The sequence below is a fragment of the Peromyscus maniculatus genome, chromosome 7, assembly GCF_049852395.1.
Source record: "Peromyscus maniculatus bairdii isolate BWxNUB_F1_BW_parent chromosome 7, HU_Pman_BW_mat_3.1, whole genome shotgun sequence".
Lineage (NCBI taxonomy): Eukaryota > Metazoa > Chordata > Mammalia > Rodentia > Cricetidae > Peromyscus > Peromyscus maniculatus.
The window spans coordinates 36288099-36360187 of record NC_134858.1 but is presented as its reverse complement, the minus strand read 5'-3'; the positions used below and the strand labels follow the sequence as shown (position 1 = coordinate 36360187).

Genomic DNA, 72089 nt, shown 5'->3' with positions numbered 1-72089 from the left:
TGAGTTAAAGACAAGGGGTGGGCATAGAAAGCACTCCTTTTGAGTTTTTATATTTTAAAATTTTCTGACATATTTTCATTTTTTAATATAGTATAATCTTTAAATTACAGGTTAACTCAGAAAATCTATTGCCTAAAACTCTGAACTCCCTGACTCCAACATATCATGTCCCTAGCCACTGGGCAACTGAGCACTCTGATAAAGGTGAAGGAGACACTTGGGCACTTACTGAGCCAATAGGAAGCCTAGTGTGATGGATGGTGTTGTTGAGCACTCTTTTCCTGTGTACCTCCAGCAGAAGGAAGGAGCCTCACCATCCTTCAGTCTGTAAGTTGGAACTGATAATTCTTTCTCCTCATTTTAATCAGTTTCCAGTAGAAAATCTAAGTGTGCTTCAGCTCCCTGGCAGCAATTTCCTGTTTGATTACAGGAACTGCGATAATTCACAAGACATGAGATTTTAAATAATAGTGATCATCCTTTGGGTATCAATCCCCAGAGGAAGGAGTCTTATTGAAAAAGCATCTCATTAACTCCTTGCTTTAATTATGTGGTGGTGCAGGGGGGAGTATTTCAATGTATTTTGTGAATATTCTTAAGAGCTAATACTGTTCATTAATGTTCACTTGAAACCTCAAAATTTTTCTCACATACTTAACCTGTGACTAAGGATTTTCCAAGCTGATATTCTGAAATTCTATTTGTCACATACTGACCTATATGGTGAGGTAGGGTTCTCTGAAGGTGGGAGAAGTGCTTTCTTTGAAAATATTTTCTTAGCTGGGACCTGCAGTGTGAATCAGCAGACAGGGTAGGGAAGGACAAAGCAGTTTCCCAGGTGAGGCACTGGCATGTACACTGTGCATGATGGAAAGGAACTCAACATACTTAAAGAATTTAGGAGCTGGGTCTGAGTGTCAGAGCCTCTATTTTCAGTTTCTTAGGAGTCTGATTTAGTAGGTTCACAAATTTAGTCCTCGAGTGAAGATGATAGTCAAGTTTTTCATGGGTAACTTGGTAAAATGCAGTCTAAATTATTCAATCAATCATAATTTGAAAGGTATCTTTATCCACTTTTCCTTGCTATAATAAAATTCCAGGGATTGAGCATTTAAAGGGAAGACATTTATTAAGCTCATAGATCTAGAGTTCAGGATAAATGAATAATTTAAAAATCACAGATGAAAATAGTATCAGAAAAATGTCTGTGTAAACCAATAAACACACCTCCTTCTCACTCCTATTCTGAAAAGTCATGGGAAATGATTTTCATTTGCAGTCTTGTTAGACATGAGGTAAGACAGCAAGGTTTATAGATAGAACCAGTTGAAGGATCTAACAACTGAAAATTAGGATATTTCCACAATGGCTGAGCAGGCTTTCTCTTAAATGGTATGATGGGGCAACTGCTGGGCTGTCTAAGGGATAGGCTTAAGAAGGTAACATCAGGGCCAGAGCAGGCAGTGAAGTGCGGGAATAGGAGCTCCTATGACTTCTTGGAACTGCATCTGTTGCCTAGGAGCTGGGTCAGTGATAACCAGTATTTCATGATTGTGGAGATCTGCCAGGAGTATCTGGGTGACATGGTTATGAGCATGTTCAAGGCCATTGTACAAAAAGACTATGGAAAGGGACATGTCTAGTTCTAAAAGCATAATGTGGTTTTCAGTTTTAATCAGATAATTGTGGAGAAGCAATAAATTTGGAAATACTCCCAGTAGAAGAGGTCCTTGGCAAGTCATTTTGAAACTATGCATGTGGGACTCAGCCAGGAACTGCATCAATGCTGATTTGGTTAATCTCATGTTCACTCCCTTTGGCATGGGTTGAGGCAGGATTTTAGTTTCTCCACAATCTATCTGTTTTAATTCAAAGATGAAATTTTGTCACTAAAAATTACATACTCATGGAAAAGATATGCAATGGTGATCTCCAGTGAGATGCAGTACATAGACATAATGAAATAAATATATCAATCTTAGTATTTCTTAACCCTAGTCCTTTCTCTTCCAGTATCCCAATGTATGCCACCACAGCTTGAGAATACTGCTCTATATGCCATCTTGAAACACTAGGAACTCTTCTGTGACATTCCTTCCATGGGTTCTTGATAAGGAATAGCTATAGAAATATCTGGAGACTAAAGTGATTGTCATCTGAAAACTTTTTAGGTACCACATGGAAGTACAGTGATGGATTTGCTTGTCTGACAATGCAGAATTCACTGAGTCAGTGGGACACTGATACTTCATGAAGAAGGCACTGGGGTGCTGCTTGCCCTGAGAGATGGCCAGCTAATTGACATTGAGCACATCTGTTGTAGTCAACTGAAAATACCTAAAAGCCATCATTATAACACTGGTCCCATTTGTGGAGAGCATGAAGGCTATCCTCCCCAAAATAGTTTTATGCTAAAGGCTAAGAAATTTCAGAGTTGAGATGACATCATCATCATCATGGAGGAATTGATATTCAAAAATGTCAAAATGAGAATGAAATCTAAAAGAGCCATGCTCTGGAAACATCAATTGTAGTACATGTTTTAACAGCATCAGCCATGCTATGAAAACACCAATTGTAGTCCACACTGTAACAGCGTCAGCCATGCTCAGTAAACAAAAAACAAGAAAACAAACAAACAAACAAAAAACCCTGTGGTTCCTGGTTGTGAGGTTGTGACAGCATCAAGCTGATAACACAGTAGGAAGAAAGGAAGCATTGAAATTGGACCCAGACCAGGTTCAGCCATTAATAGATGGTTGCAGCGATCAGATATTATCTGCTCTTACTTACTACAGGTGGAAAAATGGAGAGATTAAAATAAAGTTAGCAGTGAGGTCAGTGTACATCAAAGACCTATTCACAGCACTTTTTATCAGTTGCTTCCTGAACAATTTATTACTATTATGAATTGTCTGGCAAGATGATGAATTGTGTTAAGCGACCACAGAGGTCATGAAGGGCAGCTCCAGGAGGGGTGGGCAATTAGGAACAGGAGTCTCTTAGCTAACTAGATATGTTTGAGGCCATAATGCTAATTCATGTGAGATTCTATATCTGTTATTTGAGGTTTCTAATACTGAGAACTCTCATATAGAAGTGGTAAAGATTTGTTTTATAGGACTGATGTGTACATATATGGAGATGATAGTCATGAAGAGGGCATTACAGTGATGCCTTATAAATATCATGCCTTATAAATATCACACATTCTTTTTGTGAAATAGAGAACTGAAGTGCTTGGGAGCAGAAAAGGAGAGTAATCCCATTCTAAGTAAAGCAGAAGTGTGAAATGAGACTGATTTGACACTGGGAAGGGATGAATAAGGTCACAGCTGTCTCCAGTTTTCAACCAGGAGATATGTGTGGGCTGATCATTATAGATATAGGAAATCTCTCTGTTGTTGTTTACATTGCTCCTTAGATTTCTTGCTCAGATTTCAGGCCTAGTTGCTTCTGTAGTTGGTTATGGAATTTCTTAGGAGGGATTGTAGAGGCAGAAGAACATTGAAAGTATTATAGGCATATCACATGCATTCAGATATTCAATCCTGTGTTTATTTATTTAAAAACCAGGGAATTGAAGATTTATAGTAAGAAACAAAGCTTTATAGGAAGAGAGGCTTTTTTGAGATTGTGTTGTCCTTTAATACCTCTACATGTTTTGATTATTATTTTCTTTTAGAGGTTTATATTCCGGAGTGAAAAATAAAACTACTATATATCTATGAAAAACAACAAATGAATCTAAAAGACAAATTGAATTTAAGTTTACAGGGAGTTTAATGTAATTTGAGGCAGATTGTTTGACCTTATACTATCTTACTGCAGCAAAATGGTTAGGCCATTTCTTTTTTTAGTAATAAAATGTAATACAATAAAACAACAAATAGTACTTTGAAATTAGACAAAAGATACAAACACAAGGAAAAGGGCCTGATACAAGGCACATGAAACAGAGGCCCCTAGTTCACACACTTAGGGATCCCAGGAAAATGCTAAAATGGAAGCCATACTACACACAGAGGACCTGGTGCAGACCCATGTAGGCCCTGTGCTTTCTGCTTCAGTCTCTGTGAGTTCATATGAGCTTTGCTTATGTTCATTTACAGGGCCTTGTTTCCTTGGTGTTGTTCATTCGCAATGACTCTTAACAGTCTTTTTGCCTCTTGTTCCTTGGGGTTCCTGAGCCCTAGGGGAGGGGTTTGATGGAGACATCCTGTTTAGGGCTGAGTATTTCAAGTCTTTCACTCTCAGCATAATGTCTGGCTGTGGGTCTCTGTATTTATCCCCATTTGATGCTGGAGGAAGCTAAGAAACAAAGTTTTAAATATCGTTATTATGTCCACAATTCATTTCTGAACAGCAAGCATGACACTTTGGAAAACTCTCCTCAAGGACCTCTTCACTTCCTTGTTCCTCAGTGAATAGATTAAAGAGTTCAGCATAGGTGAGACAATATTATTTAATATTTGCACCACAGCACCAAGCAGGGGGTTTGGTGTGCGCTGCAGGTAGATGATGATTACAGGCCCGTAGGCACAGAGGATGGCAGTGAGGTGGGCACTGCAGGTGGAGAATGCTTTCTGTCTGCCTTCTGCTGAACGGATTCTCAGAATGGCAATCCCAATGTGTGCATAAGAGACACAAACACTGAAGAGAAGCATCAGCGCCAGAAAGCCAACGTTAATGGAACCCACCTTCTGAGCCAGTCTGCTATCAGTACAGGCTAGAGGTAAAAGTGCAGGAAGGTCACAGAAGAAGTAGTCCACTTGATTGAATGCACAGTAGACTAATTGAAAGGTAAAAGAGGTCAGGATTGTGGCATGAAGACACCCCACTGAAAAAGCTATTGTTACCAAGCTCACACACACTCCAGGTTTCATGATGAGCATGTATCTCAGCGGGTGACAAATGGCAACGTAGCGATCATAGGCCATCACAGAATAGAGGCATCCTTCAGTAGAACCCAGAAAGTGATAGAAGAAGAGCTGGGCAGCACAGCCTTTGTAAGAAATGGCTGGGCTCTGACCAGAGAGATAAAGCAGCATCTTGGGACAGGTTACTGATGGGAACAGCATGCCAGAAATGGATAGAATTCCCAAGAAGAAGTACATAGGGGTGTGAAGGGTAGATGAGGAAACTATTGCTGTAAAGATGAGCAAGTTTCCAAGCAGGGTGAAGAAGTAGATGAATAAGAACACAACAAAGAGCAGAGTCTCCAGTCCTTGTGTCTGGGGTATTCCCAGTAGGATGAATTCATTGAGTAGTGTGTAATTCCTCATTATATTCAAAAGTAGTCTTGGTAGAAATAACTTTCAACTAAACACAAAAACAAGGAAGTAAAGTAATTATAATAAATGCAATACTAATAAACCAATCATCATTTTTGGTAAAATCTAAAATTCATCTCATGGTCTATCACGGTTATGAAACAATATCCAATGGTATCCAAGCCTAGATACATCATGCAGAGTAAGTGCTTGATTAATCCACATTTCTGTAAGAGTGTATCTAGCAAGGGCACATCTGGTTAGGGTCTTCTTCATGAGGACTACCTGCAGAATCTGGAAGCAGTAAATGTTTTCACATTGGGAATAGAGTTAACCAAAAGAAAAAGCATCAAATAGGCTTTTCAAGGAGATTCAACGTAGAGAGAACCCATTAGCCCATTAGTTCACTACTGCAGGAAAATGTCAACCTCTCTATCCCTATGACTTGGTTCCATCTCTGCATACTTCAAAAGTGACACTACGCATAGACAAACTGACACCCACACACCCACACATCCACACTAAATATAATGAATTGTTTTAAAAGATTAACTACGAATATTAAATTTAAATGTTAGTTTTATTAGACATTTATAATCATTACAGATGATGTTGAAATTGATTGAATATTAGATATTTTCTAGAAATTCTTTGACATTAGTAAAGTATATGTATGTTTCCATATTTGGAGAGACTATATTCATTACTAATTATTAATACAAAGCTAAGTAAAATTTAACATTGCCACATAAGGACTGCCTCAGAAAATCCTTCAGAGTTCCAAACAGAAAAACAAACTACATGTCCTTAACCATTTGCAAAACATGAATGATGCTTAATAAAATGACCCGAAAGCACAAGTTTCTGATTATTTTTCCAAGCATTTGCAGAATTATTCAAAGCACTCATCAAACATCCCACAAATTTATCAAACATGGACTTGAGCATCACAGCTTTGTTAGAGCATAAGATTATGATTTCCCCCAATCCTGCTCCTGTCAAACACAATTCAGCTCTGTGTTGTTTTCTATGAATCAAAGAAGGGAAGTAAGCTGCTGAGAATTGGTCAGCTTTTCTGGAGTTTTGTGGTGGTTGTCTGTCACAGTACTCTCATGCAAAGGTCCTTGTGAATCATGCAAGCACATGTGATGTTTCCATCTATAGCTTTACTTCTATGATCTGTAGTTTGGACTTAACCAAGTCCAATTATAACTCTCCCAATTACTAACTTCGATTCATGGTCAATTTGTCTAATCTTTTTTTTTTTTATATTTAACAGTTACTGATTGGTGCAATTGTCTTCTAAATATTGGAAGATTAAATCAACTCTTTTCATCTATACAGAAGAACTTGGAATTGAGTCAGTTTTCCTGGAGAGTGATTAGTCCTTGGGGCTACAGCATTAAACTTAGTAAATGAAGCATATATAATGAAATAAGACATATATGGCACACACATACACATATGCACACACACATATATATATTCAATGACAACTTCATAATTGCTGATAATTAATTATCAAATTCCCCAAGAAAAAATGCATATGGTAAGTTAGAGTAAAGAATTAAGGAAAGAAAATGGAGTTCTTTGTTCAAAGGAAAAATGGGAAAGTTTTGGTTGTTGGATATTTTCTGTGGCAATGTGAAATATGTAGCACAAAACGACACAAATTAGTACAGAACTATATACTATGATGTGTATAATCATGGATACTGGGTTTATGTCATGTGTCTTTGTCATGGGATAACCAATGTAATATACATAACTCATCATTTCAATTGGTTGATTTCCCCATTGCCGTTTGATAATGTCCATAGACGTTTCATCCTATCAAGTTCTGTCAGTCTAAGGTCCTTTTGTGCTTTTTGTTGGAAGGAAGCCCGTTTTCTTCCTTTTTGTTTCCTGTTATCCTCTCTTTCTGATGGCCCTTGACCTACATTTGAGGCGAGTTGTTCCTAACTGTGGAAGCAAGGTCACAATGACCACTGGGTGGCTCTCCTGCCACGGATCTCTCTGCACAGCCTCCTGGAAGGTTTCTGAGCAACTGCAAGTGAGCTTAATGGAGACTAGTGCACACCAAATAACTGCCATTTAAGTGTTTAGTATTTGAACACATTCCTAGGCAAGCACGTCTAAACATGGGGTACAGAAAACTTTGGGGTGGGATATGTGACCTTTAAACTGTGAAAACTTAAGGAATAAATTAAAGTAATATTTTTTGCAGTCAGAAATCAATATGAATTAAAGAACTAAACTTAAAACTGTGGAATGTTCCTATTATTGTGGTTAGTACATCAGTTCCTCACTAAATGCTCATTATTGATAAACTCATAAAATATCCTCATCCTAAGAATGCTGTGAAGTTTAAGTATCACAATATTCATGAAATAACTTTGAAAGTGATAGAAAATTCTATTGCTAGCTTCTGGGAGAGGAGACCATGAGAGAACAGAGATAAGAAAAACACAAGGTTTTTAAGATTTTTGTCTGAGTTGGCTCTTATTTAATGAATTTGTGCCTTTTATATGCCCCCAGTTTCTAATCTCTGAAAGAATAAAAAAACCAGGTAATGCAATAACAAGACTTCTAAGATCTGAAGATGCTTAGCAAAAGCTGTTTACTCCCTCAATCTAGGTGAGTAGAAATGCTCTTGTTGGGCTGGGGTGTAGCTCAGGGCAAAAGCTCTTGCCTACCATCTGAAAAAATTTAAGTTCTATTTTCAGCAACAAAAGACAAAGACATGGGGACTGGAGAGATGGTTCAGTGGTTAAGAGCACTGGCTGCTCTTCCAAAGGTCCTAAGTTCAATTCCCAGCAACCACATGGTGGCTCACAACCATCTATAATGAGATCTGGTGCCCTCTTCTGGCCTGCAGGGACACAAATAGGTAGAATGCTGTATACATAATAAATAAATAAATCTTTAAAAAAAAAAAGACAAAGACATCAAACAAGGGTACTTACAATGCATGGCTTGATATTCCCATGAACATCATTAACTCTAAATAACTCAGAATAAAGAGAAATCTTTATAATATGTTCTTGAACCCCCATTAAGAATACTTAACTTTTTTAAAGGTGAAAACTAACATATATAATGGAAAAGGTTGAAATCCATGATTTAAGGGTTAACTGAATCATTTACTGTCCATATGTAAGCTCTCTTCCAAACCACTCAAAACAGAGTGCAAATATGAACCATGTGGTACACCTGATCGGTGGTGTGCAGTGGGAGCCATTGCATGACTCTTAGTGCTGTAGCCTCTGATTTCCAGAAACATTAAAATTCCCAACAAGGAAATCTATGAGAATTCTCATGAAATTCATCCCATTGCAGCCTGAGATTAGTTTCCATCATTTAAAGATAATTTAGAGCCAATGAAGTGACTCAGTGGATCAACACAATTAACACTAGGCCTGAGGACCTAAAGTAAATCCCCAGGTCTCCTTTGGTAGAAGGAATTAACTGACTTATTCAAATTGTGATGTGACTTCCACAAGAATGTTATGGCAGGCATGTACCACCACACATGCACACTTACACACAAAATAAACAAATGTAATATAATGAAAACTTTAAAATGAAATCAAATTTCCCTTATGATTTTAAATGTTGCTTTTTTCAAATCCTGAAGATTAACGTATATCACCTTTTTCTACTCATCACCAACTACTCTTGTAGACATCATAGATACATGGACTCAAGAATAACAACTAATTTCATAGTGGTGCATGCCTTTAATCCTGGCACTCAGAAGGCAGAGACAGGAGATCTCTGTGAGTTCAAGGTCAGCCTGTCTACAAAGAGAGTTCCAGGACAGCCAGGGCTGTTACATAAAGAAACCCTGTCAAAAAATAAAACAGAAACAAAACAAAAAGAATAACAATTAATTGACAGTATACGTTTTCACCCATAATTGAGGTTCATGCAGCTTCCTTAGAAGATTGAAGTCAAATTCAACTGTACTGAGGAATGAGATAGCAGAGGAAAACTCATAGAACTTGGTCTACAGATCTAAAGACCCACTTTCAAGGTTTGGTTTCTGGTGATAGGACTAAGAGCTGGTCATTTATAATCTCTGAACCTCAGTTTCTTATCATTAAAGAAACTGAAAGAATTTCTCACAGTAGTAGCCTCAAACTTAACTAGCCAGCTAAATTTTATTATCCAGTAGTTTACAGGATTAAGGGATCATTTTTAATAATGGCCAAAAAAAAAAAAAAATAGGGTAGAAACAGGAAAGTCCCTCCCATGCCAGTAGAATATTCTCCTTTGCTTTTCAGTCTTCACTTGTGTCCCAGACACCTGTAGTTCAACAATTAACATTGTAACTGCTCAGTGAACACACGGAATATTGTCATGATTGTGCTTGTTATAGAGTAGGGAGTACATTGTGCTCGGTTTTGGCTAACTGATAATAGTTGCTTCACAAAGTCACTGTCAAGATTTCACACAACAATGGTTTTGGAAAGTGTTGATATACAGTAAGATGTTATCCAATCATTTACTGTGATTATACTTACTATAGGCAGCTTTGCACTAGAGATGTTAAGAAGATACCTGTGTGAAGGCAGCACTTGAGACTTCCAAATGGGATCATTCAGAGAAGCAGGGTTTGGCCAGGATCAAACAAGACTGGCATGCAACTTTTAGAGGAAAATCACACTGTAGGAACAGATGAGAGAAAGTGAGCCACACTACAAAAACTGTTCTCATTCTTCAGAGAGTCAGGGAACTGTCTTTTATACACCCTTTTCTCATTATTATAATTTTCTCTGTGTAAAGAATACGCCCAACTAATTTTTATTCGTAAGTCACTTTTCTTGGAACGGGAACCCAACAGATGTTGAATTAACTGGCAAAGAATAATAAAGGTCTGCATTCCCACACACTGTATGCGAGACAGAAAATGGGGAAAGGAGCCCGGCCATCCTTCTGCAGGAGAAGGAAGCCTCCACAGTTATTATTCCACTGAATGAGAGAAACAGTAAGAGAAGCAGTGGGCACTTACATGGATGAGGGATCTTGAGGGACTCAACGAAGAAAGGCTGATTCCCCCTCCTGCTGTTATCAGTTTCTTCTATGCAGTTGTGAGCTCTCCATCCCACACTTTTCTTTTCCCATAGAACGGAGCATCTATTCTGCAGCACCAGATCCCAGGTGGTATTCATTCAGAATCACACTGAGAGGGGGCTGCATATCTGATGGCAAGCAGGGTGATGTCCTTAATGGAAATGAAATCATCTTACTTCTGTGGAACTTCAAATAGTTTCTGGGTCCCTGCAGAGCCTCATCCCCAATCTATCCAAAGTCTCAGAGAGCCTAAGCCCTCTGAGTATAGGGAGTAATTAAATGCAGTGTTAAGAGTTTCACAATAATCAAGGTAATTTTTTTTTTGCCTATCTGAGGCAAGTATTCTTTGACTCTTAATGTTCTCCACAGACATTAGGGATTTCATCTGTCCATATCCAATCTCTCTTGTTTCCAGTTTCTGCCTGCTCCTATCTCTTGTCACTTTATTTTCTTCAACTGGTCAGAAATCATTCATAAGGATGTACCTGTTTAATGGAGGCAGGGAAAATTTTGAACATAAACTTACTTCAAGCTGAAGATTCTACTAGTCTGAAAACAAAGGTAAAAAGCCAATATTTTAATATACTAAGTAATGGTATATATCAGAAGTACAGACTTTTGGGTTGAGATATCAAATCTGAAGTAGCCTTGATTTGTTCTCTATTATACTATAGTAATTCACAGAATAAAGATAATTCTATCAACCAACAACCAGACTACACCCTTGAGAGGAGTTGCAGAAAATTATTAAGTAGCTGAAAAATGAACAATTCCTATTACCTAGTGATGTCATAGAAATAAAAAATCATAAAACAACATGTTTCCTATTTGTACTGGTAATAAAGAAATCTTCTGTACTGCCAGACATGTACATGTTTAGTACTACGTTTTAAAATGGAAAAATAATTAATAGTGTAGTAACTACTTTATTTTTAGCTTATATATTTTTATACATTTGTCATTAATCTAGACTGCATTCCTTTTATTTATATAAAAATGAAGCATGCTGGGGAAAAAGTATGCTATCGTTGGGTTCATACACCTTTCTTTCCTCTGTCACAAGAGTCCATTGCAAGTAATGGGCTGATATCATCTGAGTTGCGTAAGTACACAAAGTTCTAGAAGAACTTGTGAAGGACCTATTTTTCAGACTGTACTTAGAAATTAAGGTCCATGATAGTATTTTGTTTTCTTTAATCACTTTGCTACCAATATTTTCTTTTTCATTCATTTATTTTTATTACATTTTATTTGTATGCCAAGGTGTGACTGTGGAGTCAGAAGACAACTTTCAGGATTCGGGCCTCACTTTATGTCATTTGGATCTGAGGATTGAATTTAGGTGAGCAGTCTTTGCAAGAAGTGCCTTGACCAGATGGATCATCTTCGTGCCCCCCTCATTTATTTTATCCCATCACAGTATAAGGTTCAGTTGGTGGTTTTGTTATGTGTCTAGTGCTGTGATGAACACATTGATGAAAAGGAACTTGGGGAGGAATGACTTATTTGGTCCACATATCATGATCATAGTCTACAATCCAGAGAAGTCAGCGCAGGAACTTCAGGGAGGAAAAGATGCAGAAGGCATGGAGGAGTGCTGAATATTGACATGCTCACCATGGTCCCTTCATCTTGCTTTCTGATACGCCTAGGCCATCTCTTCAGGAGTGGCATGGCCCACAATGGGACAGATGCTCACACATCAATCACTTATTAAGAAAATGTTCTATAAATCACAGTCCATGTCTGCAAGAAAACCAGGTAGGCTGCCCACAGACCTTCCCCCTCTCTCTGTTCTCCCAGAGCTAATCTCCAAATCTAGTCCCTAGCACTGCTACAGAATACCAGCTAGGGCTTTGTTAACTCCTGCCCACATCTCTTGTAGATCCCACAAACCATCACAGCAATCACACTCTCTGAAAACACAGAGGGGAAACACAAAGTAAAGAACAAAACACCCACCCAACAAAGAAAAATCAAGAAACTGATAACTAGATCTTTAATCATCCAATCCCAGATACCTAGGCTACTGTGGATGATTGATTGATAAATAAAACACTGATTGGCCAGTAGCCAGGCAAGGAGTATAGGCGGGAGTAGCAGAGAAGAGAAGGCTGGGAACAGGAAGGCTGGGGGGAGGAGAGGCTACCAGCTGCTGCCATGAGAAGATGTTAAGATACTGGAAAGCCACGAGACATGTGGCAACTTATAGATTAATAGAAATGGGTTAATTTAAGATATAAGAACAGTTAGCAAGAAGCCTGCCACGGCCACACAGTTTGTAAGCAATATAAGTCTCTGTGTGTTTACTTGGTTGGGTCTGAGCGGCCATGGGACTGGCGGGTGAGAGAGATTTGTCCTGACTGTGGTCCAGGCAGGAAAACTCTAGCTACACTAGGCCAGCATAAAAACACAACCAACAACAACCAGGGCAATATATCTCCACTAGAGCCCAGCTATCCTACCTGGAATATTCCAACACAGCTGAAGCACATGAAAAAGATCTTAAGACAGCTTTTGTGAATATGATAGAGGTCCTTAAAAGGAAATAAATAAATCATTTAAAGAAAAACAGGAAAAGGAAAACACAAATAAATAGTATAAGGAAATAAATAAAACTGTCCAAAACATAAAATTGGAAATAGAATACATAAAGAAAACCCAAACTGGTGGAATTCTGAAAATAAAAAGCCTACGAACTTGAACAGGAGCTACAGAGTCAAGGATGATCAGCAGAATACAAGAGATGGAAGAAAGAATTACAGGCATTGAAAATACAATAGAAGAAATGGATACATAGGTCAAAGAAAACGTTAACTCTAAAAAAATCCTGACAGAAACATCCAAGAAATCTGGGACACTATGTGAAGACTAAACCTAAGAATAGTAGTTATAGAGGAAGAAGAAGAAACCCAGCTCAAAGGCCCAGATAATGTTTTCAACAAAATCATAGAAAAAAAAGTCCTACCCTAAAGAAGGATATGCCTATACAAGTATAAGAAGAGTATAGAACACCAAATAGATTGGACAAGGAAAGATAGTTCCCTCCCCTCATAATAATCAAAACATTAAATGGACAGAAAAAAAAGAGTATATTAAGAACTGCAAGAGAAAAGGGCCAAATAACATCTAAAGGCACACCTATTAGAATTACACCTCACTTGTAAATGAAGACTCTAAAACCAGAAGGGCCTGAACTCTAAGACACCACAGCTGCTAGCCAGCCCATACTATTATAACCATCAGAAGTCTCAGTCACCATTGATGGAGAAAATAAAACATTCCATGATAAAGTCAAATTTAAACAATATCTATCTGCAAATCCAGCCCTAGAAGGAAAACTCCAACCTAAGGAGGTTAACTACACACATAAAAGCACAGGAAATAAAGGATCTAACACCCACAAAATCAAAAGAAGGGAAACTTACACACACACACACACACACACACACACACACACACACACATTATTATCACCACCACCACCACCAACAACAACAAAATAACAGATTAAAAACAGTCATTAGTCACTGATATCTCTCAATACCATTGGTTTAATTCCCCAATAAAAAGACACAGACTAACAGAATGGATGAGAAATGAGGATCCATTCTTCCTCTGCATCAAATAAACATACTTCAACATGAAGGATAAAAATTACTTTAAAGTAAAGGGTTTGAAAAAGACATTCCAAGCAAATGGACTTAAGAAGCAAGGTGGTATAGCTATTTTAATATTTGATAAAACAGACTTGAAACCAAAACTAATCAAAAGACATAAGGAAGGATATTAAATACTAATCAAAGGAAAAATTCACCAAGATGATATTTATGCCCCAAACGCAAGAGCATCCACTTTTGTAAAAGAAATATTACTACAGCTTAAACCACACATTGATTCTTACACACTAATAGTAGGATACTTCAGTACACCACTCTCACCAATGGACAGGTCATCCAGACAAAAACTAGAGAGAATTACTGAGACTAACAGACTTTATAAAACAAATGGACCTAACAGGTATTTACAGAATACTTAATTCAAACACAAAAGAATATACCTTATACTCTGCACCTAATGGAATGTTCTCCAAAATTGACCACAGAATCTAACACAGAGCAAGTCTCAGCAGATACAGGGAACTAGGATGATCTCCCCACATCCTATCAGACCACTATAATTAAAGCTGGATATCAACAACAAAAGAAACAACAGAAACCCTACAAACTCATGGAAATTGGACAACTCTTTACTGAATGACTACTATGTCAAGGTATAGATAAAGAAATGAAAGACCTCCTAGAATTAAATGAACATGAATGTACAACATATCCAAACTTATAGAACACAAAAAAGTTGGTGCTAAGAGGAAAGTTCAGAGCACCAAGTGCCTACATAAAGAAATTAGAGAGAGCTCATACTAACAACTTAACAGCAGACCTAAAAATCTCTAGAATAAAAAGAAGCAAGCACACCCAAGAGGAATAGATAGTAGGAAATAAACTAAGGGTTGAAATCAGTAAAATTGAAACAAAGAGAACAATACAAAGAATCAATAAAACAGAGTTGTTTCTTTGAGAAAATCAATAAGATAGACAAACTCTTATCCACTCTAGCTAAAAGACACCAAGAGAATATCCAAATTCACAAAATCAGAAATGAAAAGAGAGGTATAACAACAGACACTGAAGAAATCAAAAGACTCCTTAGGTTATACTACAAAAACCCATATTCCACAAAATTGGAAAATCTAAAACAAATGGATAATTTTCTCAATTGATAACACTTATCAAAGTTAAATCAAAATCAGATAAATTGAAATAGACCTATAACCCCTAAAGAAATAGAAGCAGTCATTATAAGTCTCCCTACCCCTCTCCAAAAAGCTCAGGTCTAGGTGATTTCAGAGCAGAATTCTACCAGACCTATAAAAAAAGAGTTTAAGCCAATACTCCTCAAATTATTCCACAACTTAGAAATAGAAGAAACACTGTCAAGTTCTTTTTATGAAGCCACAGTCACTATAATATCCAAACCATATGAAGATTCGACAATGAAAGAAAATTACAGACCAATTTCTCTGATGAACATGATGCAAAAATGCTCAATAAAATACTTGCAAACCAAATCTAAGAACACATAAAAAAATCATCCACTATGATTAAGTAGGATTCATTTCAGAGATGCAGAGATGGTTTAATATATGAAAATCGAAAAATGTAATCTCCCATATAAACAAACTGAAAGAAAAAAAGCCACATGATCATCTCATTAGATGTAGAAAATGCCTTTGACAAAATCCAACACTCCTTAGTGACTGAGGAAATTAGGAAGTCATGGGACACATCTAAACATAATAAAGACAGTTTACAGCAAGTCTATAGCCAATATAAACATAAATGGAGGTAAATAAAGCAATTCCACTAAAACCAGGAACAAGAAAAAGTTGTCTGATTTCTCCATATCTATACCCTATGGTACTTGAAGTTCTAGCTAAAGCAAGAAGATAACTGAAGAAGATCAAGGGGATACAGATTGGAAGGGAAGAAGTCAAAGGATCTTTATTTGCAGATAATATGGTAGCATATATTTGTCACCCTAAAAATTCCATAGGAGAATTTCTATAGGTGACAAATACTTTAAGCAATATAGCTGGATACAAAATTAACTCAAAAATCAGTAGCCCTCCTATATACAAATTATAAATGGACTAAGAAAGAAATCAAAGAAACATTTTTTACAATTGCCTCAAATAATATAAAATATCTTAGGGTAACTCTAACCAAGCAAGTAAAAGATGTGTATGCTGTGGGATGCTCTGTATGTCCTGTGGGAGTCCGTTCTTGGGTTCCTCATGGCTTTACCCAGCAGGTCTACATAGAGGATGATTAGGATCACGGGCCTGAGTGCAGGTGTCTGAGATGGTCTGCACTTGGCTGTGCTGGGGGATGGTCTGTATGTCAAGTTGCTCTGATTGGTCAATAAATAAAATACTGATTGGCGCGTGGCTGGGGGGAAGTATAGGCAGGACTAACAGAGAGGAGAAAAGAAAGAACAGGAAGGCAGAAGGAGTCACTGCCAACCACCACCCTGACAAGCAGCATGAAAAGATGCCGGTAAGCCACAAGCCACATGGTAAGGTATAGATTTATGGAAATGGATTAATTTAAGATATAAGAACAGTTAGCAAGAAGCCTGCCACGGCCATACAGTTTGTAAGCAAAATAAGTCTCTGTGTTTACTTGGTTGGGTCTGAGCGGCTATGGGACTGGTGGGTGACAAAGATTTGTCCTGACTGTGGGCAAGACAGGAAAACTCTAGCTACACTTGTAGGATAAAAATTTCAAGTCTTTGCAGAAAGAAATTGACAAAGATTTCAGAAGATGGAAGGATCACCCATGTGTGTGTATTAGTAGGACTAACATGGTAAAATGGCTACACTACCAAAATCAATCTACAGATACAGTGTAATGACCATCAAAATTCCAACACAATTCTTCACAGACCTTGAAAAGATAAGTCTTAATTTCTTATGTTAAAAAACAAAACAAAAACAAAAACGATAGCTAAAATAATCCTGAACAATAAAAGAACTGTTAAAGGTATCACCATTGCTGATTTCAAGTTGTACTACAGAGCTATAGTAATAAAAACCACATAGTGTTGGCATAAAAACAAACACATTGACTTATAGAATCAAATTGAAGACCCAGACATAAATCAATACACCAATGGACATCAGATTTTGATAAAGAGATAGAAATACACACTAGACAAAAAAGATAGCATCTTTAGTAAATGGCAATGTTCAAACTAGATGCTTGCATGTAGAAAAATTCAAACAGATCCATGTTTATTACCCTGTACATAACTAAAATCTGAATGGATTAAATATCTCAACATAAAACTAGACACACTGAACCTGATAGAAGACAAAGTATGGAGTAGCCTTAAACTCATTGACAAAGGAGAAAATTTCCTGAACATAACAGTGACAGCACAGGCACTAAGATCAACAATTAATAAATGAGACCCCATGAAACTGGGAAGCTTCTGTAAGGCAAAAGACACCACCATTTGGACAAAAATGGCAGCCTACAGAATGGGAAAAGATTTTTACCAATTTCATATCTAATTAAAGATTAATATCCAAAATATATAATGAACACAAGGAAGTAGATATCAAAAAACCAACTAGTACAATATAAAAACGAGGCACAGAGAATTCTCAATAGAGGAAAATCAAATGGCTGAGTAACACTTAAAGAAATGTTAAATGTAAGGGAAATGCAAATCAAAAATACTTGGAGATTTCATCTTATATCTGTCAGAACGGCTAAGTTTAATAACATAGCTCATGATGGTGAGGATGTGGAGCAAAAGGAACACTCCACCATTGCTAGTGGGAAAGCAAACTTTTAGAACCACTATGGAAATCAATATGGTGGTTCCTTGTACCACTCTTGAGCATATACTCAAAAGACATTTCATCCTACCATGAGGACACTTGCTCAACCAATTACCAGAAACTAGAAACAATCTAAATGCCCCTCAAGAGAAGAATGCATAAAAAAAATGTGGCATAATTAGAGAATGCAGTATTACTCAGCTGTTAAAAAGAAATGACATCATGAAATTTGCAGGCAGATGGATGGCACTAGAAGAAATTAATCATGAGTAAGGTAACTCAGACTCAGAAAGATAAATATGGTATGTATTCACTTATATGGGGATATTATTAGCTATTAAATAAATGATAACCAACCCCAAATCTGTAGACCCAAAGAGTTTAGGCATAGAGGAAGGGACTAGGGTGGTGGTAAGGACACATGGATCTCCCTGGGAGTGGAACATAGAGTATATCTTGTGGGTACACTGGGACTGGAGGAGGGAGGTGGGAATCAGATGGGGAGGTGCTGGCGAGATAGTGTTGGAGGGAATGCAGGGAGAGAGAGAGCTCTTATTGAGGGACATTTGAGGGATGATGTGGAAACCTAGGGCAGTAGAACCTTCCTAAAATATGTGGAGGTGATCCTAAGGGGGTCTCCTAGTAGTGGAAAAGACAGAGTTCTAACTGGAAACATCTTGTCACCAAATGAGGCTTCCAATACCAGGACTAAGTTGCATTCAGTTGAGTTGTTGGCCAAAAGGGCCCTTTGAAAAATCCTCAAACAACCTTGTTTGAGACAGTGGGTTGCTCTCCTCAAACTGACAGCAGGCTTCCTTTGCCAAGGACAACATACTCACAACTCACTCAACATGGAGATGTTGAGCTGGTGCCTACATAGAACCTTCACCCCTAGATTCTAGTGTCTTTGGTGCAGGAAGGTGCTCTACAGGCTACCAAAAGAGAAACATAAACACCAACCCAGCCACAAAACCTTTGACTTGTGTTATGCCCTTGCCTGCACAATACACTAGGGCAATGGTGGCACAGAACTTGTGGGAGTAGTCAGCTAACATCTGATTTGACTTAAAGCCCACTCTGCACGATGGAACCTATACCTGACACTGCTTGGGTGACCAAGAGTCTGAGACCAGATAGCCCAAAGTACTGGGGTAAAGCCAAATTCTACTGGTCAAATAAAAAAAAAATTAAAAAGGGTTGGTAAAATGACTCTGAAAGATGTTCTACTACACTTAAAGATCAATGCCTTATTCAGCAATCATCATAGGAGCTTCCTCCTGCAACAGACAGGAACAGATGCAGAGACCCACAGCCAGACATTACTCGGGGGGGGGAGAGAGAGAGAGAGAGAGAGAGAGAGAGAGAGAGAGAGAGAGAGAGAGAGAGAGAGGGAGGGAGGGAGGGAGGGAGGGAGGGAGAGAGGGAGGGAGAGTCAGTCCTTGGAACACACAGCTCTACATGGGAAATCTCCATCAAATCCTCCTGTCAAAGCTCAGGGAATCCCATGGAAGAGGAGGCAGGAAGACTGTGAGAGCCAGAGGGTACAGAGGACACTAGGGAACCAGGCCACCTAAATCAACATAAGCAAAGCTCACATGAACTCCCAGGGACCGAAGCAGCAAGCAAGGGCCCTGCATGGGCCTGACCCAGGTCCTCTGTGTGTATATTGTGGCTTAGTATTGTATGGGACTCCTGAGTGTGCACACAAGTGGGTTTCTGATTGTTATGCCTGCTCTTGGGGCTTTTTTCCTTCTGCTGGTTTGTCTTGTCTAGCCTCGATGTGATTTTTTTTTTAATTTATCTTATGTTTTATTTTGTCATGTTTGCTTGTTAAAAAAGAAAGGAAGGAAAGAAGCAAGAGAGGAAAAAGGAGGGAAGGGAGGAAGGAAATGACTGTGAAAACTGAATGCTAGGTTAGAGACTATTAGCTAGGAAGAGAATTTGTGGTGAAGAATAGAGTTTAAGCATTGATTTCACACATGTCTGATGAAAGTTCAGGAAGGAGTCTATGCAGAGACTGGTATTTAAAGATAAAGGCAGGTCGCATTCTGAGGTGGTAAAGACATCTGTTCTCAGATTCAAGAGTTTCAACAAATGCCCACTCCAACAACATCAACTAAATTCAAGTGATAAACCTTGTAGTGAAACCAAAGAACACACACACAGACACACACACACACACACACACACACACACACACTCACACAAATGTAAAAAACAGCAAGAAAGGAAATGGAAAATTTTACTCAAAAAAGTTGGTCATTTAGCAAAGGCAGATGTCTCTCTCAGGACAACAGAAATGGGAAGATAAAAATCAAACTGGAATTGAATTCAAAAGACACTCCCTTTTAAAGGTTTGGGGAAAACAAAAATGTTTTTGGACAAGTTGCAGAAGCACTCACCACAACAGACCTCTGTGAAGGGATTTCATCAAAGAGTGTGTCCAGAAAGAAGGAAATGTCCTCAGGAAGGTGCAATATTCTGAGACAGAAAGTGCTGAGCGAGCAAGCCAGCAAGCAAGGGTTCTTCTGAAGCCCAAGGATTGTGCAGAACAATCCCTCCGCCTGGTGTTTAGGCAAGAGCCTGGGACACTGGCAAAGGATGCGATTTCAGCTGGATAAGAAGTGACCCTGGTGAGAGCATCCTGAGGTGTATGAGTTACTGAGGGAAAGGGCAAGGCCTTCTGTCCTATAAGCTTTAACAGTTGAACCAGCTGGTGATTACTTAGGAGGCAGCTAGAAAGAACATAGTTTGGGATTTCTGAACTAGGAGAGACAGGGAAAAAGAGCGAGAAAAACAATACCAAAACTGAACAAAAGAGAGTGAGAAAAACAGTAGATAAAGAAAGTAAAAATGAACACAGAAACACATGGAAAATAAAAGAGCAAAAATGGTAACGATGAATGCAAATGTCCAATATTCAGAATGAAGAAAAAATGTTTTTTTTTTTCTTCAAAACAAAGAAAAGAAAATGTCCCAAAGGATTGCCCACAGGCCAATTTGGGGGGCCATTTTCTCAATCTAGGTTTCTTCTACCCAAATGACTCTTTAGCTTGTGCCCAGTTGATATAAAAACTAGTTAATATAGTCGGGTAACAATATTTTTATTTGTTATTATTGATAAAACACAAATTTGCACAACATTACCATATATATATACATAAATATATAATGTATATGTATATAAAATGACATGTTTCTCTTTCAACAAACCCTGATCGTTGGACTTACTAAAAATCTTATTTGTAAAGATGAAATCATGCATTGTTTTAAAATCAAGTTTGGATTTATGGTTAACTATAAAGTCCTGTTTATTTGTATATATTGTGCCATAAATGTTCCCCAGTTCTGCTTCTTACAACGTATTTGTCACATCTGCCCTGCAGAAGACTCAAGTCCTAAGGCTCTTATTCCACCAGACTGTGGGGAGAACTCTGCTCACTTTGCCAGCTTCTGATTCTGGCTGCCAGATACTCCAGCCAGCCCGCAGTGAGAAACAGCACCAGATGTGATTTCTACACAGACACTGCACTGCCTTTTGAGGCAACACGTGTGCCCTAGACCAATGGTTACCTCGACACGGAAGCCTCTAGACTAGAAGCACAGGGATGTAAAGCTGTTGGTAATTAAGTCTCCTATAAAAGTTTCATTTTCATGCCGGTTTTTTGTTTGTTTGTTTGTTTATGTTTTTTGTTTTGTTTCTTTGTAATTTTACAGCGTTTTCTTTTGAAAAACAAATTGCTTGTCTTGCCTACCCTCCTCTCCTTCCTCTGCAGAAGCCAGGCAGAGGCAAGCCGCAAGCTGTGAAATTCAAGAGATTCTCTTCTCTGCGGATGCTTTAGTCACGGAGTTGCTATGCTACAACAGAGCCAGAGAAGTGGGCGTGTCTTCCAGGAAAATTCATCTGCAGCTGTTTTCACTTTTCTTGACTCGCAGCACTGGGATTTCTGGGGAAGGTAAGTGGCAGCGCTGCAGATTCCGGGACCAAATCCCAGACCCTGCTCTAGAAACACACTGCCCTACCCCCATCCCCCACCTAAACTGCCTTCCCTTCCCCGGTCTCCCCAGGCCTTGGAGGCCCATCCTCTTTAGGGGCTTGTTCAAACTGCAGCGAGTACTTGTGGGAGATTTCTGCGCCATTGGAAGTTTAGGGAAAACTTCTCGGGTTGCAAGAATCATTGAATCATCTAATAGCCTCAGGCAAGCCCCTCTTCCTCTGTCTGTCTGTCTGTCTGTCTGCTTTCCTGACTGTTGTTTCTCCCCTTCTCTTTCTCTCTCTACTTCCTTAACTCTTTCCATTCCACTTCTCAGCTCCAAAGTTCCTTTCTTTTCACAGTCAACTAAATTATCAGTTTTATGCAAAATCGTGCTATAAGTGCAGCTTTAAGCCTCTTACCACAGAACCTGCTTGGAGACCTCAAGACCTTATGCAAAACAAAAACAAAAACAAAACAAAACAAAAAACCCTCAGGAAAACTGACCTTTTAATAAACTCTAGGGTACTGAAAATCAAGGGCAGACAATTTGAAGTTGAAATTCCACCCACCCCCGGCCCCCCGCCCCCTTTGTTGGAAGGCTATGCTTCTAGCTTCTGGATTTCCCATCAGCCAACTGAGGGGGTGTGGCCAGCTGTTTCTTCTCACTCCCACCTCTTGTCACTGCAGTCTCCCTGCTCAAGGGGTCCACACCAGAGCAGATCCCGACTCAGTGAGATTCCCTCTGTCCTCCAGCCGCATCAGGGTCAGTAGTTCTGGTCACACTTGCGGATACTCTTCCCCCTTACATACTTAGGGGCACCTTTCTCAGTTTCTTCCTGAGAGACAGAAGAAGGAAGCCTCCACAACCGACTGTTTATATGAGAAAGGTTGGAAGGGAGGGTGAAATCCCTCGGTGAGGGAAATTTACTCTGAGGTTGGCTTCTGGAGATAAAGGGTTTTTGTTTTGTTTTTCATTATAGGTGATTGTGGTCTGCCTCTCTCCTCTCTCAGCCTCCTGCAGTGGCCACTGCCAGCCTGAGATCTCCCGCTGCCAGACACAGCCCATCCTCCAGTTGAGCTGCTCCTGGGTGAGTCTTCTGCTCGAAGCTCCCTGTTGCTGTTGTTAGAAATATATAATTTTTCATTTAAAGGAAGCCCCCCTTTCTTAGCTTGTTTTCCTAGCTGCTCTCTGCTTTCATATACCTGTTGCAGAATGTTATTTTAAGGCGTGCTCATCTGCTGCAATATCAAGTGAAAAACCATTTTAACAGCCAGGATTTATTCCCCAGTTACTGAAGAATAATGTGGAGAGAAGAGCCAGAGTCATAGTTGTGGTGGATTTGTGGGAGTGGGGCTGGGTATATCAGATGTGTGATCAGCATGGTGATTGCGCATTCTCTCTCTCTCTCTCTCTCTCTCTCTCTCTCTCTCTCTCTCTCTCTCTCCCTCCCTCCCTCCCTCCCTCACCCCCCTCTGTGTGTGTGCATGCGCACATGCTCTGTATGCTAAGCAAATGCTTTATCACAACTCAGAATGCATTTGAAATTGTGATTTAGATGAGGATCACTGGCCCAGGAGTAATCACTGTCAAGTGCTTTAGAATCCTTGAGGTGGGGTTGTGCTACAAAGAAAAACTGACCTCTCAAGAGCCTTCATTTTCATGGCTTGTAGGTCCCAGGGAAGGGGAAGTACATGAATCAGCTGCCCTGGGGCCAACACACCTGCATCAAAGCATCAGTGGTCCTTAGCATGCTGTGTAATCCAGACAGTGGCACTTCAGCTCCAGAGAAAAGTACCCTTGCTGGTGCCTGCCACAGCAGTGTGGGGCACGTTTTGTCATGGCTGGGGAAGGATAGCTAGGGAATGATCAGCTACTGAATGCTGTCATGGAAAGTTTTAGGCCCGTCATTAGTGCTACTGGGAAAATAGGGTTCACTTTCATGGGTTTGAAAGAATTTAGAAGCAGACTTGGAAGGAAGCTCAAGGCTAGTGATATTAGAGATGGAGAAAAAAAAAAAAAAAAACAACTTGACATATGCCAGGAGGACAAAGAGAGGCCATTGGTGCCTTTTAAATTAGGCATGTAAGTGGCTATAGGAGAGGCAGGCCTTTATAGAAACATCCAGAAAGCCGTAATGCCAAGAAAAGCATGCTCAGGCTTTGGGTTGGTATATGAAAAAGACACAAAATAAGTCAAAAGAAAAGTTAAAGCTTCTTGAGTTAATATTCACATAAGCCAGCAGACATTGGAGGCCTGTGTATAGGAGCTCTGTCAAGTCCACACTGTAGGAGGGCTAGGGGGTTGGTAAGGTTATTATCTCATTAAGAAGACAGTTGTTTCTCCTATCTCCTTAGCTGTCAGCCTTCTGGAGAGGTTCCTGGCCAGGTGATTGACAGGCCCAACTGGATTAACTCTTAAGGGAAGGACAATAGTATGTAATGTATGGCACTACCCAGGACCAAAGGTAGAACTCAGATTTTATTCTTTTGACCTGAACAAAGGACCTTTCCTGTAATGGCCTCCAACAAAGCCCTACTACCTCCATCCTTTCATACCATATGTATTTTCAATCCTAAAGTGGGAAAGTGGGACCAAGGTCATGTTTCTCTTTTCAGTTTTACCAGGATGTGGGGTCCAAAGCCAGCCATGAGGGAGGGGTCCATCCTTAATGGACTTACAGGCTGTTAAAATCTGGATAGTTACCAAACACCGAGACACAATCTATAGATCCTATGATAAGGCTTTCATGTAAATCATAACCTGGAAGCATGCACTCTGTCTATCATTTTACAACATAACATATGCTGTATTTTTAAAATATTATAATATAGAAATAAAATTATAATACCTTAGTGGTGTGTGTGTGTGTGTGTGTGTGTGTGTGTGTGTGTGTGTGTGTGTGTGTTTGAGACAGGGTTTCTCTATGTAATATCAGTGGCTGTTCTGGAACTCCCTTTTTAAACCAGTCTGGCCTTGAACACACAGAGATTCTCCTGCCTCTGCCTCCCAAGTGCTGGTATTAAAGGTGTGTACTACCACGCCTAGCAGGATACTCTAGTTTTAAATTGAGGCTATATTGTACTTACCATATGCATATGTATATTTAAAAAAAAAAAAACTTGGACTGAAAACTGGTGGTGTGTTTGAATTCTGACCAAAGCAGCTCGCCAACAAGGAGTCAAAAATGCAGGCATCCCTTGGATTACACAGCTCCTCACATACAGGTCTCTGAATAGTATGAATTAAATAATAAGCAGCAGATATTTATTGAAAAATACAGAATATAACAACAGGAGCACTGCTAACATCTGTCATCATTGACGAATGCCTTCTAAGGATCTTCCCCTCGTCTAAGAAGCTCATCCATATGAATTGACATGCTTGTATGCTGGTGCTATGGTTCTCATCTTAAAAGGGCCTACTGATATTCTGAAGGGCTAAACTTATGGTACCCGTTCAGTATGCATGAGATGTAGTGTTATTAGTCACACTTTAGAGAAAATGGAATTGAAGTGTGAAGCAACCTTAGAGAGTTCCTGTTTGTGGGCAACTCAGGATTCCTGCATCTTCCCACCGGGGGTACCCTTTAATAGAAGCTTATCTTGGACATTTCTGTCTTCTTTACTCCACACCTCTTCTTCCTGGCTCTAAAACTGCCCCTCTGCATGTCTCCTTGCACTGTGCCAGAGAAACAGAAGGGGTTGGTATTTGAATGGTCGGCTTTAACCATCTACTGTAGCAGATAATGTGTCTTTTCACAGAAACACAGTGTCAACATGGTGCTTGCTACTGGCTTACTCACAGGTATAAAGGACCCAGGTAAGCAAGAGTCAAGACTCTTAATGCCAAATTCTTTAGACCCTAGCTAGTTCTAGCCTGTGGGTCTGACTCTAGCACATCTTGTTGAACTACTTACTGAACACTGGTCTTTCCCCAGTGGCACTGAAGAGCATTGCTGTGACTCTGTCCATCAAGGATTTTGTGGCTGGTGTGTCTGTAACCTTAAATTATGAGAATGAGGAGAAAGTCCCCTTGGAGGCCTTCTTTGTGTTCCCCACGGATGAAGATACTGCTGTTTACAGCTTTGAGGCCTTGGTGGATGGGAAGAAAATTGTGGCAGAGTTGCAGGACAAGTACGAGGTCTGAAGGATGAGTTCACTCTCGCCCCTGCTTGTTTCCATAGGACTTTCTCTTTAGATTTTATCAAATGCAGCAACTTAAAAATTCTAGTATTGAATGTTCTTCCCTTCATTCACTTCTAATCCATTTGCCTATAATTATTTGGGACACGGATAATTTTTAGTCACCCAGAGTGTAGCTCTACCAGTTATAGCACCTATCAAAGTCCTTCTGAAACAGTCTGAGTTTTATGTACATCCTGTCTATTCATGAATGTCTTCTTTATCTTATTTTCCTATCCCTCCCATTATCCCCCCTAGGCCCACTTAAAGTATGAAGAGGACCTCTCTGGGGGATTTCATACTTACTTATTAGAAGAAGATAAGTGCTCCAAGGATGTCTTCCGTTGCAATGTGGGAAACATGCAGCCAGGGTCAAAGGTGACACTCACCCTGAAATATGTGCAAGAGCTTCATCTGGAAGATGATGGGGCCCTGTGTTATGTGCTCCCAGCAACCCTGAATCCTAGATACCATCTCTCTGGTGAGTACCTCTCCATTTTGGATACCTGTCTGTGGTAGCATATGTTGGGAAAGCACTGTAAGGTTTTGGAGTGCTTGATGTATTGACAAGGAACAGAATTAAGGTTCCTTCTGTAGATCAATCTGTGGACAGTTGCCTGGATCTGAAGACCCCAATAGTCCCTTTGGAGGACCTGCCCTATACACTCAGCATGGTTGCCACCATCAGCTCCCAGCTTGGTATCAGGACAATCCAATGCAACTGTCCCTTGAGTTCCATTGACTACACTGGAGAGAACAAGACCTCTGCTCAGGTAAATAGTGTGAGAGTTGCCAGTCCTCTGTGCCTTAGCTATTGACCTGGTCCTAACTCAGCCTTCCTGGATCCTCTTCTGACCTGGTCCTAACTCAGCCTTCCTGGATCCTCTTCTGGCCTGGTCCTAACTCAGCCTTCCTGGATCCTCTTCTGATTTGGTCCTAACTCAACCTTCCTGGATCCTCCTCACTTTCTGAACTACTGCCTTTTTGTACATACCCTTTGGACAGTAACTCTTTCCATGCTGTTCATGGAGGCCTGTAGTCCTAGATCTGATTTCAAACTCTCAAAGCAGTCAGTGGTAGTTCTGATGTTTCTTCTCTGCTGGTCTCTTACTCAGGTATCCTTGGCTGAAGGACACAAGTTTGACCGGGATGTGGAACTCCTGATTTTCTACAGGAAGGTGCACAGCCCCTGTGTAACTGTGGAGATGGGGATGCCTGAAAGAGAATCAGGTATTTTCTTCCTCACTTATAAGTTACCTCCTAGAAGGACACTCTGTCTTAAAACCACCCTAAATTTTTCCCTTCTCATTGTTTTGTCAAGTGGCCAGGAAAACATTATCAGTGCAAAATACTGAGCGTCTTTGCACTTCTATAACCAAAAATAGTTTAACGAAGAATAAGGTGGTTGTGTCTTATAGACAAATTTAAGCCCACTAATAAATAGTTGGAGAAAGAATGTGAACAAATAACTCAAAAGAAAAAAATGTAAATGGTATAAACATGAACCATAACCAGTCTTGAGACAGATACAATTCAAAATAGTTCTATAACATTTTCACTTCTCAAAATATCAAACATGTCCAATCTAATAATGCTTCATGCTTCAGAAACCAAAGACATGATTTTGGGACGGAACTTGTAGTAGGTTAAAAGGTGTTTGGTTGGGGAGATCTAAGGGAGTGTGGGATGGTGAGTGTGACCAGGATTTGTTATATGCACATAAAAGTCATCAAAATAAATAAAAATATATTTTGAGAACACTAAAAATAAATATGATAAAATTTGCCTGTTTCAAAGTCAACAGCAAGATAACTTGGCATTGTAGGAGAATTTGGATCAGATGTGTTAACATTCATGATAATTTAGACAATTCTAATTTTTGGAATCTTCAGCAAACAAATGTAGATATGAGTAAACAAGGCAGAGGATGCCCCCAACATTTTGGTAATATAAAGTATTGGTAAATAAGAAAATACCACTGGAATAAAATTTCCTGTGCCCCCAACAACATGCTTTAAAGTATATTTATTCAAATAATACTCATTGACAAGTTGAAATAATTTAGAATAAAAATCCTGTAAAAATGGAAAGCAAGGGAAAAGTAACTCAGAAATAACAAATTACCGTGTAAAATAGGGAGATTAGAAGGAGTCATTTGTAAATGTACAAAGTATGAAAGTAATCATTGTGGTTAGATTAGGACTGTTTAGCTCTGCTTTTTAAATTCAATAAATAATTTTTATCAATTGATCACATAGGCATGTAATCTCATGTGAAGTTCAGTATTTTTCATATCAAGATAGTTAAAATGCTAAAATGTGATGTTTATACTATCTTATATGCCAAGCTCTGTGTCCTCCTGGTTATTAATTAAACCATCATCATCTATCGCTGAATGGTTTGTTTTCCTCTAGTTTTTTAATTTCTCTAATATAGTATGTAAATTTCTTTTTAGCTTCCTAGTAAGTTTAGTCTCTTGATTTAAGGTCTGTCTTTTTCCAAATCTCAAGTGAGACAGACAGACAGACAGACAGAGACAGAGACAGAGAGACAGAGACAGAAACAGAGAGACAGAGACAGAGAGGATTTCCTTGTAACTCTATCTGGCATAGCACGTGTCAGTCTTTTATAATCTTGGGCCTTCCTAAGCCACCATTCATTATGCTGCTTGGTTCAGTGATCCTGTTGCTTCTGGGATAGTTTCCATGTAGGTGTAATTCTGCATCGTTAGGGACAGTGATAATCACAGTGATGTCTGGGATTATGATTGTGTGTCTTTACAAATGCTTTAAAGATGTGTTACTGACAATCTTTGTCCATACAGGTCTGCCTGGCCTTTTGACAATGTGACATGGCATCATCATCTACAAAATTGACCTTTGAGAACAATACACTTGATTTACATGTATATATTGGCCATATTCTTAGTTGTTATTGGCCGTGTGTGGCCCATTGCTTGGACTCATTTCAATGCCATCTCAATCTCTCATCGCTAACATTTGTCCAATACAGCTTCACATTTAAATTCACCAATATGAACCTTTGCAGTCATGTTTTCATAGAGCCAGCTGCCCATGCTGAGTTTCCCGAGACAATTACAGACAGCTCGCTAGAAGCAATTCCTTTCCCATGGAGTTCCATTCCTTGTTTGTACTTTAGTTGATCCTTTCCTATGCCTTTATTGAACTCTTTCTTTAGCAGCCATGAAATACTCCATCAGTGAGCTCATCTTATCCAGAAAAGTAATCTATCTCACACACATTAAACAAAAAGCTGTTGCCACATTATATATTGTATATCCTAGTGTTGGATTCTGTAAAAATTATCTTTTCACTAATATCCTATCAAATCCTTCTTAGGTAATACTTACTTACTATGTTATCCATTTACTTATTTGAGTATACAATGGGTAAGAGAATAAACTGAACCCGTTTATCTATGGTCACACTGAGCCACAGCCCTAGTAAGAATTCAGACCTAACATCCCAGATTGACTTTGTAATGATAATACAGTATAATTGTGTAATCTCATATACTTTCTAAACAATTGTTCTGGGGTTACAATAACCCTGCCCTTCTCAATGAACTTACATCTCAATACTGGTTTTTCAATTCCATAATTAATTTTCATTAGGTTTTAAATAAAAAATTTATCCATGACTTCAAAAATGTATGCATACAGAGCAGTCTTTTTCAGACTATTGTTTCAATAAGGTGCTTGGAGTTCAACATCAGTTTCAAGACACCTCTTTCATCTGTGGAATATTAGTGAATACATCATAATCCAAGCAGATAGACTTATACTGGCATACATAATTGTTACCAATGTTCTTATAATTTGTCAACCTAAAAATTAAATTCATGAGCATTGTCATCACTTTTCAACTGTACTTAGTCTTTAAAACTTTTTTTTCCCCCCGAGACAGGGTTTCTCTATGTAGCTTTGCGCCTTTCCTGGAACTCTCTTTGTAGACCAGGCTGGCCTCGAACTTACAGAGATCCGCCTGGCTCTGCCTCCCGAGTGCTAGGATTAAAGGCATGCACCACCACCGCCCGGCAAAACATTTTTACTATGTCTTTATTTACTCTGTGTGTGTAGATGTGTGGATTTGTGTGCCATAGTGCTGTGTGTGTGCCATGGTGTTCATACAGAGGCCAGAGGACATCTTGTAGGAGTCACTCCTTCTTTCCATGATGTGGGTCCAGAACAGCAACTCAGGTCTTCAGGCTTGGCAGCAGATAGATTTCCCTGCCAAGCTATATAAGACAATTAAAGTCTTAATGGCCAATGAAGTAAATTCCCATGGCTTTGATTTGTTGAGGGCATTCAAATTTGTTGGCTGATTTTGGCAGATGCTAACCTAGAGTGCCTCACCAATTTGTTGAGGTGCCAGGAAATGAACATGCAGCAGCACTGACAGCATTGTCACTGTGACCTGGGCATGCCAACCCTCTTTCTTCAGGTTCACATCTCTTCTACTTCTATCTCTTGAATATACGTAACTCACCTCCAGCCCTTTGCAAGTAGACTGTTCACAAGGAAGAAAGAAACAAAAAATAGGGTTTGAGCTTGAGTTTTTCCAGCTCACTGTTCTGGTCCCAATAGCCATAGGGAGATTGGTGAGAGTGAGTGTATGAGAGTATGTGTTCTGGGGAGTGGATCCAGAGTCTTTCACATCTTAGGCAAACTCTGCAGCTGAGCTATATCTCCAGCACTCTTTTTAGTCCTTTTTTTTTTTTTTTTTTTTTGCTTTGAGAAAGGACTTCATTAAATTGCCCAGGTTGGCCTTGGACTCATTTTGTAGCTAAGATTCCTTTGAACTTGTAATTTTTCTGTTGTAGCCTCCCAAGTAACTGAGATTTGCTGTATTAGCAAAGTGTTCTTGGGACTGTAGGATTCTTGAGTTTCTATTCGTCTTACAAGGTCCATATTCTTTCTTTATAGATACTCTAATGGGAGCACCTTCTGCAATGGTGAGTTTCTATCCAGATATACCAGAAGTGGAGACTTCAACAAAATGTGGAGAATTTGTTTTCTTTATGGACTGTTCAGGAAGTATGAAGAACCCAATGAGTAGACAGAACAGGTCTCAGCTGAGAATAGATGCTGCTAAGGTAAAAACAGCTTCTTTCTTTCCCATGAATAATATGCTCACTGAGGATGAATCTGGGGGGTTCAGTTAGGGTCTGGTTGAGATGGAGGTATGTTCCTTGTCTGAGTTCTCAGGCTTTCCTTAGAGTAGAAGGTGAAAAAAAGGAGCATGACAGTCCACAACCTCCTCAGTTGTAGCCGGCATTTGTGTTATGTGTATGCCTAATTACTCTACTCACCCTCCTTCCTCACCTTCAGGAAACATTGATTCTGCTACTGAAGAGTTTGCCTTTGGGCTGCTATTTCAACATCTATGAATTTGGATCCACTCATGAGGCGTTTTTTCCGTAAGTGTCTAGAAGGAGAGGTCAAGCAGAAGTAGGAGGACATACCACACGGGTAGAAATACTGACCGCCCTGCTTGACAGCCGAAGTGTGATCCCCAGGACTCACACGGTGGATGGAGAGAATCAGTTCCCACAAGTTGTCTTCTGACCTCGCACATGTATGCTCTCACATGCGTGTGCAAGAAGGCGTGCGCGCATGCACAAGCAGGGTGTTGTAAAATCCTATAAAATATATTTTAAAGGGAGGAAGTACATTGTGAAAAGGTTGGTGAAAAGTTGACTGGGCTTGGGGGAATTTGGATAGGAGTGTTATTTGATGGGGCTCCTCAGCCCTGGCAACCTGATGCTGCCATCATGTGACCACATGCGCTTGCTTCTTTCAGGAAGAGTGTGAGATACACTCAGGAATCCATGGAGAGAGCGGTGGAGAAAGTAAAGCTTATGCTGGCAGATCTAGGAGGGACAGAACTTTTAACACCACTGCGGAAAGTTTTTAGGAAACCCCCCATTCCAGGGCATCCCTTACAGGTAAGAATTGGAACAAGACTAACAGAAGGGGCGGAGGGGATGAAAATTCTCAAGAATGTATGGCTTTGAATATTAGTGCAAGACTATGGAAATGCTGTGTGTAGTTCAGGCTTCTACTATATGGGAGAGTGAAAGGAAGATTGTCTTCTTAACTGAGACAAACTAATGCAGATAATGGCTGAAACTCCCAAGGATTCTGCATCTGGCACTGTGACCCTGTGCAAACCTTCTACATGACACAACACTGGAGATTAGGAGTCTCCTGCCTGTTTAAAGAGGCACCAGAGACTTGGATGTGAATTAGTTGAATTGTTTCCAGTTAAGTTCTGTTCTCTTAATCTGAACTTGACAGTGGCCTGATGGGTGTTCTGGTGTTTGTTTTGTGCAGGTCTTTGTCTTCACAGATGGAGAAGTTGCTGAAAGTTTTAATGTAATCAAGGAAGTTAAGTTCCACAGCAAAAGGCACAGGTAGAAGGCCAGTCTCATTTCTACTGGGGAAACTGAGTTTTAGCAAGGCCAATAAAAGCAATATTCCAAACAACATCAATTACATAAAAAAACTAATTTGCCTTATTTTTTCTAAACTGACAGTAAATAGATCAATGGGTCATTTTATTTTCCTCTTTACTTTTTTTTATCAACTCTAAATGTTTTATAAAGAAGATGCTTCCCATGACGAATTCTAGTTCTTTAATGTCTAAGTGGTACTGTTCCTCTGAAAGCTCTTACTCTCCTCTCCGAGTTCTATAGCCCAGCAGCTGACAACATCAATCTCTCTAGAGCCTAATGAATTTCATGGTCTGTCCCTTTCCAAGTCACCTGAACCTTTTGACTATGTCCCCAGAGGATTTTGTCCAAAACTCTATTACAAGGGACACTGCTCATTGAAAGCCCAAGCTTACATTTATGCCTGTCCATTTGTATTTGTTTCTTGTTCCAGAAGGTAAATGGATGCCTTCTAAGGTCTTGACCCATATGTTCTTACTATCTTGGTAAAGACATAATGCAGTTATCTTATTTTTTAATGTTCTCAAATGGTATTTATTAAAAACAATACTTTGCAGAAATTTTAGCATAGTTGGGAGAGACACGCACTCTCTACCTGCGAAGTTTGGGCAAAGGAACACTGCTAGAGCAGGGAAGTGAGTGTGTTTCAGGGCAGTGACCACTGACAGGTTGTCCTTGTGCCAGGGCATGGTCTTACACCCACTCACATATGGACAACACTGACTGGATTCATTGGCCTATGAAAAGAAGATATGAAATTGGCAGGGGAAATGGCTGGAGCAGAGGGCCTGGGAGGACTTGGAGCAGGTAGTCAAGTGTGGACATGATCAAAATACATTGTAGACATGGATGAAACTCTCAGAGAATGAAAGGGAAATATTTGTAGCTTTCTGGTTTAGGAAATGTCAGGATGAGGAGTATGTTCTCTGCCCTTCTAAGGGTAGTTCACATTCTGTCCAAGTCTATGCACGGCAAGCAGTGTTTTATTCATGGGTTAATTTCCCAAGAAGAACAGTATACACACAGATAGTATATTATTGGTAAAACTAGCAAGCATTTTAGATGACATCAAACAATGTTCATTGTAAATCAACCCACTGTAACTTAGGACTGTTTATTGGTCTCTCTTGACCGGGTTAGTGTAAGTCACAGCTCCCAGTGACATCAGTTTTAAGATATTTAGCTTTAAATATTTAGCTTTCTGGTTTAGGAAATGGCAGCTAGTGTTCCCATGAGCAGAGCCCACAATGAATGTTTGAACCTAAGCTATTTATTTAATTCCTATAAGTTACACTTACGTAGTTATTTGCTTACTAAATGGTGAGTTCAATTCAACTCTCTAAGCTTTATATTTTTTTCCTGAAAAATGGAGAAAGTAATAGTATTTATTAATTGGTTCACTGTGATTGTTAAATAATAAAATTATATAAACATCAGGAATTATCTTTATACAGTTTAAGTGTTATGAAATTTTGCTATCATTGTAATTAATGTTTTTATTAGCATCCATATGAAGCACTTTAGTGCAAAAAGTCTAACACTACAAGCTTTCAATTTGATCTTATACATAAAGATAATTTATAGTTTAGATATAAATCATAGTTGAAAGTTCATATTAGAAATTTTAATAAAGATCATGATGGGATGTGTTCTATAGGATGAGAAATCCTAGTCAGTTCTCTGTAATTAAGAGCTGGTCCTGGTTTTTGAATATTTTAGAGCATTGCTCTTAAAACTGATGTCACTGGGAGCTGTGACTTATACTAACCCGGTCAAGAGAGACCAATAAACAGTCCTAAGTTACAGTGGGTTGATTTACAATGAACATTGTTTGATGTCATCTAAAATGCTTGCTAGTTTTACCAATAATATACTATCTGTGTGTATACTGTTCTTCTTGGGAAATTAACCCATGAATAAAACACTGCTTGCCGTGCATAGACTTGGACAGAATGTGAACTACCCTTAGAAGGGCAGAGAACATACTCCTCATCCTGACATTGTGCCTGCCAGGACAAGCATTATGCAGTGTCAGGAAGGTGCTGTTGACATTTTTTTTTCGAGACAAGTTTTCTCTGTGTAGTTTTGGTGCCTATCCTGGATCTCTCTCTATAGACCAGGCTGGCCTTGAACTCACAGAGATCTGCCTGGCTCTGCCTCGCCAGTGCTGGGATTAAAGGCATGTGCCACCACCGCCAGGCCACTATTGATATTTTATATCTTTATTTTTTTAATTAAAGAGAAACTGTGTGTGTGTAAAGATCAGCTGTGGGGTATGACTTGGGACAGATTTCTTTAATTTTTGTGCTCCAGATCTTGAAAAATGTGTGAAAAATGAAATATAAGATTATCTCAGGAGACCCCGATAGATAAATTGTATTGTAACTGTGATATATATTATTATATATCTTTAAAATAGAACATAATCAGTGAATGACAGTTATTCTTTAGTACATTATCTTCATATAATTGTTGTTGATGATGCATTAATTTGGTAATTCCAATCAAGTTCTGTCTTTAACCTCCATCTTCTTACATTCACAGATGCTTCTCATTTGGCATTGGAGAAGGGGTCTCTACCAGCTTAATAAAGAACCTTGCCCGGGTGTCAGGGGGTACTGCAGAGTTTATCACAGGCAGCGACAGGATGCAGTCCAAGGTGGGGGGGGCACCATGTGTAAAAAGTGGGTAACATGAATCAAATCTGAGACAGAGTGGGGTATTTCTTCAAGGGCAGGAGTCCAGCTTCCCTGCAGGGCAGATTTCCTCATGTCTCCAATATTTAGTTCCTGTACTTAGTGGGGAAAATTCTAGCCTATGGAAAGGGGGCCCAATATAGTATGTGGAAAAACTGTCTTTAGTCCTCTTAGGCATAAGCTCAAAGATGTGTTGCTGAGAGTTGAGGGTTTTGTGTTGACACGAGAGACAGACTAAGAGCTTTCATTGTCGTGCCTAAGAGTCCAGGTCTGTACTTTAGGGCCTCTTCTAGTGTTATAGTCAACCATCACTGCAAAGGATGTCAAGCAAAAGAGAAGGGTCAAGTGGGCTATGTATAATAAAATCAAAGTGACTTCCAATTAATGCACCATTTTGTTCGTACGTGCAAAGAGAAACCCTCTTCAGACATATGCCTAAGCTTCTGCCTCACTGATATCATCTTTACTAAATCTCTCACAATGATGTGTTAAATCTCTTAACTTTAGATTGCAAAGGAGGAGCAATAAGGCCATTTCTCTATACAGCAGTAGGAATTAGACATAACATTCATTATATCTTATGATCCCTATGTACAGTAGGTCATTAATGGTACCAATCACTATCATTGCTTGCTTATATTGACTCGGCCTTTTCTTCTCCTCCAGGCTCTTAGGTCCCTGAGACGTTCTTTACAGTCTATAGTAGAGGATGTCTCTCTGAGCTGGGATTTGCCTCCTGGGCTGTTTGTACACATGCTATCTCCAGAGCAAACTGTTGTCTTTAGAGGTCAAAGAATAATCACCTATAGCCTGCTGGCTGGACAGATACCGGTGAGTCCACAATATTAGTCTCTCTTCTTGGTGCAACTATTGCCCTGACAGATTCAGTAAATAAAGTAGATGGTTTTGAATTTTAGTAGGTTATTGTATTTGCTACCTGGAACTGGCCAAGCATTCTTCTCATCACACCAGGTTTCTGCTCTCCTGAACACATGGTTTCTGGATAGAAAGTTGAATATATAAAGCTGGGAGTGGAGGGGACTGCAGCTTACATCCTCACCATCTTCCTAGTGATGCCTCTCTTTTACTTTTTTCCTCTAATTTATAGCAAGACGAGGCTACAGGTGAAGTGTGTCTCAAATACACCAGTCATGGCAAAAGTTATGAAGAAAAGGTGACATTTTCTCTACATCCCAAGCCTGATGACAAGTGAGAATTCTGTTTTCTTCCCCTTCTTTCTTTTTTATCCCTATGGTTTTGATGGCTGAGTTCCTTCCCTTGACTCTGAACCCAACTGCATCCCTAAAACCATGTTTTGTTTCTTGCCCATTCACCTCTTTCCTCCCCTTTGCTCTCACATTCCTTTACTTCTGTGATGTGTAATTTTTCAGAGTTCCAACTACAAGGCATGTGGCTTTTCCTCTTACTCTCAGGAAGTTTTTATTTCAGCCTCACAAGTCATCGTCTTGCCGCAAAGTCCATGATCCAGGCCAGAGACTTTGGCTACAAAGAGACAACACTAATCTTTAAGAGAGATGTGCTGGACATCAGCTTAGAGTCTGGAATCATAAGCTCTTTCACCATTTTTGTTGCTATCAACAAGGAGCTCAATGAGCCAGTCTATGGGCCCCTGTATCATAGAGATATTCCAAGGCCAATTCTCTTCAGTGCTTCCTATATGAGGGCAAGGGGTTATGGAAATGGTAAGTTTTATCCCATAAATACTTCTATGAATAAGGATTTTTTTTTTACTCTCTGAGAATATTATGTAAAGAAAATATTTAAAACATTCTCAAGTTTCAAGTTCCATGTTATTTCTTGTCCCTCCATATTACAAGTCTTAAACATCCTTCTTCCAAGGAAATAACACACTCTCTCTCTCTCTCTCTCTCTCTCTCTCACACACACACACACACACACACACACACACACACACACGTATATGGAAAGTTATTTGAAACCAGGTGTTGTGAAAAAAAAAAACAAGGAAAATTTGAAAATGTCAAAAATGCATATAAACCTTGAATGATCAAAAGTTAAAAGCTAAAGGTGATTTGAGTTTTGGATGACTAGATTGTTAAAGAGCACAATGACGACTAATGGTGGAGACCATCTGAAATATAGAGAAGAAAAGTCATTGAGCAGGAGTAGATTGGAAGAGCCACTGGAGACAGTTGTGATGGAATGTTCAGAGAGAAATATGTCATTTGTTCAGGATAAGGATACCCTTAAAACACCTAAGGACAATCATGATCTGGGGTACTCATTTCAGCAATGTGTAGCATGAATCTTAAAAGATCTTATTAATAAAAACAAACCTGAAGCCAGGTGTTGTGGTGAATGCTGGAAGATTAGAGACACAGAACAGGTCATAGCTAATCTTTCCTTGCCAGCTTCTCAGCTGATCCTGTTTCCTCAGACTGGAAGCCTCTGTGTCCTCATCTGAATGGCACTCGGCTGAACTGCTGCTCAAAAGCCTAAAAGCTTAACCAGCTCTAGTTCCTGGTTTTCATGCCTTATATATTTTTCTGCCTCCTGCCACCACTTTCTGGAATTAAAGGCATGAGTCACCATGCCTGGTTGTTTCCAGTGTGGCTTTGAACTCACAGAGATCTGGATGGATCTATGCCTCCCAAGTGATAGGATTAAAGGTGTGTGTGCCACCATTTTCTGCCCTCTATGTCTATCTAGTGGCTGTTCTGTCCTCTGACCCCAGATAAGTTTATTAGGATGCACAATTTATTGGGGCACACACTATATCACCACAGCAATGCTCATTCATTTCTGAATAAAAATGACATGGATATAGTTTTGACTTGATTCCAAAATTAGAATTTTTGCCAGCTAGGTGTAATGAAAAGGAAATAACTGATGGGAATTTGTGTAGTTGGTAAGTGTGTGCAAAGTATTGGACTGCATAAAGAACAAAGGTGATAGCGAGGAACTTGATGTGAAGGGGGAAAATAGAAGAACAAAGGATTTAAGTAATCTAAAATGTGGACAGGGACCAAATATAATGGTCTCTGAGTTAAAACACTAGACACACTGTATATAAATATCAATGCTAGTTAATTTTTGAAAAGTAGAAAAATGCTGAATGAGTTCGTCCTGAGTGGGGAGGCTGGTGCTGAAGTAGAATAGAGGCAGAGTCCCTGGATTTGAGGAAGTCGTGTCCATTACCATTAGGATGTGGCATATGCTACCCACAAGGGTAGCAGAATTCTCAACTTGATGGCAGAGGTTGAAATGGAGTAGAAGTCAGTAGCCTGAGTTTCAGATAGTTCAGGAGATCATAGGAAATAACAAAGGAGGCTGAAATGTGAAGACAGATGGAAGGTAACCAAAGTGAGAGAGGGAGTGTCATGATATGGGCCTGGAGAAGCTGCCAACACCACTCCTTCACCCTTATTCTTACTGACACAGTCCACTGGCAAGGGCATTTTGGGAGTGATAGCAAGTTTATGGGGAAAAAAATCACTTCAAGTGAAGACATGGTTGAAAGGAGCTCCCTGGGATGAATCAAAAGACAGATGAAAGATTATTTCTTGCATGTTAGGGGTTTCAGAGGGAGGAAGGTAGAAAGCTGGGTGGGTCAGAGAGTGCACAAGAAGGCCGCACATGGGAAAAGAATGAGAGACATAGGTGCTGACTAAAGCTGAAGAAGATGGGAGTGCTTGTGTCTCAAATCGTCCAATTTCACTGTCATTGTCAGCTTCAGACAGCAAGGATACTGCAGTGTAAACGTTTGTATTGGTGTCTTTCAGGTCGCCGCACACTTCCACCCAGCGCCAGTCCTCCTGGAGGCCAGCCTCCAAGGAGTGCAGGCACAGGTAACAGCACACTCACAGCGCGCACGCCAGATGGTGAGAATCTTTTAAGTTCAATGTGTTGTAATGGTCCTTACAATCTCAGTGATCATTTTCCCAAGGACATTGTCTTACCGAGATGTGTCTCTCACACATCCATTTAGGCACACCCCAACAGCCTCGTTACCCCCAGACGACGACGAAATGCGTGATTCACACAGATACTCGCCCTGAGCTGCCCAACATACTCAAATTGCACACTTACGAACAAGGTGAGACAGACCTTAGTTTGTTTATCCGATCTATGGGTATTAAAGAACTGGTCTTCCAAGTCTCCCTACCAAGAAATCTACTGAGCACACTTGATAGCAGGTAAGCTTTGTCCAGTACCTGTACTTGCCATGGTCAGCCCAATTCCATTGGACTACAATATAGGATCTATAAACCTCTAATGGGCTGCTGGTGCCTTTTAGACTGACAAATCCTTCTTTGCCATCTCTTCCTACATATACTCCTTTTAGGCAGGGCCTACAGAACTGAGCTGACATCTGATTTGGCTCGTTCTATCCTGGCTATCCCTTCACATTTGGGGCATGAAGACACCACATGAGAATCTCTGAAAGGCTTTCTTTCTGCAGCACACTCTTGCTACTGCATGGCTCAGAATTCAGAAAGCCACACAGGTAGGCCAAAAATATAGCAGCAACAGAATTTCCCAACACTTTATCTTTTTTTCTCTTCTCAAAGGGAGCATGGAGCATACTGTTGCACAACTGATCCTTCTCCAAAATGCAGATGGTTCCTGGGATATGAATGAGGATTTGGCTAAGGTTCTAGGTAGTAGTTTGGAAGACATAAAGGCTGCACACCCTACTGAGGTAAAACCCCAAGAAAATGGTATTTGGTTTTGAAGTTAATACTGGTAGTGGTAAAACTTAGTATGAATCTAGGTCTGTTTAAGATAGGAGAATATGAAGGTGATATGGACTAGATTAATATCTAGTAAACAGAGATTGATAGTTTTTGTGATTATAATGGAACTATAAGAGCAAGAATAGACTAATATTCATATCAAGTTCATTCCAAGGGTATGGGGTGACAAAAGAAAACCTCAAATTCTCCTCTACATCATTTATGTTCTATGCCAGTTATTTTAGTTGTAAAAGTAAAAATTAGCTAGCTAAGTAATTAGCATACATGTTACTTGTTCCTCACATCAGTTAAGTAGAGACGTTTTCTTTTGTGTTGCTATTTAAAGATGTAAGTGAATGTTACAAACGCCGTCTGCCAGTGATGGGTAGAGCTGCATTCAATGCCAGTCTGTATCTTAAGAACCCTAATAACAGTCCCATTATGGCGTCACCTTCGATCAAAGGATATGACCTACACTTTACTCAGAGTTTATTGAAGTTATAATAGGCTGACCAATTACTTTAAATGTATTGAATTAAGGTGATATGGATGAATTACACTGAAAATTGTAAGATAACTTGATAAATCATCTAACTGGTGAGCAATTCTTGAAATATAGGACAAATTACAAGAAAAATGAAGGACAAATTTTATTCTGAATAATTTCTAAACCTGGAATGTGATGAAATAAACTCCATGTAGTCTCTAGCCACACTGTTCAGTATAGTATCTACTAGTGGTAGGTAGCTACTGTAACTCTGGAATGCACACCCTATGTGACTAATGGAAAATAAAGAGCCACAGTTATGAACTAAAGTACAGTGTGTTGAGCACATAGCTATTTCAAAGAATCAGCACAAAAATACATTGCAGAACTTATTTGCTTTGGATTACATGTTAAGCTGCTAATTTGCAGTATCTGGAGTTACATAAAATACACGAGCAACTCAAAGATACAGTTCCCAAGTATTTATAGCTCATGCTGGCCAAGTATAAGACCCTGCAATCTGAAGTCCTCGAAACAACAACAACAAAATACTAAAATTATTGTGCTGTTTATTTTTACTTTTAAAAATGTGGGTGTTTGAAAATTTTAAACGATATATGTCTAGCATTGTGGTTTTTTTAATATGAAAATGCTGTTTTAGAACAAAGAATCAAAAGGATAATTTATAAAAGTTGGTAAGATGATACAGGGATCAAGAAATTCTGGCACAGATTGATTGATAGCAACACATATGAGATGAACATGGAATCCCATTTGAAGATGGCAGCCAGGCTAACAGAATGAAGAAATCAAGAGACCTGGTGTATAATATTTGAGTACAAGAGATTTTATTGAAAAAAATAAATATCATTGAAAATCCATAGTACTAAATAGTGAATGTATTTTAAATTGTAGTTTTTAAAAAGTATTTAAACTAAAATGTTTTTTAAATACACCAAGTTCTGCCTTTTTTTTGTAAGTTAGTATTCCCAATGAAGTTTCTGATGAACATGTAGGCCCAAATGTTCCTATTGATGTATGGCAGAATTAAGAGATAAGCAATGCAATAGAGTTTTGATGTACAAAATAATAGAGAAGTGGGTCTGGATTCCAAAAGCATTAGATAAGATAACCTGGATTTTATTTCATAAAATGACCACAACATATAATATAAATAAAAGCAAATACAGATATTGGTTCTAAATTCTCACCCATACAAGGAGAAGAAAGACACAATTTTTTTTTCAAAAGCAAATGTCTTTTTATTTCAAGTTAACTTGGGACTCTCCATCCATCTGACACAGCAGCAGAGCAGGAGAGACCCTGAGTAGCAATGGGGCAGGGTTGTTTTTATTTTATTTTATTTTACAATATAATTTAATTCTACATATCAGCCACGGATTCCCTTGTTCTCCTCTCTCCTGCTCCCCCCCATACCCTGCCTTCCCCTCAGCCCACCCCCCATTCCCATCTCCTCCAGGACTAAGACTCTCCGAGGATTGGGATCAACCTGATAGACTCAGTCCAGGCAGGTCCAGTCCCCTCCTCCCAGGCTGAGCCAAGGGTCCCTGCATAAGCCCCAGGTTTCAAACAGCCAACTCATGCACTGAGCACAGGACCCAGTCCCACTGCCTGGATGCCTCCCAAATAGATAGGCAAAATGTTTTAACAGAAGTTATTTGTGAAACCAGACATTTCAGCTGGCTGATAACGCATCAAGAAACAACAGGTTTGAGAGTTGGTGGAGGCCACAAGCTAACTTGTAAAGACCAATGCTTTTGCTGTGACCAGAGAATTTCACAAATATGTTTACTTTCGGATGTGGCCATTTCAGGTTATATTTTAAAACTGTCATGATCTCTTAGAGAAGGAGAACAAGCCTGGCATTCTTGCTCTTCCATGAGCAGCTTTTCTAGGGAAGAAGCCAAAGTACTGAAATGGCATTATTCAAAGGGGACAAGATGGCTGCTTCTGAATGTGGAGAGTCAGACTCTCAAATAGGAATGTCCATTGTTCTGCTGAGTCTCAAAACTGAAATTCTAAGAAACAGTGGGCTAAAACCCATGGGTGATATTATGTTACTGAGGTTTTCAATTCAACAATGTGATTAGTAAAAACTCATTTGGTCTTCCGTCCCACCTCTATCATTCACTACAGGATAATACCGGGTAAACCATTTTACTTTTGTATGACGTGTGTGTGTGTGTGTGTGTGTGTGTGTGTGTGTGTGTGTGTGTTATAATTATTGAGTTGACATTATTTTTTCCTGTTTCCCCCTTCCATAGTGGAAAGGGGTAAGAGGATTCACGTAACCAAAACATTTTAAAGACAGCTATTTATGTATGTTCTTCTCTGGGCCCAGCAGGACCATCCTCTTCAGAAGTGTTTGATGGGTTCCCATAGCTGACCTAGTGGTTGCATTGGACTTACAGCTAGAGACTTTTCCATCCTAAGACTCAGTGGGTTGTTAACCTGATAATCAGGGAAAATGTCTGACACACGAAGTACAACATGGGCTTAGAAGGGAACCAAGGAACTCCATGTAGCAGCAGTTTGGGGATATGTGATAGGGAACAAGTGAAGTTTTCTTTGTGTCGTCTTGAGAGACTTCTTGCTCCATCCTGGGCATCAGGGTCTTCACTGTCTGTGCAGGTGCTGGAACCCTCCTCAGCTTGGGCCACAGTGCTGGCTGTGATCTGGCTGCATGCCAATGGCAAAGAATTGAAGGATGAGTGGGAACTTCTGGAAAGAAAGGCTGTGGTGTGGCTTCAGAACAATGCAGGTAGGAGCACATTCCCTGCCCCTTTCTTTCTCCTGAAGGAAGCCAGCTCCTGTGTCTCTAGGCCTAGCAGAGAGTGAGCACTGGAGAGTCAGTCCCCCATGTACCTCCCCCATGCTGACTCAGCGTTCCTGCTCCCTTAGCTTGTCTCTCTATGGTGAAATACGGTTGAAATGTGTAATTGGGGATGGAAAGAGATGAATAAATGGGGGAGGGACATGGATGGGGAGATGGCAAGGACACAGGGTAGCAGTAACTGTCCTTTCTCACTCAATACTGAGCTGAGTGTCAATAATTGTGGACTGAGAACAAATACTCCTTGGGCATTCATTGTCTCCCTGCTGACGAAAGTTCTGAATTCGAGTGGATTAAAGGCAAATTGGGGCACACAGAAAGGAAAAGCCAGGAGGAAAGATATAGTATGGATGAGCGTGATGTCTTGAGAGGTTGAGAGAGGTCAAGGAAAGCGCTTCCTTCGTACCTGCTATCCCAAAGCCCTGACTCTTGTTCTCCTCACAGTCCGTGACTTCACCAAGCTTATGAGTACTGCCAATAAACTCTTGAAGACATCTGTGAGTTCCTCGATCTTCACTTTTAAAGACTGATACCCAGGAGAAGGAAGTCTTTCTTTTTTTCCCTGCCTCCTGCCAAGTCCTTCACCTTCTCTTCTGCTGAAATGCATTTTTGTCTTGAGTACCTTATGGCCTGTATCCTACTATAAAAGGGAAAGATAATCACACTGCTTTGGCTATCTGTTCTAGCTCCCACTGGATACAAGTTTCGGTGTCTGTGTGTCCCCTCTGACAAGTGCTGGTAACCATAGAAACTATTTCCTGTCTTGGAGTAGTACAAAACATTTGCATGTAGTGATGTTTCTCTCAGCCTTTTAAAAACAGATTACACTCCGGTCTAAGAACTGTAGCATTGCTGCTAGAGAATGCCTGGATTAGATAATTGTCTTTATCCATTCTCTACTCTCCTGCCATTTTACATACTTATCATTTATATGTTATATACTCAAGATGATTTGAAATTTTCCATTCTTGGAAGAAGTTGGAGGTAAATTGAAAGCCAGCTTCAGGGGCAATGTAACTTCAAGATCACAGAGACTCAAGGTTTCATGTTGCCTATTGTTACCGTTGGGAACATTCTTCATGCCCCCTTATTGTCCCTCTATGCTCCATACCACTCTTTTTCCTGCCCAAGTGCTTTGAGTTGAGTCATATTTGTGAATAGACATCCATCCTTAACCATTAATCATCCTGTAAGAGGTTGATAATGAAATCCGTAGAACTAGCTTTAACCCACTAGGCCTATGAGTCTGGTTGTGGCCTGGTTTACTCCGAACTAATGTACGTTGTGCTGTGCTGATACCTGAATATATATATATTTTTTTTAGTGCATGAAGAATGGTGTTCCCACGATCTCTCGAACACTCACTTTTCACATACCTTATCCTAGCAAATGTCCTTATTCCCCCAGATTACTGTTTTACCAATATTAAAGTGTCTATTTGTACTATGACTTTGCTGTATTGGTCTTTTGTTGATTGATTCAATTTTAAATTGGAGAAGTAGTGACAGTTTTAAAGCAGCATGTTTGCTATATTACTATTTTTTTCTTCTTGAGTTTCCTTCCATGTGAGGAAATGTTTCATCAGTTGTACTTTCTTCAGATCCAGGGGCTGGCGAGCTGGTTCAGTCATTAAGTGTGCTGGTTTTCCATCAGATTCAGGTTCAGTTCCCAGTATCCAAGTTGCTTGAGCTCTAGAGTATTAAGAACTCTCTTTTGGCCTCCATTGACAATTGCACTTATGTGCACATATCCTCACAAAGACACACAGGCATACACACATAATTAAAAAAAAATTATTCAGGCCAGACATGGTGATGCATGCCTTTAATCCCAGCACTCAGGAAGCAGAGGCAGGAAGATGTCTGTGAGTTTGAGACCAGTCTGGCCTTCATGGTGAATTTCTATATAAAGAGACCCTGTTTCAAACAAACAAATAAGCAAACAAGCAAGCAAACAAACAAACAAAAAACTTCAAATGTGGTTAACTGTCAGTTTTCACAATTAAAGTACTGTTTGCCAGGATAGGAGAGATGGCCCATGTGGTCTAGATTATATGCTGCTCTTGCAGAGGACCGGAGTTCAATTCCCAAGACTCATATTAGGTGTCCCACAGTTGCCTGTAACACTAGCTCCAAAGGATCCAATACCCTCTTCAGGCTTCCACTGGCAACTGTACTCACATTCACAACCCTCACAGACATACACACATTCACATAATTAAATATAAAAATAAATCTTTAATAAAAGTTTTATTTTGGAACAAATGCCACACCAAAAAAAAAAAAAGTTTTATTTTGGGATATTTGTTGAACTGTTCTTTCGTGGATGACATTTTTATGTCTCCTGAACATTAAAGAGCCATACACGCTTTAGAAAAGTGTTTCTTGTTTCCTATGTGTTACCATTACCTTGGATTTGTTTTCTGTCTGCTGGAAATTGACCACAGGAAAAAGACACACCCACTACTGCCTCAAGGTTCTACCATTAAAACTGAAGAAAAGCCTTGTTCTATGTAGATTGTTTTTTTTTTTTTTCAGTCGTTGTCTCTTCATTGACCACAGATCAGTCTTGACTCCATCCTTTCCTGCCTTCTTTATGTTTCCTTCATCCTCACTGTCTCCACTCCATGTGCTTCCTTTTGTTCTAATCCTGGACACTACCTAGAAGTCTTCAGTCACCCACTTGTTTGCACTTAGGCCACGGCTGCCACTGATGCTGTAACCCTTGCCGCTGCTACATTCTGGCCGAAGACAAGTTCTACTCATGACCATTTGAGACACATTGAAAAATGCACTTGATGAAAGCCAAGACTTGATGAATTCTAGAAAACCCTGTATTCATTTTCATCCAGGCCACAAGGGGCTCATTTCTCCTGGTGGCTCAAGAGAAGACACATGCTAGTGCTAATCTCCATTTACGTGAGGGGCTGTGGTGCCAGCACACTTGCTATCCTTTATTATTTATTTGTATTTATTCTTTTTTCCCCCGTAAGTAGGACAATCTGAGCTGGCAGTGAGAAAATGGCATCGGGCAGACAGTGGCAGCAAGAGAACAACACTAATGAATTGAGGCTAAGAGTTCCAAAAGCTACTCAAGGCAGAGACAGCAGGGTTAGGGATGGATGATGAATGATTGTAAGGTATACACAAGGATGTGACAAGGGACTCTAGGCTCTGTTTGTTAGAAAAGTTCTAAGGAACTGCCAAGCCCTAAGTGCTCAAAGTCCCAAATAATATAACAGTCATTATTAGGAGAGAAGGTCCTACAACCAAGCTATTGGAGCTGGAATTGGTTGTGAGTGCTGACATTGCTCATGTAGGGAAGTGCTGGGGATTAAACCAGATGCCATTTTTAGGACCATGGGTGATTCAAACCCAGAAGTTTCTTATAGTGCCCAAGCTGTGAACCCCAGATTCTGGGTCTCAAAACTATAAGATTCTGTTCATAGTAACAATAGCTATTAAGTCTATGTCCTTTTAGCAATCAGGGTCATGGAATACCAAGACTGTGGATGTCCTGTTTGTCTTTTGGTGATTTCTGTCCATACAGAATCAAAACCACCACATCCAGCTGACTAACATCTATAGTACACATATCCTGTGTCCACACACACACACACACACACACACACACACACACACACACTAAAGAAGCATATATATTCATGTGATCATTGTATTTCCTTATTTATGCTAAAAAAGAAAATTGACTGAATACTGAAAAAATACTATTGGGGTTATATAAGTGGTTCAGCAGTTATAAATAAAGGCAACTGATACTCTTCCAGAGGACCTGTGTCCAATTCTCAGCACCCACATGGTGGTTCATAACTTTTTGTAACTCCACTTCTAGAATATCTGATGCCCTGTTCTGTCTTCCACAGGTACCAAGAATGTACATGGTACAGAGATATACATGGAGACACAACACAATACACGTAAAATAATAAAATAAAAATCTAAAAATATCATTAATATAGAATTTTAATTATTAGAGAAGTTGAGCATGGTGGCACACATTTGTTGTGGTGGTTTCCATGTCAATAGCCCCCATTGTTTCATACACTTAAGTCCATGGTCCCCAGTTAGTAGAACTGCTTGGGAAGGATTAGAATGTGTGACTTTGTTGAAGGAGCTATGCCACCGGGGTTAGTCCTTGAGTTTTCAAAAAGACACATGCCATTCCCAGTGTGTTCTTTGTCAACTGATTGCCATTCAAGATGTGAGCTCTCAGCTGTTCCTACCTCCCTACCTTCCCTCAGCCTTCACGGACTCTAACACTATGGAATCACAAGCCCAATTAAACACTTACTTTTATAATTTGCCTTGGTCTTAGTGTTTTATGGCAGCAATAGAAAAGTAAGTAAAACACCTGTAATTCTCGAATTTCTAGTTAAAAGAAAAGCAAATTCAAGGACCTCTAGAAGATCCAGTAAGACCCCATCCAAAATAATTAATGAAAGGAAGTATCTACATGTGTAGAATAGAATGAACGGAGTAAAACACACCACATGGATTAGAAAATTAGGTCTGAATAGCAGGGCTTCCATGTTTGACCAAAAGGCTAAGACTTCTTCCTACATTTTCCCTAAATGAATTCAATGACATACTATCACAAAACTAGAATTTGGAATTCATTCTGTGAAAAGAGGAATAGCATTTTTCATTATTTATTTATGCTGAGGTGGGAAAGGGATTTAGTGTTATCTATTACATAATCTGCTCAGGAAATAAAAATATCAATTATCTTGATGGAATGATTTCCTGTGCTTCATATTGTCTTAATTCTTCCTCAAGACAATTCAGGCTTTTCTGTTAAGCAAGCCAAGTGTTATTTTTATTAGTTTTTAAAAACTAAGTGACATGTATTTTCCTTTTATGGAAATACAGTTGTTGCATGTCCTCTTTGGTTAAATAATCAATATTTCACAAGGTTCTGAAATCATACTAAGTCAAGTATTTTAAACATTATCTGTTTTTGAAAGACATGCCAAAATAATCTCTTAGATTAACTTGTTAACCTAGATTCAAAATTGAGACTTCTCCAAATGCTCCTAGAAATCCCAAAGAATATTTTCTCTATATATGAACAAAAGTTGAATTAATTAGACACATTTGGTATATTAAATTCATGGTAGCATTTTCAACTACAGGTAGCATTTTTTCTATGTAAATGATATTTATATGAAGATGTCTTGGAAAATATTGTTTGCAAAATTATCTGTGATACATAGAAGAAGGGTGTTATTAATTTTATGACATTTCTTCAAACTGAGTATAATTTGTTGAAATTTTATAAAGTTCTTTTACAAGTAAAAATATATTTACTTTTGTTTACTCATGTTCTTTCAGAATTTAAGTCTATAACATAATATTTGTTTTGTTTTGTTTATGGTTGTTGCTTGTTTGTTTTTAAATAGAGTCTATATAGCCTTGCCTGACCTGAAACTTACTATATATATCAGGTTGGCCTTGAAATCACAGAGAGATGGCTGCTTCAGCCTCCAGCGTGCTGGGATTAAAAGTTTGTGTCACCACACCCAGCCTTCATTCCGTAGCATTGTCTTCATGGCAATATGCTTGTTTACATTTAACAAGAATCTATTCTTGCCACGTTATATGACAGGGCATTTCTTTGGCTTGCATGTCTGCTCTACAGAGGGTTCTTTAATTCTGCTTTAAGGGACCATATCACAAACTAATTTGAAAAGTAAAGGTTGTGTCCAGAAAGCCCCAGTTTATCTTACATAATGCCAAGTCTTTTGGTGAAATGTCAATTTTTTAAAAAAAAAAATGTGCATTTACAGAATATTTTTCTTCATAGTTACATAAAGTATAGTAGAGTTACTTTGCAAATTATCTTAGTATTACTATGACTAATTTTGAGAAAAGGCAAGTGACTATATAAGATTAATGGATCTCAATAGAAAAATAGTACATATGTCATCAAATTCTGGTATTGTTCAGTAATTTGAGGTTTCAGAAAACTTGTTTAGATCTCTATAATGAACCCATTAAGTTTATTAAAAGCTTCCTTCCTCTTACAGAGACAGCTGCTTTCTGCTTAGAGTCATTTTAGGAATCAGTGATGATGTAGTGGAAAGTGAGCTAAGCCTGGGAATATCTGGGATCTCCAGCAGTCTATCTTTAAGAACACTGTAACTATTTTGAGTTCCAGTGCCCTTATTTATTAAAGGAGTTTAACATATTACACAATTGCTGAAAATTAATTTAAACAATCTAAAAGTGCATAAGGAAACTCCAGTAACTGCATATGACAGGTGTGGTCACTTATGAGTGAGGATTTGAAAATCAGAAATAAAAATAAACACTTTGTTTCTCTTTATAGCTCAAAGGGGAGACAACTACAGTTCCAGATGTAGGACAAAGCTCTATGGTTAATTCGATTTTTATCACTTTGGTTCATTTGCTTAAGGTTCTCAAGACTAAATGTATACTATAAAAATAAATGATATATAAGTCTGGAGAGATGACTGAGCAGTTAAGAAAAGAAATGGCTGCTCCTCTAGAGGACCTGTGTTCAATTCTGAGCACCCTCATGGAAGTTCACAACCATCTGTAATACAGCTGCAGGGGATATGATGTCCTCTTTGGGCCTTCACAGGTATTGCATGTGGGTAGCGCACAGGCATATATGTAGGCAAAACACCCATATACTCAAAATCAAATGGGAAAGAAATGAGATAATACTTGAATGATAACTTTATGGGACAATTTGAATCATAATGCCTAGGGTGCCCACTACACAGAGCCAATACTCAGAAGGACACTGACACTGCTAGCTTTAATAATGCAGCCTAGTAGCTAAGACTTCTCTCTTGGGAGGTGATGGCGCACGCTTTTAATCACAGCACTTGGGAGGCAGAGGCAGACAAATCTCTGGGTTTGAGGCCAGCCTGGTCTACAGAGTGAGTTCCAGGACAGCCATGGCTTACATGGAGAGACGCTGTATTGAAAACCCACCCTCATATCCAGTCTGATTCTACCAGCTTCAGAGACAGAGGTTAACATTTTCTGGATATATTCTGATAATAATTAAGTTGTTTTACTAACCAATGGTTACATTTGCAACTACAATGATTATGTTTTTAGTTTTGTTTGCCCTGGAAGCTAAATTGAATGATAATGATTCATCCAAAGATCTTTTATTTATCATATTAGGCTGGTGACATTGAATAGCTTTACAGTATAAATATAATCTAATTATTTCAACATGAAAAAGAATTTGCTGTGACTTGCCTTCATATTGTGAATGTCCTCGGTGGCATATATGAATGATGGTCATCTTTATTTATTAAGTACACCCAATAGCAAGCAGATAAATACATCATGAGGTTATTTTAATTTCATTTTGTAATCAATAATTTCTTTCTAATTTGAAAATACATCTATTACATAGCCCAATTATGAAAGTCCTCATGGAATAACTGTAGCATGAATCTTAAAAGATTTTATTAATAAAAACAAACCCAGAGTCAGGTATTGGGATGAATGCTGAAAGATCAGAGAAACAGAACAAGCCACAGGCAACCTCGCCTCACCAATTCCTCAGCTGATCCTATTTCCTCAAACTGGAAGCCTCTGTGTCCTCATCCAAATGGATCTCAGCTGAACTGCTACTAAAAGCCTAAAAGCTTAACAAGACTCTAGTTCCTGGTCCTCACGCCTTATATACCTTTCTGCTTCCTATCATCACTTCCTGGGATTAAAGGCATGTGTCACCATGCCTGGCTGTTTTCAGTGTGGCTTTGAACTCACAGATCCGGATGGATCTCTGACTCCAGAATTCTAGGATGTGTGTGCCACCATTTTCTGGCCTCTATGTCTATCTAGTGGCTGTTCTCTGACCCCATATAAGTTTATTAGGGTGCATAATATATTTGGGATACAATATCACCACAGACTAACTCATACCATATCTCTGTAAACATTTGAAGATCATGTTATGCCTTTTGTCTTTCCAGTTATGTTTCTTTTTTATGTTTTTTTGTTTGTCTGTTTCTGTCAGGATCTCACTATTCAGCCTTGGCTGATCTAGAGCTCACTGTGTAGACCAGACTGATCTCAAACTCACAGAGATCTGCCTGCATCTGTCTCCTGAGTGCTGGGATTAAAGGTACAAATTGCAATGCCTATCATCAAATTATGCTTCTATTTTGAATAACATTATTTGTTAAAGGTAATCATTTAGGCCTAAAGTATGCTTGCAGTCTTTTAAAAATTTTGGGATAAATGATGTTACAGGCAAAAGTTTTAAGGTATAAAAGGCACCAAAATATAGATACACCATTGGAGGTGACTGTGTTAGAACTGGAGTCTATTTGGTCCACATGGACATGTATCCCACTTTAAAGCATCTCTTTGCAATAATATCATCACTGTTATTTCATGATTGAATGATGAATGAAGAGGATAAACTAATTGTCCCTCAGAGCTATCCCCAGCTAACAATGAGTCCTTAAGGGGCTCTGCCACTCTGCTAGACACTTCCCAGGAAGCAGTCTATGGAGAATGTTCTGATGCTTGTTGTAAAAGTCCCACAGGACTTTCTGCTTTATTAACAGGGCAATGAGAACTCCTTTGTAGTGCTTTTGGCTCTGACAAGAAACATAAATGTCAAGCGCTGCTATTTCCATGTGCAAAACATGAACATGGTCTTAGGAGGCTGACGTGAGTACTCCTGCTTTTGTCCAGGTCTACTCTAGGACTTCCTCTCACACTAGAAGGGCCATGCATGGCCCCTTCTTTGTCTTTGGGACACCTATTTCTTCTAATGGACTTAAAATACATGAGATTATAAAATCAGAATACCATGGTGTCTGAGCATAAGCAACAAATACATTCCTCTGAGGGCCTCTGCTGATCAAGGAGAGAAGATGCAAAACACAGAGGAACTTGACCTGCTTAGAGAGATGATGCAGGTGTGGCTAGAATTGCTATTGAGCAGCAGTCATCCACTCCCAACTGCGTAAAGCCACTACTTTCATTTTATTGCCTTTCTTGTAACCAACTGGGGTGTAAGATTGGGGAACACAGAGTGGCTCATATTATTTTTAGAAAGAGAAATTAGGGACATTTGATCTGGACTCTCATGCTGAATATCAAGACTTTGAAAAGATACAAACTTACCAGTCTGAACAGCAATGTCAGATTATGAAACCTTTGCCGATGAAACCTTTGAGTGTGCTTTTAACAAGGGACAACTTTCTTTCTTATGACAGGCAGCAGCCTGTTCTATGTACACATATCAGATGCTCCAGTTGCCTGCTTCAGGGTACGTCTACTTCCCTCCCAGAAAGAATATTTTCTGTAGGGAAATAATTATCTTCTTTGCCTAAGACCCAAAAGTTTCTATTTTAGAGATAATACTGAATTTAGTCTTTAAAATTATCAAAAAGGCTATTGCATGGTTTCTAAAACCAGATGAGATTTTAAGCAAGTATAATTAACCTGGAAGAAGTAAGGCATAAAAACTTTTTCCAACATTCAAGAAAAGCAGGCCTGAGAATCTACCTGCAAAGGTGTTATCCAGAATTGCAGCAGAGAAAGACAGAAGGGAGATTTCTCAAACGTTTAAGGGTACAAAAAATGGAACAAAACAGGTCTCCTGTATATGACTTTTGAAACTGGGACACACTCTGTGATGTAGCTGGACTTCAATTACTAATCTGCAGGTCTGACTAGTAATAGTAGTTGCTACTTTCATGGATGTATTTTTGAAAATAATCATATTTTTAAATGTATCTATCTTTAGAACAAAATAAGTATTCATTAATTTTTGTGTAAATAAAGGAATAATAGAAGGAAGAAAGGCATCCTGTTGGTAATATTGCTATTGTCACTAATACTAGGTGAATCATGAAAAGGTGCCCCTGCATCTTCAAGGATCATATACTCCTCTTACAGTGTAATTAATCCCAGTGATGGTGTTTCATGCCCTTATTCTACTTCCATGTGGGTCATTTTTTAACTTTTTTGTCACTTTAACATGGTAACCTGAATTTGATGCCTTTTTTGCTGATGTTTCTTTTGGCTAATATTTCTGAGTTGTTTCCATCTACTTAGCATAAAAGGGCCAGAATAACCAGAGATACAGCTAAGGACAGACCTGGGCATTTGGGCACTCTCAATTCTAAAGAGATATAATATGAAGAGATGAGGTATAAATCAGTTTAATAATGTTATTTAATAAACATATGGGTCTGAGGTAGAACCTCTGCATATACATATGGTTGTGTAGTTTGGTGTTCTTGTGGGACTCCCAAAAGTGAGAGTGGGAGGTGTCTCTGGCTCTATTGGCTGGGCTTAGGACCCTTTCCCTCCCACTGATATGAAGGTTTGTGCCAAGCCTTGTGGTATCTTGTTAAGCCATGTTAGGTTGATATCTCTGGGAGGCCTGTCCTTTTTTTTGTTTGGTTGTTTAAAGGGAAACAGAGAAGGAGTTCATCTGGGGGTGAGGGAAGGTTACGGGGAAAGCCTGGGAACCATGGAGGGAGGGGAAACTGCAGTTGGGATTTAATGTAGGAGAGAAGAACAAAAGTTAAAAAAATGTTTCCTTAGCTGTAAAATAAATATATAAGTAAATAAATAAATCTGTCTAATAATGTTATTTAACAAACATTTATTTTCAAATAATTATAAAATACTAATATCCAATTAAGGAACTTGCAGTGGTAGGTGTCAGATATGTAAAATGATAAAGACTCTAATTAGAACTCACAGTTTTGCTAGATACATTCACCGGTGTTAAACGATGCTACTGTAGCACTAAAGTATGTTTGATGCTACTAATTCTGTTAAGTAATAGTGAAATTCATTTTACATATGTCTATGAGGTATTGTATAAATTATTTTAACCAATAAAGCAAATAAGAACTGGAGTCGGGATTGACATTAGTTGTCATAATTTATAATACACACCTTTTCTGTTATTCTGCAGAAGGAAATGCATAGTGAAAGTATGTTACTTAAAGATGTCACCAGAATTCAAAATATATATATGCTCAAAGCAAATGCCGTCAAAAAGATTTCTAACCTGAAAATGTTTTTAATATACCTCTAAGCTGCTGCTCTTGGCAAAGAAGATAATCATTTCCCTACAGAAAATATTTCTTCTGAGAACTTGGCAGACTTATCCCGAATGAGGTAATTGTAGCATTTGATATGTGCACCTAGATCACACTGCTGCCTATCGTAAGAAAGTTGGCCCATATTAAGTACACTCAAAGCGGTCAGCAAAAGTTTTAAAACAATGAGGAATCTCTCTGTAGTGACTCAGTTTATCCTGCTCGGCATCCCGAACACAGAGGGTCTGGAGACCATGCTCTTTGTCCTGTTTTTGTCTTTCTACATCTTCACGCTGATGGGAAACTTGTTAATCTTGCTGGCCATTATCTCCTCCACTCGGCTTCACACCCCTATGTACTTCTTCCTATGTAAGTTGTCTATTTTTGACATATTTTTCCCTTCCGTGAGTTCTCCTAAAATGCTCTTCTACCTCTCAGGAAACAGCAGAGCCATCTCCTACGCAGGCTGTGTGTGCCAGCTCTTCTTCTACCATTTCCTGGGGTGTACAGAATGTTTCCTGTACACAGTGATGGCCTATGACCGCTTTGTTGCCATATGCTACCCTCTACGTTACTCAATTATCATGAGCCACAGAGTATGTGCCATCCTGGCCACGGGGACATCATTTTTTGGCTGCATTCAGGCTATCTTTCTAACTACTCTCACCTTCCAGTTGCCCTACTGTGGTCCCAATGAAGTGGACTATTACTTCTGTGATATCCCTGTGATGCTGAAACTGGCCTGTGCAGACACATCTGCTCTGGAGATGGTGGGGTTCATCAGTGTGGGCCTGATGCCCCTCAGTTGCTTCCTCCTCATCCTCACCTCCTACAGCTGCATAGTCTTCGCTATTCTGCAGATCCGCTCTGCTGAGGGCCGTCGTAGAGCCTTCTCCACCTGCAGTGCCCACCTCACTGCCATCTTGCTCTTCTATATGCCAGTGGTCCTCATATACTTAAGGCCAACCCCAAGCCCTTGGCTGGATGCAACTGTGCAGGTCTTAAATAATCTGGTCACCCCTATGCTGAACCCATTGATCTACAGCCTCAGGAATCAGGAGGTGAAATCATCACTGTGGAAGTTCCTACATAACCCTAGCTTCCTTCCTGAGCAGCTGTAAAGAAAGACCAGTCATGAACATTTTGTCCGTACGTCATGGGTGGTGTAATGTTTTTATTTGGTTTTCACAAGTGTTTTTGAAATCATCCTAGTTTTACTATATGAAGGACTAAGAGGCAAAGGGCTGCAATGACTTTTCAAAGGATGGCTTGGGAATAAATGGTAGAAGGGAGACTCTAGGCTCTGTGATCCTAGAAACTGCACTCTCTGATGGCTCTTACACTATTGACCAAGGAGGAAGGTGCCCCACCTGGCAAGCAGCATAGCCTATGCCTTCTGTTTGTCTATACTTTTGTTGTTGTTTTTGTTTATTTATTTTTATGTATTTATGTATTTATTTATTTTATTTTGCAATATAATTTAATTCTACATATCAACCACGGATTCCCTTGATCTCCCCCTTCCCGCCCCTTACCCTTCCCCCAGCCCACCCCCATTCCCCTCTCCTCCAGGGCAAAGACTCCCCTGAGGATTGAGATCAACCTGGTAGACTCAGTCCAGGCAGGTCCAGTCCCCTCCTCCCAGGCTGAGCAAAGTGTCCCTGCATAAGCCCCAGGTTTCAAACAGCCAACTCATGCACTGAGCACAGGACCTGGTCCCACTGCCTGGATGCCTCCCAAACAGATCAAGCTAATCAACTGTCTCATGTATTCAGAGGGCCTGATCCAGCTGGGGGCCCCTCAGCCATTGGTTCATAGTTCATGTGTTTCCATTCGTTTGGCTATTTGTCCCTGTGCTTTATCCAACCTTGGTCTCAACAATTTTCGCTCATATATAAGCTGGTGATAGGATGGCCAAACACCCTAATTGTTGTGCTAGAAACCCCATCCAATGACTGAGGGATCTGGATGCAGAGATTCACGGTCAGGCCCCGGGTGGAGCTCCGGGAGTCCAATTGGCGAGAAAGAGGAGAGTTTATATGAGCGAGAATTGTTTTTGTTGATTTTTGAGACTGTGTTTTAATCACAAAACTTCCCTTTTCTTTTCTTCCTTTCAGTGCCACCCCCCCAATAGTCCCTCCTGACTCTGTTCCATGTTTGCCCATCTTAATTTTCCATCTCTTTTTTCACCCTTCCTCCTTTTCAATGCCCTCTTTGTGTGATGATTTTTCATTTGGGATGAGTTATAATTTTCTCAAATGTCTGTATTAGATAAACAATCTTATAATTTCTAGTTAATGAAAAGAGATACATCCTTGTGGCTTCAGGTAGCATCTTGTTACTTATGAGCCATAAAACGTTCTATATAGAGAAAAGCTTTGGGCTAGGTTCTGACATTTGATCTGGCCAAAGCAGAGGTACAAGTGTGCTAGGGTGACTTAACAAACCATGCTAGGTGAGTTGAGGCCTAGTATTGACTAGAATGTTTGGCATATGAATGAGAAGTTTAAATTATAGGAAGAGAGCCTAAGGAGGAATCTGGAGGAGCCCATGAGATGGCTCAGTGCTTAATATAGATTGCCCTTACAGTGGATTCATTTAGGACCTGTTCAGTTTCCAGCATCTACATCAGGTGGATCATAACCTCCTGTAATTCCAGTTCCTAGGAGAGTCAATGACTCTGGCCTCTAAGGGAGCCTACAAGCAGGTGCACATACACCCACACTGACACATACTCACACACATAATTAAAAAAATTACTTTTAAAGGGGAATCTGGAAATATGTGTCAGATTATTCCATGTTCACTGCATGTCAAACCTTTCCCAGCTTTATTAGGATCTATCCATCCCCTATCCTCATCTTTTGGCTGTAGTTTCTTAGAGAAGCAGGGCAATATGCAAGAATAAAAAAGATGAGTCCTGTTCACTTTTCCTTTTCACTCATTTCATTTCCCAAGTGACTCTGCTAAGACAAGAGGATGCAGAGGCAAGGATTCTAAACCTGCCTGCTGATGGTGAAAATCTTCAGATTAAAATGTAAAAGCAGACATGCAACTAACAGAGAGTTCAAGAATAATAATATTGTGACCTGGGTAGAAAATAAAGCCAAAGAAATAGTTTCCTCTAATTCTCCCTGGGGGAGGGTGGGGGAAAGGAAATAGTTTCACAGAAAGGGAACTGATGATTGAACACCTGGTTTATTTGAATGCTGCATGTCAATAATGGCTAAGAGAATCAACATGCTTTTGTCTCCTTTGGAATGTGAGTTAGAATTAATTCCTTGAGTTGGCATACCTTATCTGTTTGCCACTTAAAAGGGAGTATCTTCTGCAGGAAGATAAAATTCATTATACCTTCTCTTTGGTAGGCTCATATACAACTCAGCCTCTTGTTCTCGGATTGGAGGAATGGTTTTTCCAAAATGACTGCCTCCTTAAGCAACCCAACCTCTCTTGAGCTCAGCTGCTCTTAAACTTGCCTGAAGCTCTTTTGTCTCCATGGAGAATCTGAGCGGCCTCTATATGTAAACAAGCCACTATCCTGGTGGACATCTTTCTAAACTATATTTTTATTCAGATACTAAAAAAATGGAAATAATGTCAAACTATGTTAAGTATAAAGAATGATTATAACATGTGTGGTCCTCTACATACACAGCGGAAATGTAATTCAGTGAATTTCCCACCAGAGCTATTCTGCTCTCATAACCTTAATTCCCTCTGGAAGTGTCATTCTCTCATTCTATTCTTTTTTTTTTTAGTTTTATCATATATGTTTGTTTCCCTAAATATTGTATTATAAGACTTTGATGTAATTCTATTGAAAATTTATTTCTTTGCTTTAGTGTTCCTTTTTGGATTTCTATATATTTGTATATGTCTAAAATTATTTTCCATTAGCAAAGTGTGGTAACCCAAACGTATGCCAACTTTGTCTCTGGGTAGTGTCCCATTATATCAGTATTTGTTCATGTTACACATAAATAAAGAAGCATAAATTTTGAAAATCAAAGGAATCCTTCATTTGGAATTGCTATACTATTTTGATAAGTTATTAATGCTTTCCCTGTGTGCACATAAGGCACAAGAACTCCACCTCCAAACTCTTTCAGAATTTTTTCCATCAGGGAAGAAGGAAAATTGGTCATTTTGTTTCATCTAGATTTTCCAATAACTTACACTGACTTGGGATTTAGGTATAGGGAATTCATTTGGAAGATTCACCCAGGAAGCCGAGTGTATTTTCTGTCTTCAATGTCATTGCTATGAGGACAACATACTAAATTTAGCTGCCATCTTGAGATGGACTCTGGTTCCCTTCAACAGCATGAGCAGCAACTACCATATTTTAGAGCAATTGCTTTCTAGGACTAAACAATCTCTTAGGCTTTCTCCTTCTACAAGTTGGAAGATTATCTGGTGGGGTGTTACCTTGAAGGCACCTTCCCACAGTTCCAAAGCAGAGCAGGAGGCATTAATAGTGCTAATTTACTTAACAATTACAGCTTTTCTTTCAGCATAGCCTTGGTTCTAGCATTGAATGACTTCAACAACAACTTTTTCTTCTTTTTCTCCTCCTCCCCCTCTCCTTCCTTCTCTTCCTCCCTTCCCCCCTCCTCCTCCCCCCTCCTTCCCCTCCTCCGTCTTCTTTTATTTGGAGACAGGGTTTCTCTGGGTATTCCTGGCTGTCCTGGAACTCAGAACTGCCTCCTGAGTGTCCGGCTCAGCAATGAACTTCTTAGTCTCTTTGCCTCTCCAAACTGCACAACTTACATTTTCTTTTGTCCCACTTATTCTTTTTCATTGTAGACCTGCATAAAGGTTATAAGTAGTACCTATTCCACAGACTTAATCTTATGCTGTCTTGAACTTTCTGCTACCAAAAAAGAAAAGAAAAGAAAAGAAAGAAAAAAGAACCCATAAAACAAGTTAATTACTTTTTAATTTAGCCTCAAGCAAGTTCTTAGACAGGCAGAAGGCATCCAGAATCTTTGTCAAAATATCAGAGGAATTGCCTATACCTCAGTTGCCAATAGAGAGCTTATCTTAACACCCCACCATGAACTAGACCTCTATTCTCTGCATTATTTTCAACACTCTTCAGGGTCCACCATTTACTGAAGAGATATTGGTAGTTAATAGTTTCTAGGGGAAGAAGAATTATTTTATTTTGAACATGTGGCCACTGGTAGATTTTCCATGCTCCAATGAGTGGGCCCATATCTTTGTAAATTTTGGACAACATTAATTGGATTTGGTGCATCATAAAGAGAAAGAAGACTAAGAGAAGTGGGAGAAAAAATTTGCCAGCTATACATCAAATAACTAGAATGAAAAAAGAACTAAAAAATATGAACACTAAGAATGCAAATACCATAATAAATTACTTATATTGACTGTGCAGTGCATATTAGACTTGATTGACTTAATAAAAGGACACAAAATTTGTTATGTAGAGATAGGGGTATGTATATGGGAGGAGTTGGAAGAAGATGATGAGCATGATCAAAATACAGGAAAATATTATCAAAGAATTAGTATTTTTTTTAAAATAAAGGGACTATAAACATGAAGAAATGGTTATGAAATTGAAGTGTTCTGAAAACAAAGAACCACATTTGGCCAATAAATATTTTGAAATGTGTTTAACATCACTAGCCATCAGAGAAATGCAAATAAAAACTACTTTGTGATTCCTCTTTACCTCAGTAAGAAGCAAATGGTAATTCTTACCTCAAGAAAACAAATGGTAATTAATGCTGATGAGGATTTGAGAAAAATGGAACAGTTATATACAGTTTGGGACTTTATACTCTACAATGAAGATATATTTTCACAGTCTCTGCTGTTCCACTCACAGTGTCTAAAAATTGAATCATCCTGGATGGTCATCAAAAAAAAAACTGAATATCAAAAATTATGGCAAATTCACATAGTAGAATTATATTAAATACTAAAGAAAAATGAAATCATGAAAATTTCAGGTAAATATATGAACTGAAAAGAATTATACTGGGTGAGGTATTCTAGAATCAGAAAAAAAAAATGTTACATGTTTTTTCTCAACTATGAACCATTGCTTCAAACTATAGCTCTCTGACTCAATTTGTGTTGAGCTCAGGATATTAGTAGACACCAGGAAGATAATAAGAGAAGACTGTAAGAAAATAGTTATGATAGAGGAGTGGCTAAAAGGGTAGTGAAATGAAAACAGTAGGAGAACTTTTGGAGTGGTATAATATAAATAGGGAAAGGAGTAGGAGGATAGAAGAATGGAGGAATGTGGAGAGTATTTGCAAGAACTAAGGATGTAAGAATAAGACACATAGAAACATATATTACCACATAATTCATTTAAAATGCATTAAAATAATTTGTACAGAGGATCCCTACCTAAGTAGATATTGCTAATTCTAGGAGCCATGCATGGACAAATGACATTTCAGAGCAGGTGTGCAGTAGCTTCCTATGGACTGTTGATCAGTGAGACCCAGAGGTTGTAAGAACAACACAGGCTATTGCCATTGTTCTTGCCTGCCCAGTGGAACTAAATGGTAAAACCTTGTTGATGAAGATACCACACACTTTGGTTACAGGACAAAGAAAAATTGACCTGGATAGGACTGAAAGTTTCTTCACTTTTGGTTAGTGTATATAGTGCTAGAAAGTCCATAAAAGGCCTGCTAGGAGGGAGAATTCATCAATGATTTTACTACACATGGTCTTTGTATGCACTATGTGTCCACTGGTACATAGCAGCATGACTACTAAAGTGGTAACCAACTGTTCTCTGCTTAGATTTTAGACTCACTGCACACAGACAAAACTGTGCCTGCTATTGTAAACCTGAAGGTATAATTATAAACTCATTTGGATTTGACTGTGAAGGCCTTTGAACAAAAAAAGTCAAGCATGTAGATTCCAATTTGAGGGCAGGAGATCTATGGCTGAGTTCAGCTATTCAGACTCTCAAAGTTTTCTTCTACATAGTGCTTCTGTTAGGTAGACCTTCAGCTAATTAAAGAAGGGCTACCCACACAGGGTGGGTGACCTTCTTTACTTCGTTCACTGGTTGAAATGTTAACTTCATTGAAAACACCTTCACTGTCATACTTAGAATAGTGTTTGCCCAGGTATCTGGAAACTTTATAACTCAATCAACTGACACACACAATTCACTCTCTTAATTACTGCTGTTTAGGGTAAGGCATTTAAATTTAATTAATCGTAAAATATTATTTACATTAAGTTATGATCATACACACACACACACATATTAGATTGAAGCAAAATTGAATGAGCATTTCTCATTAAAATTCTACTAATTTTGCTTCAGATAAGGGTACTGAAAGGCCAAACCCATGAGCATATGATCCAATAAAAGTAATAGAAATTAATTTTGGAACTATATATTTTATGACACTAGGACATAAATTTGTGTTATAGCTACAATTAACAGGTAATGAGCAGATATACAGAAATGCTTAATTAAAAAATAGAGAAAAGGACCTTGTTTTCATTTGCCCCAAATTCTCATTAAATGCCAAAAAATGAAATGTTCTCATTGGTAACTACTATTGGAAATTAAGAATCTGTCAAAGTGATCTACTAGTAGCAAAACGGTAATATTGAAATACATATTAAGATTCAAAGGACTTGAATCAGGTGAGAAAGCCAATGGTCTTGTTAAAAATTATAACTGTATATAGAAAAGAATAAAGTACACTGAGTTAACACAAAAATGATAATTTTGTTGTGATTTGGTTAAGACACAATGAGGTAAATGCTGTAATGAATCCTTTATATGCATATTTTATTTATTTTAACACTTAGTCTGTGAAATAAGTGCCTACTGCTTTGTCCGTGTTTCACAATTCAGAAGTTTTGACTGACAGCCTAGGCAGCTTTCTCAAAATTACTCCTATAGTCCTGCTCTCATTAACCATGAGTTTGTCTTAGTCCCAATGCTACCTGTCTTCTCTTTCCTCCCCTGTACCGCGGATGACATGTGTGCTCTGTGATAATCTCTATTACCATCATTTGTTAGAATAATGGGCCTTAGTTTTAATTAGGCAACTAGAAATTCATAATAGAAAACACATTTACAGAAATTTCTCTTACCACTTACATCAAACCTATAATGTCTCTCAAAGGGAATGACAGAAGATAACTTTTTAAAATAATTAATCTCAAGGGTGTCATTCCTATGAGATGTATCTAATGCTCATTATGACTGTGACTTTTTCCCCACTAGTTTCTGATTCTCCTGTGTGAGGGAATCATGGGGCAAGGTACATTAATAAGTCTGGGGATTGGCTTAAGAGATGCCAATCCTTATTAAAGTGTTTATGCCTTTGATTCTTTCTGGAATGTTTCTCTAAGGAAAAATTATTTTTTAATGTAACATACACATCCTAACACACAACGTCCTCCACACACATACTCACAAACTAATTCATTGACTTCTATTTTTTCAACACTTCTATAATGAGGCTGATTGTTTCTAAACTACTGCATTCAAAGGGGTCACTATAACTTTCCTTAATAGGAGCTCATGATAAGAATTCCCTTTGTCACTTACTATGCCACTGAATAGGTTTTTCTAGAATTAAAAGAATAGTGAACATTCAGAATTTTTAACACATCTCCTAATAGTTGAGTATTCTCCATGCAGACTCCTCTCACCTCTAAGAAAAAAAAATTAGTGAAATTTATCAATCATATTTCAGTGGTCAGAACTGCTTTGGCCAGCACACAGCATAAAGCAAAATTAACACTAGACAGTTTAAACATGCAACAGGACCAGGGTAAGCAATTTGAGACTTGGTGAATTTCAAGGGAATTCATAGATGGCCCAACCAACTTGAAAACCATGACAATTTACATGGTTTGAAGTGCATAGCTAGTTGGTGATTACTTCAAATACTGCATCCTTTTAAGGTACATCTTATCACTGCTCACTTCTGAAAACTAAGTTTAGGTCTAGTTTATATTCTTAGATATTTTCATGGAAATAAGGGACTTTCATTTTATATAAATACACAAACAATACACACATAGATTTATAAACAATATAATCAATGTTAATAAAAATAATATTTATGAAACCCAATAGAAGAGAAACTATTGTTTAATAACATTGTAAAACCATTCAGAATCCAGAATAAATAAAAATCTGTCTTGTGATAGACGTATAAACACTATGTCCTTTCTGAAGTGTTTTGAGACAAGTAGCATTTTAATTATCATGTAAAGCTATTATTTCATATGTTCTAAATCAGCAGGATGCTGAGAGGTGAAAAATGAAAAACTGATATCTCAGGAATGGTTTGGTATCAAATTTAGGATTTAAATGTAATACTGTAGATGACAGTAGATGTATACTGTCTGCTTTAGAATAAGAATTATATTATCTTGTTGCTTGTCTTATGAATGCACCTAATAAAATTTCCAGTGAACAGAGACTGCATACCTCCATGCACCTAATGCTACCAATTCCATCTTCAATTTTCCACTGTGGCTCAGCACAGAAGGCTGAGCACAGCTGAGAATCTTTAGCTATTTGTAATATGGGGATGGATATCTCCTTGTAAGTGATATCCTTGTGTAGCTGTCTCATAGTCTCTGCTAATTATACTATTTTAGAGTGATGTCTAAGAGCTTGGAATTTAATGGTGATCAGAACTAAACACAAATATTTAGACCACACACACATGGTTATATTGTAGTTATTTTTTAATTCTTTTTTTTTTTTTTTTGGTTTTTCGAGACAGGGTTTCTCTGTGTAGCTTTGCGCCTTTCCTGGAGCTCACTTGGTAGCCCAGGCTGGCCTCGAACTCACAGAGATCCGCCTGGTTCTGCCTCCCGAGTGCTGGATTAAAGGCGTGCGCCACCAACGCCCGGCTATTTTTTAATTCTTGACTCTTAAACACTAATTTCTGCTAGACAGGATCTTCATTATGGCTAATGCTAAAATGCTTTCTAAAGACAAGGGAAAAGAACCACACAGTGAAATGACTGTGCATAAACTTATGTACCAGTGAAAGACTTCTGTGTCCCACCTGGGGACTTGGGACTCAGAATATTTCTATTTGTTTTAATGAACTAATACATTAATTTAGAAAACCCTTGTGTATGATTGAATAAGATTGTGTGAAAAAAAACTACAGAGAATAAAAATATGAACAAGACAGATTTTCACTGAAACTATTTATGAAACAAATTACACACAAGTGATCATAGGTCAGAAGACTTAAAATGTGAACAACAAAACCAAAAATAAATAAATAAATAAAACAAACAAAAACTCTGAATTTTCTTTTCCTTTTTTTCAAATTAAAAAAACAAACAAACAAATCAAACCAAAACAAAACTAAAACATAAAACAGAGCCAGCAAGATGGTCCAGCAAGTAAGAGGACCTGCCACACGGCTTGACATCCTGAATTTAATTCCCAGGATCCATGTAATGTAAGGAAAGAACTAACTCCTGTATGTTGTGCTCCAAAATGTATAGTTTTCAGTGGCATGTGTACACACATGCACATGCATTCATTACAAAATTACTAAAATATAATAATTAAAATCTGCAATACAGACTATTTAATATTATGTGTGGCTGATTACTATTATTAAGCATTAAAGACCACATACAATCATTCTCAGTTAATGATAGACCACTCATAAGACAATAATGAGGCACTGGAGAGACAATGGCTTAGTGATTAGGAGCATTGCTGCTCTTGCAGAGGACCTGGGTTCCATTCCCAGTACCCACATGGTGCTCATAACCATCTATAACTGCACTTCCAGGGGATCTGACATGCTCTTATGGCCACTTCAGACACCAGGCATTTACGTGGTACACAAACATACATGTACACAAACACACATAAAATAAAAGATAAATCCTAAAACAAAAACCTAATTTATAAGCTGTTTCAAAAGATAATAATAAAACTTGGAAAATTCCTACCACCTGGTGACTTTAATTAAATGTAACATTACTCTTGTTACATTGGCAGTGGGGCAGATGTAAACAAGCCTACTTTACTGCCTGCCATTCATATAAATGTGCAGCACAAACATTATTTGGTGAATAATTCTCAATAATGAACTGGTGTTTCACTGGTTTTTATATCTACAGCATTATACAGTTTATGGATTTATGAGAGTACAATTTTACTCAGAAAAATATAGGCTTTTTGCGAAACAGAATGTCCTATTCTGCTGGCGACAACCTGATTCATCTTGTGTTAATGGTTTCTTTGAATTGCATCTAGGTTTGTTCAAATATACTCTTGTGATTTTCCACACTAACATAATTGTCTCATTATGTTTTCTGGGCCATGTCTCATATTTAAGTGCCACATGACTATGTGTTACTTTTGCTTTATGATATTATTATATTATTATGGGATAATATTTCTAGCATTTACCTTAATTACAGCATATAAGAGATTTGTAAGCCTTTGATATTTGTTGGGCTAGAAACATTAGCTCTTTGTTAGTGTCCAAAGAAAAGATATGGTAGGCTTAAAATTAATGTTAATTCATTTCGGTGTGTGCTTCTCTTTGTCTCTGCATTTGGTTTCCATGGATACCTTTCTGAAGAGACCTGGTGAATCAGCAGCAGATAAAAGCTAGTTCACGGGGCCTTGTGAAAGGAGACATGAGGGGGATAGATGAGGTCAGTGAAAATGTGGCCAGTGGAAAATACAATGGCCAGATAATTGTCAAAGTTCATTAAAAGTAATGAAGGCAATTATCTGCCAGCCATAATTCTCCTCCTGTATAGCACTCAATCAGGTTCTTGGTTCACAGATATACGTGATAGTAAAACTGATAGCACTGTTGTAACTCTTAGGGAGCTACATTTAATATGTATCATCCACATCGACCTCCATGGCTTCTAAGACTAACTACCTCAATTCTAGTCTTCATATTCTCCCGTGGCACATTTTCTCCTTATAGCCTCCTTTGAATTGATGGCTTTTCTTCAAAATTGAATGCATTTACTTCAAAGTTTAAATATTCAGTAAAATACATTTTAAATTTAAAAGATAATTTTTAAATTAAAACATAAGGCTCTGGCCTACTCCAGTAATTAGATTAGATAATACCCTGTCATCATAGAGCCTTCATCCAGTAACTGATAGAAGCAGATGCAGAGAACCACGGCCAGGCGCCAGGCCGAGCTCTAGGAGTCCAATCGATGAGAGAGAGGAGGGATTCTATGAGCAAGGGACATCGAAATTATGATGGGAAAATGTACAGAGACGGGCAGTCAAACTAGTGGAAACTCATGAACTGTGGACCAACAGCTGTGGAGCCCACATGGGACTGGATAGGCCAGACAGTTGCTTAGCTTGAACTGTTTAGGGGGTCCCCAGGCAGCGTGATCAGAATTCATCCCTGGTGATTTTTTGAAGCTCAGTGCCTATGGTGGGACACCTTTAGCAGCCTTGGTGCAGAGGGGAGGGCCTTGGACCTGCCTCAACTGAATGTACCAGGCTCAGCTGACTCCCCATGGGAGACCTTGTCTTGGAGGAGGTGGGAATGGGGGGTGGGTTGGTGAGGAAGACTGGGGGGCAGGAGGAGGGAGAAAAGGGGGATCTGTGATTGGTATGTAAAATGAATAGAAAATTTCTTAATAATATAAATGAGAAAGAAAGAAAGAAAAAAAGAAAAAAATTAAATATTAAAAAACATGCTTTAAGAAATAAAAGTAGCCTAGAAAAACAAACAAGAAATAAAAGTATCTTTATGAGAAGAAAAAAATTTAAACTTTAATGAAGAATCCAAAATAAAACCATAAGGCTCACAAATATTTTATTAAATCATTCAACCTAATATCAACTTTTATTACCAAGTATAATAATTTGATTTTTTCTAAATAATACAATTTTTTCAATCAAATTAGTGCTTTATTAGAATTCCATTTGTTCTATAGTTGTTTTTTATTCATTAGTTCATTTTGTTTTATTGTGGAAGAGATGTTATGAGCAAGACTTACTTAAATCCAGTTTCATTTGAGAAAAATAACAGGAAAGAATATCTGTAAGTCAGATTATTTTTCTCTTTTCATATTATTCAAATGTCAACAGTTCTGTTTGCTTGTTTTCTTCTTTTGTTGGTTGTGGGTTTGTCTTAGTTAGGGTTACTATTACTACTATGAAACACCATGATCAAAGGCAACTTGTGGAGGATGGGTCGATTTGATGTACATATCCTGTATCACAATTCTTTGAGGGAAGTTAAGGCGAGAAGTGAAACCAGGCAGGAACCTGAAGGCAGGAGCTGGTGCAGAAACCATGGGGGAGTGCTGTTCACTGGCTTGCTCCTGATGGCTTGCTCAGTTTTCGTTCTGACCCACCAATCTAGGAGTGACACCACTCAGAATGGGCTGGGCCCTCCAATATCAATCACTAATTAAGAAAATATCATAGCGTCTTGCCTACAGCCCAGTCTTATGGAGGCAATTTTCTTGATTGAGGTTCTCTCCTATGAGATGACTCCAACTTGTGTCAATTTGACATAAAACTAGCCAACCAGCACAATTCATCCCCTTGTTTCCATCAGTTTCAGAGACTTAAGCATGTTCAATAAGTACTGTATTTCTGAGCCAAACTCTCAGCTATATATGGGCAGTGTAGACACAGCATTTCACATCTGGGTGTATATCCAAGAGAACAGACATAGACATTATGTGCACACAGACACAATCCCTCAGGCTCCTCCTTAACACCAACTGCAGCCTCCCTTTGTCTCTGTCCATGACTCCTGTGTTTGGCTGGTGTGTTCACAGGGTGGGTGAGGGTGGTTTGGAGGAAATGGTAGTGAGATCCACAGGACTCATGGACAGGGACAAAGGGAGGCTGCAGTTGGTGTTAAGTTTTAGCACTAGGGAGGAGCCTGAGGGATTGTGTCTGGGCAAACAGAGAGCAGAGAATGTCTACAGAAAGCCCACCTGGTCTTCTCATGTTTTTTCTTTCATGTAAAGCTGGTCCTTAGGGTAGGAATGATGGCATGAAAAACAAATCAACACCCATGCAAGGAATACATTCATTTATTCTTTCATCCATTCATTCATTCAACAGATATCTGAGAACGCTTCCATGTCCCAGCTTCATTCAAGCCTCATTAAACCTGGAACATTAGCTTCAAGCCTGAGACTACTTTTTCAGAGACTGACAACTTGAAATGGTAAATTACTAAGAATCCAAAGAAATGAAGAAGGAGGCAAATAAGAGCAATGCTTGCACATTTTTAGAAAGATGTCTGGATAACACATATTATATTTGGCATATTGCAAACAACAAAACAAGGAACATTTTCTAGCAGAATGAAGGGACAAACTTTAATGGGAAGAGATTGTTATGAATGAAATGGCCTATGTTGAAAGGGTGGCATCACTTCTGCATGCTACATAGGCCACTCTAAGATGTGAATAATGGCAGTGTCAAACTGGTACTTTGAAAGAACATCTGGAGGTTCCAAAACTATCTAATATTCAATGCGTTATCCAAAGTAGCAAAAATGCTCCTTTTTTTCAATAAATTTTGACATACTTATGAAAACATTTCCCCCTAACTAAAAATGTCTGACAGTGTCTGTGCACGGTAGATTGAATGGACACGTGCTTTTGAGGATGTGGGGGAACATAGCTTATATTTTACTTATTGACTTGCTGTCAGTGCATAACAACATAAATCTCAGGTTAACTTACACAAACTCTATGTATACTTTATAAGTATATTGACTAATCCCTAAAATAGGAATCATAAAATGTTATCAAGATTATAATTAATAGATAATAAATAGACATTCATAATAGCATGCGTTGATTCACATTGATTTAAGGAAGAATCTTCAGCTTACCATATGTTGGGATTTCAAAATGTTGTTAAATGTACCATAACAATTATGTTCATTCTTTTAATTTCTTTTCCTGAGTATCTAAGCTGTATACGTGTCTATAAAAATAGAACTACAAATGAAAGCCCACAATTTTACTTGTCTAATATCAATATTATATCTATATATTTATTTATATTACATTGGGATTTATTTATAATTTACCCTTTTATCTTTAATTGACTCTTTAATTTTTATAGCTTTAATTTTTTACTTTTGATTCTTTAATCTACTTCAAATTGAGTTCTATTTGGATAGGATAAGAAATTATTTCCCTTTGATTTTGAAAAATACAACTATCCTGTTGTCTCAAGATGGTCAATTATTTAGTAGACGGCCACCTCCTTTACTGCTCTGCAATGCTTCTGTATCTAAAACCCTTTTTCTTGTATAATTTACTACTTGGATTTAGTATCTTGGCTCTAGTGACAGAAGGTGGTAGGGGTGATTGAATATTTCTTCATAAAATTAGATTGTAAATAGCTGTGCCTTCCGTTCATCTAGATGGTGTTTTCCACCATGAAGTATTTTGGTTTGATTGTCTTGAAGAAGCCAGTCCCCATGTTGGAAAGCAGTCCTGTCTCAGGTCCCAGTTGCATAGTAGCCCCTTGAGTAAGCTGGGAACTACGTTCTTCCCTATTGGTTACTTCAGATATGACTGAAGTCCCAGCTCCCAGATGGCAGCTTGACAATAACCTCATAAGATTCCCTGGCAGAACTCCTTATACCCAATTAGTTAATACCTGGATTCCTTACCCATAAAACTGTGAGATAACAAGCGTCTTTCGTTCACTAACATTTTAATGAACTAGTTGCACAGTTGGAATAGAAAGTAATTCATTCAAATATTCATATTTCTATTTTTTAGTCAGCTTTTATAAATATTTGTTGCATTTTTAATAAATTATTTTGATTGAGTGCTTCACATCTAGCTGCTCATACAAGCTTTTGTTTACTTTCCTTTTGCCCATTATTTATGAGTGTGTGGTGAGGTGTTTTTGAGAAATCATCATCAGGGAGGAATATTTTTCAGTCTTTTCAAATAGCTAAATTTTGTCATCATTAATCTCTTGCTTCCCTATTTCAATAATTTTTGTTTTATATATTTTCAGTTATTTGAGAATATGAAGTTTGTGTTTTGTGGAAAAGAAAGACCAGATTATTATTTTATGAAATCCATGTGAAAGAGAGTCTAGATTATAGCATTTTTTATTATTTATTACATTACCTTTTCTTAATATTTGTTGAATAATGTGGATATATATTTAATTCTGGAAAAGTCATGTGGTGACATATTTTTGATTTTGGAAGTCAATTGAATAACATGTTTGTTGGGAAGTCTAGTGATTGGAGCTATATTTTCAAATCAAACTAATAGAACATGTCAGAAAATTAAAAGTATTTTACTCTACTATACTTTTCATGAAGGCCTGCCATTGACACTTGGCATGAACAACCATCCAAGATGCAGGCTTGAATCAGGATTGATTTATGGAGCTGACATAGCCATTTTATCACCGTGTCCTCAGGTGCTGGGACACAGGGAATGGGAAAACGGAGAGAAAGCAATCTGGTGAGCCTTCTTTTATATCATAATATTGCTTCTATTGGATCAAGATTTCACACTTATAACCTTACTTAGATTTAATCAAGTGCCCTCACACCAATGTGATCTAGTGGTTTGAGGTATTATATGTGTATGTTTTTGGAAGACTCAATTGAGTCTCTAGCAAGAAGTATGAAAATTTTAGATTAAAATATTTGAAATTGAACATTTAAAAAAGACAGAGACACTTGGCAACTTAGTAATGTATACTTACGCTGAGGAATGATTTCTATCCTAGATTGAGTTATAGCTTTACATTTTTCTCTTCCTAGGTTGGTCATTGAAATAGGATGTGTGGGTGTTACTCTATATCTTTTATTTTTATTTTTTAAAAATAATTTCAAAGTAATGCCACCAGAGGAATCACTATCAGATGTACCTAGTTAGATCTCTTAGTGGCATATGATTACTCCCTTTGTTCAGAAACCTGATCTAATAGTACACATTCACTGGACTGAAGAGCTACAAAGACATTTAAGTTTCCACATATGATGAAATAATGAATCTGTTACTGCCTGGAAGATGTCTTTGCAGAAGACAGAAACACACCAAGTTTTATGTCATTGTCTCAGTTTCTTGGCTAAGAAGAGCTTTAACGAGCATGGGAAAAATGCTTCACTGGTTTCTATGGTGATCTCCAACTTCAGTGTGAAGTAACGATCACAGAAACACCAATGCACAAAAGGTTAAAGAGCAGACTTCCTCCCTGTAAGTCATGAAAATGGCATGTTCATATATGCTCATACTGCATGTATCCAGAGAAGAGAATTTGAAGTGTTTGTTTACAAATCTTCTCAGAATTCAGGATGAATAGGATCATTCATTGAGACAAAAATAAGCTAGCAATCGCTTTCTATTTTATTCCACCTTGCTCGCACATCAGCTCACAGATACCATTCATAACATTTCCCTTTACAAATGAGAATTTGTACTTGATTCAAATAATAAAATAGAAATTCTCTGTAATTCTCTATCTAGATAGCTTTATTTTCATTTCTATTCAAAGTGTGATAGTCAAACCTTTTTGAAAGGAGTATTATATGTATATGTGTAGTTCTTGTTTGGAGACTGCTTGTTTTTTTGTAGAACAACAGCAAGCATTCTCTAGTTGTGAGAGCCAAGTAAGTAAATATTTAGTGGAACAGAGTAAAAGAGCAGCTAGATAGTACCAACTGCTTTACAGTGTTATTTAGGAAGATTGCTATCTTTTACATTAGTCTTTGTAAAGAAAAACAATGATATCCAGTTCTTTTCTAGGCACTAAGTTATTTCGTTTTGAGAACCAGCTTTGTGCCCAACATTATTCTTTCCATCACGGATTAGTTACATGTAACAGA

At 38.5% G+C, this 72089-nt stretch overlaps 3 protein-coding genes across 7 annotated transcripts; 2 read left to right on the top strand and 1 right to left on the bottom strand.

The window, feature by feature from the left end:
• Positions 1–4352: 4352 nt before the first annotated feature.
• LOC102917291 (olfactory receptor 10N1) lies at positions 4353–5285 on the bottom strand. The gene has a single exon (XM_006992576.3). The coding sequence runs from the start codon at positions 5283–5285 to the stop codon at positions 4353–4355; it is 933 nt and encodes a 310-aa protein (XP_006992638.2).
• Positions 5286–21193: 15908 nt separating this feature from the next.
• LOC102926876 (von Willebrand factor A domain-containing protein 5A) lies at positions 21194–44594 on the top strand. 5 transcript variants are annotated; one of them, XM_042280688.2, is made up of 21 exons: positions 21194–21379; positions 21534–21713; positions 22715–22822; positions 25497–25554; positions 25673–25875; positions 26175–26397; positions 26514–26689; positions 27032–27146; positions 30862–31031; positions 31267–31355; positions 31739–31883; positions 32272–32351; positions 34935–35049; positions 35753–35917; positions 36195–36295; positions 36536–36789; positions 38851–38949; positions 39057–39164; positions 39640–39770; positions 42944–43073; positions 43590–44594. In XM_042280688.2, the coding sequence occupies exons 4-21, from the start codon at positions 25512–25514 to the stop codon at positions 43673–43675; spliced, it is 2433 nt and encodes an 810-aa protein (XP_042136622.1). In that variant the 5' UTR covers positions 21194–21379; positions 21534–21713; positions 22715–22822; positions 25497–25511; the 3' UTR covers positions 43676–44594. The 5 variants fall into 5 exon arrangements, with proteins under 5 accessions (XP_042136622.1, XP_042136624.1, XP_042136621.1 ...); XM_042280690.2 differs by lacking the exon at positions 21194–21379 and having other exon boundaries at positions 21587–21713; positions 22746–22822; XM_042280687.2 differs by lacking the exons at positions 21194–21379; positions 21534–21713 and adding an exon at positions 22380–22497.
• Positions 44595–54322: 9728 nt separating this feature from the next.
• Positions 54323–55352, top strand: LOC102916678 (olfactory receptor 10D1B-like). The gene has a single exon (XM_006992575.4). The coding sequence runs from the start codon at positions 54417–54419 to the stop codon at positions 55350–55352; it is 936 nt and encodes a 311-aa protein (XP_006992637.1). The 5' UTR covers positions 54323–54416.
• Positions 55353–72089: the final 16737 nt, after the last annotated feature.

Excerpts from the sequence above, each read along its gene's own strand:
- LOC102916678 (XM_006992575.4), top strand. The coding sequence starts at position 54,417 with ATGAGGAATCTCTCTGTAGTGACTCAGTTTATCCTGCTCGGCATCCCG.
- LOC102926876 (XM_042280686.2), top strand. Across the intron at positions 32,352-34,934 it reads TTCCACAGCAAAAGGCACAG|ATGCTTCTCATTTGGCATTG; the intron begins GTAGAAGGCCAG and ends TTACATTCACAG. Across the intron at positions 36,790-38,850 it reads GGCAAGGGGTTATGGAAATG|GTCGCCGCACACTTCCACCC; the intron begins GTAAGTTTTATC and ends GGTGTCTTTCAG.
- LOC102917291 (XM_006992576.3), bottom strand. The coding sequence starts at position 5,285 with ATGAGGAATTACACACTACTCAATGAATTCATCCTACTGGGAATACCC.